This window comes from Mobula hypostoma, chromosome 9, assembly GCF_963921235.1.
Source record: "Mobula hypostoma chromosome 9, sMobHyp1.1, whole genome shotgun sequence".
NCBI classification, from domain to species: domain Eukaryota; kingdom Metazoa; phylum Chordata; class Chondrichthyes; order Myliobatiformes; family Myliobatidae; genus Mobula; species Mobula hypostoma.
In genome coordinates this window covers 37,332,755-37,404,843 of record NC_086105.1, presented here as the reverse complement: position 1 = coordinate 37,404,843, position 72,089 = coordinate 37,332,755, and the positions used below count along the sequence as shown (strand labels likewise).

Sequence of the window (72,089 nt, the reverse complement as noted above, 5' to 3'; positions counted from 1 at the left end):
ACCAGGAAATCCACAGTATTTTTCTGAATTGACAGGCACTTTTTTTCATAGTAGGTTACCTCAGCAACCAAGGGAGTAGAAATTCCACTCATGATCACTCTACAAGTTTTCCAAAACGTGCCTGCGCAGGTGTGTGTGTGAAAACAGGTTGGAACCGACATGCTGTGCTGATCGTTACACATCATCAGGAAGCTCCTTTACTCAAAGTTCAAAGTAAATTTATTATCGAAGTACCTATATATACTACTTTGAGATTTATTTTCATGCAGGCATTTACAGGAACAATAGCGAAATAAAACAGAATTGATGAAAAGCAAAACATAAACTCAGACTGACGAACAACTGAAGAGCAAAAGAAGACAAATTGTGCAAAGAAGAAATAATACTGAGAACGAGTTGTAAAGAGTGTTTGAAATGGAGTCTGTAGGCCATAGAATCAGTTCAGATTTGTGGTGAGTGAAGTGAAACCTGATGCTTGTGGGGTAATAACTATTCCTGAATCTAGTCTAAGGCTTCTCTACCTCTTGTCTGATGGCCTTAGTAAGAAGAGGACGTGGTGTTGATGGCAGGTGTCTTTGATGATGAATTTTGCCTTCTCGTGGCAATATTTCATGTAGATGTATTCAATTGTGGGAAGAGCTTTGGCTGAGGTGCACTAGGGCTTTCTGTGGTGTTTTTCATTCCTGAGCACTGGTGTTTCCATACCAGGCCACAATGCAGCCGGTTAGGATACACTCCACTGTGCATCAGTAGAGCTTGTCAAAGTGTTTGGTGACATGACAAATCTACTTTCTTAGAAGTAAAGGCTCTATCATGCATTCTTTGTGATAACACTTACATGCTGGTCCCAGGACAGAGTGTCTGATATGATAACGCCAAGGAATTTAAAGCCACTGACGCTCCCCACCTGTGATTCCTCTAATGAGGATTGCTCATGGATCTCCAGTTTCTTCCTCCAGTAGTTGATAATTAGGTCTTTGGCTTTCCTGACTTTGAGTGAGAGTTTGTTATTGTGGCACCACTCAAATGGATTTTTAGCCTCCCTCCTATATGCCTTTGAGCTGGCCAACAATAGCGGTGTCCAAATGCACTCAAAGTTCAAAGATCATTTATTATCAAAGTATGTATACTATATACATACTTGAAATTCATTGCCTTACAGGCAACCACAAAACAAAGGAACTCAGTAGAACCCATTTAAAAAAGAGGACTGTCAAATACGCGACGTGCAGGAAAGAAAAACAAATTATGCAAACAATAAAAGTAGCAAATAACATTCAGAACTGAAGTTCATGAAAGTGAGTCCACAGCAATGAAGCCAGTCATCGCTGCAGCCGATTCCGGAGCCCGTTAGTTGCAGACCATGGCCTCAGTTCCACATAGAGACAAGAAAACCTCACCCAGCAACGAGCTGAACCAGCCCGTCCCTTGCCTCCAGCCGCAAAACCCTGACCTTTACAGTCTGGCCCAGTGCTTAAGTCGTCCAAATGCCAGGTCATTTCTCACTCTTGGGCCTGGGCCCTGCTGCCTCGGTTCAGCCCATACCCAACCTTTCCAATTCAGCCCAGCATTCAAATCAATCAAACCTTGGGTCTTTCCCCACTCTTGGGCCGGGGTCCAACACCCACTGCAACCTTCCTGCACCTTCAATTCACACTGCAAAAATGCCAGGTTGTACAGACGGTTCAAAAGCTCATCTCCGAAAGGGAAGTTACTGGCTATTGATCGCCGTGATCGTATCCAAGAAAAAGTGTTATTATACAGTAATTTATAGTTTTGTTTGCTTCCGGACAGTCATCACTGTGCTTCACCAGCACCAACCAGAAGTGTGTGAGTTGGATATTGTTATGATGTTTCCCATGAAATAACACAAGTTGTGGTTAGAAGTATAGTTAGCAAATGGTAAATCTTGTTCCAGGCGATTTGTGAGACCAGATACCTCACCAAATGGGGACAGAGAAACATGGTGTCCTCATATATGCTGCACAATTACACATTTAAAATGGGTTTTCTCTTTCAAATGCAAATGAGATTAATGAAGAGGAAGAGGAGCCAGACCGCATGGCAACAGAAAATTCCGTGTTTGCCTAAGAGGGAACTGGGTGGATCATGAACTGGTATCTCGAGCATGAAAGCATTTACACAGAATTATAGCCTTCTGCCTTGAAGCAAAATAATTTTGACAAGGAATGTAAATTTAACCTGTTATAGTACTTCAAAATTTCCATTGTTATCAGATTGAGATAAGAATTATACTGCTAGGTGTTACTATACAACAGTCAATAAGTAGTTACACTTATGACACAGCCAGGAAGCAGGGGGATGGAGGCTGAAACTGAGCTACATTTCGAACTATAAATCTTAATCTGGCAGAAACAAGAGAGAATCTGCAGATGCTGGAAATCCAAGCAATACACACAAAACGCTGGAGGAGCTCAGCTGGCCAGGCAGCATCTATGGAAAAGATTATGGTCAATATTTTGGGCCGAGACCCTTCATATGGACTGCAGAAAAAAAATGATGAGGAGTCAGAGTTAGCCGGTGGGGGCGGCGGGGGGGGGCATGGGTAAGGAGAGGAAGAAGCACAAGTTGATTGGTGAAAGAGATACGGGGCTGGAGAAGGGGGAATCTGACAGGAGAGTCCAGAAGGCCATGGAAGAAAGAAAAGGGGGAGGAGCACCAGAGGGAGGTGGTGGGCAGGCAAGGAGATAAGATGAGAGAAGGAAAAGGGAATATGGAATGGTGGGGGGGGGGGGGGTCATTACCGGAAATTTGAGAAATTGATGTTCATACCATCAGGTTGGAGGCTACCTAAATGGAATAGAAGGTGTTATATTCCTCCAACCTGAGTGTGGCCTCATCACGACCATAGAGGAGACCATAGACTGACATGTCGGAATGAGAATGGGAAATGGAATTAAAATAGGTGGCCACTGTAAGATCCAGCTTTTTCTGACGGACTGAATGTTGGTACTCAGTGAAGCAGTCCCCCAATTTACGTTGGGTCTCAGCGATGTACAGGAGGCCACACTGAGAGCATACAATAGATGACACCAACAGACTCACAGGTGAAGCATAGTCTAAACTGGAAAGACTGCTTGGGGCCTTGAATGGTAGTGAGGAAGGAGATGTAGGGACAGGTGTAGCACTTGTTCCACTTGCAAGGATAAGTGCCCAGAGGGAGGTAAGTGGGGAGGGACGTATGGACAAAGGAGTCACATAGTGAGCGATCCCTGTGGAAAGCAGAAAGTGGAAGGGAGGGGAAGATGTGCTTGGTAGTGAGACCCCATTGGAGACAGCAGAAGTTATAGAGAATTATGTGCTGGATGCGGAGGCTGGTAGGGTGGTAGGTGAGGACAAAAAGTACCCTATCCTTGGTTGGGCAGCAGGACAATGGTAGAGGTCAGATGTGCACAAAATGGAGGAAATATGGTTGATGGTAGCATTGATGGTGGAAGAATCAACCATCCTTCCTTTGAAGAAGGATGACACCTCCTTCATTCTGAAATGAAAGGCCTCATCCTGAGAGCGGATGCAGCAGAGAAGGAGTAATAGAGAGAAGGGGATGGCATTTTTACAAGTAACAGTGTGAGAAGAGGTATAGTACAGGTAGCTGTAAAAGTCAGTGGGTTTGTAATAGACATCAGCAGATAAGCTGTCTCCAGAGACAGAGACAGCGAGGTCGAGAAAGGGGAGGGAGGTGTCGAAAATGGATCAAGTAAATTTGAGGGCAGGGTGGAAGTTGGAAGCAAAGTGGAGGAAGTTGACGAGTTCAGCATGGGTGCAGGAAGCAGCACCATTGCAGTCGTCGATGTAGCAAGTTGGGGAGTGACACCAGTGTAGGCTTGGTACATAGACTGTTCCACATAGCCGACAAAAACGCAGGGATAGCTGGGACCCTTGCGAGAACCCATGGCTACATGTTTTGTTTGAAGGAAGTGGGAGGATCTAAAGGAGAAATTATCAAGAGTGAGGACCAGTTCTGCTGATGGAGGGGAACTGGTTGGGTCTGGTGTCCGTCCAGAAAGAAACGGAGAGCTTTGAGGCCTTCCTGGTGGGGGATGGAGATGTATAGGGACTGGACATTCATAGTAAAAATAAGATGCTTGGGGCCAGAGAACCTGAAATCATTGAAAAGATGTGAAGGGACACGGATGTATGTAGAAGGGACTGAACCAGGGGGTTAGAACAGAGTCAAAGTATGCAGAGATGAGTCCATTGGGGCAGGAACAAGCTGAAACAATGGGTCTACCTGGACAGGCAGGTTTGTGGATCTTGTGTAGGAGGTGCAGGGTGAGGGAACTATGAGGTTGGTGGCAGTGGCTGGGAGATCCCCTGCTAATAAGGTTGGTGATGGTGAGGGAGACAATGGCCTGGTGCTCCTTAGTGGGATCCTGTTTGAGGGGTTAGTGAGAGGAGGTGTCTGACAGTTATGCTGGGCCTCAGCAAGGTAGGGGTCAGTCCGCCAGACTACTACAGCAACCACCCCCCCCCCCTCACTATTCCCCGTTCCCTTTTCCCTCTCTCACCTTATCTCCTTAACTGCCCATCAACCCCCTTTGGTGCTCCTCTCCCTTTTCTTTCTTCCAAGGCCTTCTGTCCTCTCCTATCACATCCTCCTTCTCCAGCCTTTACTTCACCCCTCCCCCCACCCCCCCAGTTTTACCTATCACTTTATGCTTCTTCCTCCCCTCCCCCACCTTCTAATGATGACTCCTCATCTTTCTTTTCTCCAGTCCTGAGTCTTGGCCCAAAGTGTCAATTATACTCTTTTCCATGCTTGCTATTACAATCTGGCAGCTTAAGTTAAAAACAGTGCTCTGGAAAACAATCGAAGTGTACCAGCATATCTGGACAAAACTGCTCCAATAACTAGTTGTGTGTACTGTTCCCCTTTCAAAAGAGAAATTATTCTCTTACACGAAACTGCATATTGATTTCCATACTTCATTATGACATAGAAAGAGGTTATTTCACCTATCAAGTCTATGTCTGGTCTCAAAGCAATCCCATTTCCCTGATAATTACCCTGAAACCTATTCTCCCCACCTTCCCATGATATTTATAGATCGTATACACTCAGTGGTCACTTTATTAGGTATAGCTGTACACCTGCTTATTAATGCACATATCTAATCAGCCAATTATGTAGCAGCAGCTCAGTGCATAAAAGCATGCAGACATGGTCAAGAGGTTCAGTTGTTGTTCAGACCAAACATCAGAAAGGGGAAGAAATGTGACCTCAGTGACTTTGACCATGGAATGGTTGTTAATGTGAAACGAGGTAGTTTGAGTATCTCGGGAACTGCTGACCTCCAGAGATTTTCATGCACAACAGTCTTTAGAGTTTACAGAGAATGGTGTGGAAAACAAAAACATCCAGTGAGCATCAGTTCTATGGGCAATACACCTTGTTAATGAGAGAGATCAGAGGAGAATGGTCCGACTGGTTCAAGCAGACAAGAAAGCGATAGTCACACAAATAACCACATATTACAATAGTAGTCTGTAAAAGAGCATCTCACAACATGTTGAACCTTGAAGTGGATGGGCTACAGCAGATGAAGACCACAAACTTACCATCAGTGGCAATTTAATTAGGTACAGGAGATACCTAATAAAGTGCCCACTGAGTAGGTATTCAGATATGATACCTGCATTAATTATACAAATGAAATAAATACAGCAAGCAAATATGCAATATCACCACTATTTCCAATAGTAACTCACTGGAAAATTTACATTAGTTCCTTAAAATCTTGCTAAATTTGTTGACATGCAGCATATCCTGATGGGAGAATGTTTTAAGATGGGGATTTTCTTGCTGGAAATTTCAGGGATTGCCACTACCCTTATCATAATTAATTCTGAAAAAACACACTTGCACCACTTTTTGGCAGATTTTGTCTGCCAGTATAATTGCTACTGACAGCTGCTTTTATATCACTGCCTGGTTCTTGAAATGTATGTTATGCACCTTCTACTTCTTTGATATGTCATTTACATATTCTCTCTTTTTCTGCTTCCCATCCATTCCTGTTCTCCCCTTCTCTGTCCTTCATTTTCTCCCTTCAGTCTTTTCATCCCCTCTCTTCTTAGTTCATCCTTTAAACTTAAATATCAACACTTCCCCTCCCAGCTATCACAGTTCTATTCATCTGTCCTGCATTCTGTCATCCCTCCTCACCTCACCCTATCAAACCTAGTCGTTTCCTGATTCACTTTGCTGCTTGGGCCATTCCATTTCCTTCATCTGCCTCTCTTCACCTTGACCCCTGCTTCTTCCCATTCTCCTCCTACCTCTACCTCCATATCCTTCTCATCTATTTTTGTCTCTCTTCCCCTTCCCTATCTTTCCCTTCTTGTCCTTTCTTCTCTCTCATGCTCTCCCTTCTGTTCTCTCTCCTCCCTCCCATATACCCTTCATCTGCCTTCTCCCTTTTTTCTCCTCCAGTTTAGTTCTCTTCCCACCCCAAATTCTCCCAATCCCCAACTTTGCAATATCTGTATTCAATCACCTTCACTGCAGCCACTCACTCTTTTACCTCCCTTCCTTCTTCCGTCATCTGTCATGTGCTTCCAAAATTCTGAATGGCATTTACTGTACATTAACAATGGGAGATTTGGTTACCTGATCCACAATGGAAAGTGATTGCTCTCCAGTGTGTAACTATAATCACATGAAGCAAAGAATGTAGCATACAACAATCCTGTCCCAATGCATAAATGTGAAGGACACATCAAAGTGATGCATGACTTATCCTGGTGCTGCCCATGTGTTGCTCTATATCTGCCACATGAGAGAAGAAGGAGGGCATCTGGCTGAGACCTGACCAATGTTTTATACATGTAACATGCTGTAGGTTTCACTGCTAATGTAATGGTTTCTCTGTAGCGGCAATGTTTAGGTTATGACTAGAGATAACGGGGTTTTGGAATGTGGGGGCTATCCAATGAGAGAAATATTGTCCTTCCTTGTGAGTCTGGAAGAGAGATTTTCGCAGTCTTTTGCCGGGGAGAGATGAGGAGAGAAGAGGTGAATGGGGAGAGTTGCCAGACGGAGTGGACTTGGAGCCCAGGGTCTGAAGGTCAGCGACAATCAGAGGAGGTCGATGGCGGAAGACCAGTTTATCAGTGAGCTCCAACATTTGCGCATTAGATTAGATTAGATTAGATTATGAGGACATGCAGTCCTCTTTTATTGTCATTTAGTAATGCATGCATTAAGAAATGATACAATGTTTTTCCAGAATGATATCACAGAAACACATGACAAACCAAGACTGAAAAACTGACAAAACCCACATAATTATAACATATAGTCACAACAGTGCAAAGCAATACCGTAATTTGATAAGAACAGACCATGGGCACAGTAAAGTCTCAAAGTCTCTCAAAAGTCCCATCATCTCACGCAGATGGTAAACCTCCAGTGCTGCAAACCTGCCGGTGCAGCATCCCAGAAGCATCCGACCACAGTCCAACTCCGGGTCCGTCCAAGAACTCCGAGTCTCCGACCAGCTCTCCGACACAGAGCACCAAGCACCATCTCTGCTGAGCGCTTCGACCCCGGCCCCGGCAACAGGCAATAGGCAAGGCCGAGGGTTTGGGGCCTTCCCCTCCGGAGAATCTCGTTCACACAGTAGCAGCGGCAGTGAAGCGGGCATTTCAGAAGTTTCTCCAGATGTTCCTCTGTGCTTCTCACGGCTGTCTCCATCAAAGCAGGATTGTGCACGGCATCCTACTTCACAGATACGATATCATTCGGAACGGCCACGTGCGCTGCGCCGCGCCATCTTCTCCTCCCTCTTAGACTGTTTCATGAGAATAGGCCCTTTTTCTTTTTTTTTTGTTTACTAACCATATAGTCAAATTAAGAATTATAAAGCTCAATCGTTTAATCACATATTGTGTACTGTTTGTTGTTTCAGGGTACTGATTTGTAACAGGGGACACATCACACAGCATCTACCCAAGCGAGATTTCTTAAGTTTGGCCGGGCCAGGGGCTATCACCCCCTATATTAAACCGCTAGCCCAATCGAGAGTTAAATACAGGTCGGGGCCAAGGGCCCATATGATGTATTTCTAGCAACCTTCGCAACTTATCTGGTCTTTTCTTCTCCTATCCTTCTCCCTAATTTCATTTCCCAGTTTTCCATTTCATCAGTCTGTCCATGCCTTCTGAAGTCTGCTACAATTCTCCTCACTGTCTACTGCACATCCAAGATTCATGTCATTTGCCAGCTTTAAAAGTAATACAAAACTTCTTACTTCACTGGTTGATAAGTTGATTTTAGTTCAGTGGTTGGTAAGTTGATGGAGAAGACCCTGAGAGGTAGGACTTATGAACATTTGGAGAGGCACAATATGATTAGGAATAGTCAGCATGGCTTTGTCAAAGGCAGATCATGCCTTATGAGCCTGATTGAATTTTTTGAGGATGTAACTAAACACATTGATGAAGGTAGAGCAGTAGATGTAGTGTATATGGATTTCACCAAGGTATTTGATAAGGTACCCCATGCAATTTTTATTGAGAAAGTAAGGAGGCCTGGGATCCAAGGGGACATTGCTTTGTGGATCCAGAAATGGCTTGGCCACAGAAGGCAAAGTGTGGTTGTAGATGGGTCATAAACTGCATGGAGGTCGGTGACCAGTGGTGTGCCTCAGGTATCTGTTCTGGGACTCCTACTCTTTGTGATTTTTATAAATGACCTGGATGAGGAAGTGGAGGGATGGGTTAGTAAGTTTGCTGATGACACAAAGGTTGGAGGTGTTGTGGATAGTGTGGAAGGCTGTCAGAGGTTACAGCGGGACATTGAAAGGATACAAAACTGGGCTGAGAATTGGCAGATGGAGTTCAATCCAGATAAGTGTGAAGTGGTTCATTTTGGCAGGTCAAATATGATGGCAGAATATAGTATTAATGGTAAGACTCTTGGCAGTGTGGAGGATCAGGGGGATCTTGAGGTCCGAGTCTACAGGACACTCAAAGCTGCTGCGCAGGTTAACTCTGTGGTTAAGGCGGCATAGGATGCATCAGCCTTCATCAATCATGGGATTGAGTTTAGGAACCAAGAGGTAATGGTGCAGCTGTATAGGACCCTGGTCAGACCCCACTTGGAATACTGTGCTCAGTTCTGGTTGCCTCACTGCAGGAAGGATGTGGAAACCATAGAAAGGGTGCAGAGGAGATTTACAAGGATGTTGCCTTAATTGGGGAGCATGCCTTATGAGAATAGGTTGAGTGAACTCGGTCTTTTCTCCTTGGAGCAATGGTGGATGAGAAGTGACCTGACAGAGGTGTATAAGATGATGAGAGGCATTGATCGTGTGGATAGTCAGAGGCTTTTTCCCAGGGCTGAAATGGCTAGCACAATAGGGCACAGTTTTAAGGTGCTGGGGAGCAGGTACAGCGGAGATGTCAGGGATAAGTTTTTTATGCAGGGAGTGGTGAGTGCGTGGAATGGGCTGCCGGCAACGGTGGTGGATGCAGGTACGATAGGGTCTTTTAAGATACTCTTGGATAGGTACATGGAGCTTAGAGAAATAGAGGGCTATGGGTAACCCTAGGTAATTTCTAAGATAAGGACATGTTCAGCACAGCTTTGTGGGCTGAAAGGCCTGTATTGTATTGTAGGTTTTCTATGTCCTATGTTCTAAAACCTTCTCACTAATATATGTTTAAAAAAAACGTGGTCCTATATTGACATTGGGAGAATGTTGGTGTATCCTCAAGTCATCAAAGAACGCATGAAAAATATCAGCAAATCGGGAAGTACCTGTGAAGGGAGGAATACAGAAGATGTTTGGATTGATAATCATTCATCAGAATATGGAGAAATTAAATGTAACTGGGGCACACAGAGGCAGATAAAGATGTGAGGTGGTGGAGAGAACAAAGGGACAGACAGGTGGGATGAATTGAGAAAAATAGGATGGTAAAAAAGAAAGGTGGGAGGTAAAAGAACAAACAGAACAAAAAAATAGGCAAGAAGTAATCTTAATGGGAATAGGGAAGAAAATGCCCACAACTGCTCTCCTTTGGACAGTAGTTATTATTTAGAAGTCAGTATTGAGCCCAGGAGGCTGTAATGTACTCCAATGTTCAACAGAGTTTGTTTCTCGTTTGTGGTGTGAGAGGGCTGTTGAGCATTGTTATCCTAATGAATTGGAAACAGACAAAAAGTCAGAGAAAAAATATCCAGCAAATTGACAGATAAACAAAAACTTGAATTTGTGCTTTGTGATTTGAGCTTGAGCTTTGTGGTTTGTACCTTGCTGTTGGGAATGAATAGATCTGATGTATCTGTGTTAAGTCTCTAATTAGTTGGAAGTCAAAACACTCGCAGGTATTTAACTAATTCATTATGTTGTTAACATGCTTCCAAAATCTGATATCTGTTATAGTTCCTTCATTGGCAAGTGGATCTGTTAGTTGATAATCCTCACCTAGACCATGGAAGAAAGTAGGTGGGGACTGAGTCTGCACAAACTGATATCACCGTGAGGGGCCCATTGTTGCTGTAGGTTTTAACTGCTGTAGCTGCAAGTCCACGATCAGAATATCGAAAATGGAACACTGAATGCCACCTTGTCCATCTCAGTGTGGGCATCAGAGGAGAACACAATTGGCTGTGATGCTAGAATGATCTGCTGGTGGTTTGTGACTTTACTGGAAACCTGGTAGTTTCAACAAAGACCAATTTCTGGTAGCAGGAAGATAAAGTGAACGGGAGGGGTGGATTTAGCAGTGTAACATGTGCTTTGATGGATCCTCTTGTAGTTTTGTTCATGCTTCTGAATTGATGTGCTACTGTTCATATTGTGGCATCTGACATATACTGTACAAACATACTGTAGCAAGGAAGCACTGAAATTCAGTGATATTCTTGGGTTTTCCAGCCACGGCAAAGGCCTTGGCTGTTTCCTTGACTGGTTGTGCCTTTGCATCAATTCTCAGGCTAAAATAAACAACTTCATTCTGCACAAGTGCAAGTACTTTGCTGAAAGGGTAAATGAGGTAAAAGCAGTCAAAACTATGAAGGTATTGCAGTATGCGCTATGAAGGGAGAAGGATGAGATCACAGGATAAGTTTCTCATGTTGAGATGCCAGAGGTGTTGATACATCAATACTGAGTCTTCAAAGAATCACGAAGCAACACATACATTATGCTGGAGGAGCTCAGCAGGTCAGGCAGCATCTGTGGAAAAGAGTAAACAGTCGACATTTCGGGCCAAGACACTTCATCAGGACTGGTTCAAAGTGTCAATATCACAGTTATTCGGATCAAAGAGAAATTGAAATCCAGTTACTTTGGTTAACTTTAAATTTGTAGACTTTCCCTATATTACTCTGCACAAACTGCACCAGAGGCAAGGAACCCACAAGGGCAGCTCATTAAAACATCTTTACCACCAGTCAATCTGTTTCAAGCTCAGTGAGGTAGAGGGCACCATTGTGCTATGCTTTGTCATCCTCGGCCTTGAAGGATAGACTCAGAGAGAAAAGCAGATGGGAAGAGAGTAGGAATGGAGAGTAGGAAACACACACTCACTCTTTAGTGAGAGGGAATATGAAAGAGGATGGTCATCAGCACTGCCAGCCTAAGCATCACCCTAAATACTGTGATTAGTTTCCATATGTTATGAGCGATACCTTCCGACTTTAATGAGGACAGTTTGTAAATTCACCACTAGGTGTCCTATTGAGCCAAGTACATTAGAAACTCATTGATTTTGTTCCAGGTTGCCCTGACTTAAATTATTCTCATTCTCCCTCCTTCCAATTCCACCTTCCACTCTCACTTCTTTCCTTGGTTCTTTTGTTCCCCTCCCATCCTCGTTTTATGTATTTGTTGGATCTGATAAGGGCAATTTTCTTCTTCGAAGGTGTGTCCTTGCAGTGTATGTGGTCAAAGCACTCCCTGCAGTTAACAAGGACTTTGCACGTGCAGACAGAGGTGCTTCATTACCCATTGACTTGTGAATGCTATCAAATACCGTGAAACCATCAGCAAGCATCCTTCACCCGAAGCAGCTCCTTTTAATTGACAGCAAACATCCCGGATTGAGACAGTATGTAGAAGGGAAAGTCATTTATTAAATTGCCAGATAGTTGGGATTGATCCTTTGTTCTCCCTTCCCCTCACTTTAGCTAAAATATTGACAGTAGGGATATCGTTTTTAATCTACCAAGTAATCAGCCTCTCATATTGCAAACTTATCAGTCCTCTAAGGGTTGTAATTTTAACTTGGGTTTACCAGTCTCTGCCATTTCCAACTGTATTTTTTAATTGACAGTTAATACTAAGTTGTTTCTTTTATATTGCAATTACCTTGTTAACTTCTGTCACTTGTTTGATCATTTTTTGGCATTTTATTTATTTGTTTGTTCGTTTGTTGAGATTCACTGTGGAACAGGCCCTTCCGGCACTTCAAGCTGCCGCCCAGCAACCATCGATTTAACTCGACAACCATGGGACAATTATTTTACCAACAGGTACGTCTTTGGACTGTGGGAGGAAACCAGAGCACCCGGAGGAAACCCACATTGTCATGGGGAGAACATGCAAACTTCTTACAGACAGTGGCGGGAATTGTTCCGGCATTTTTTACCCACTGAATATTGAAAGGCTGAGATAGAGTGGACGTGGAGAGGATGTTTCCAATAGTGGGAGAGGCTAGCACTAGAGGGTGCAGCCTTCAACATCCCTTTAGAACAGGGATGAGAAGGAATTTCTTTAACCAAAGGGTGGTGAATCTGTGGAATTCATTGGCACAGATGACTGTGAAGATTAAGTCATTTGGTATATTTAAAGCAGAGGTTGATAGGTTCTTGATTGGTAAGGTCATCAAATGTCACTTAGAGAAGGCAGGAAGAATGAGACTGAGAGGAAAATATAAAGCAGTCATGATCGAATGGCAAAGCAAACTAGATAGGCCAAATGGGCTAATTCTGCTCCTCACAGAAAGACTTGTTATACAGAGAAAAAAAAAAATCACTATTCAATAGAAATTTAGTTTACAGTGGATTTGTTATTCATTCTGGCTCTGTACAGAATGACACAATATATGCAAATTCTTGTAGCAGAGAAAGCCAGTGTTCAGAAGGAAATTGCAGATTGTTAACTGTGCAGAGGGCTTCACTGGAAAACTAGATGGAAGGATTTACTGCGTAGACAAGCCCACAGTATCTCTGTACAAGAGTTATTTTTTTGAGATCAGGGCTACATGGTCTTTCTCTATTTGAGCTAAGGTGATACATATTTTAATCAGTAATTTGTATATTCATGTCACATGTACTGAGGTACAGTGAAAGGCTTTGTTTAGTGAAGGGCAAAGTTCAGAGTAAATTTATTATCCAAGTACATATATGTCACTATAAAATACCCTGAGATTCATTTTCTTGTAGGCATACACAGTAGAACAAAGAAATACAATAGAATTAATGAAAAACCACACATTGCCACAATGGGGGTGGTGGCAACAGACCCAAATGCAAGACACAGACACTGAAGTACAAGGAACAGGACTTGACTAGAGTAGGGACGTGACAGGATACAGACAAGGAGCAGGGACAAGAACACAGACTTGGGCTAGGACATGGACTAGACAGGGAACCTGGACAAGGAGCTATGAACTAGGAGCCTGAGCTTGGGCTCCAAGCCAGAGACCGGACGAGGACCCAGAACCTGGGTCTTGCCTCGGGCTTGGGCCCCAGAACCAGGCAAGGACATGACATGACTACATGACAGGATGTGGCTGGGGTCTTGGGTCTTGGCTCTTGGCTCTTGAGGCTTGAGCCCGGGGACAGGCTGGTAGCTGGGGTCTTGGAATGCAGAGGCTGGAGCTCAGAGACAAACTGGGAACTGTACATCAACATAGAGCCAGGACTTATCCTTCGAAAAGCTGGGACTCATCTTTAACACAACACTAACATGAGACTGGACAGTACATAGAGATAGAGCCAGGACTTAGACAAGTTGGGACTCAACCTCTCCACACCAAGGTGGGACAGGACCATCCATTGGGTAACAGCAGAACAGCCAGACTTACCCCACAGAGGCAAGGACAAGACAGATCCCCCTGCAGGGCAACAGCTGAACAGAGGCAAGGACAAGGAGAGACAAACACCAAAGAACAGCAGACAGTTCCATCTCTGCATCGGGGTTGCTCCAAGTAGCAGTTACAGCCAGTAACCTTGGCTGGCTACAGAAACAGCTGGATCCCTACCTAGCTCAGAGTGGCTCATAGCCACTCAGCTGGCCCAGGAAACAGCTGAATCCATACCACAAAGACAGCTCCAGCTACTGACAGCAAGGTTCCATGAGGGGGTGGTTCCCCAATCACAGCCTAAAGATGGCAAGTGGCCACTCCAGCCTTCCACCAGCAGGTTACTCCTAGAATATCTTGACAAAACAAACCAGTAGCACACACTCAACCCCAAGGCTACTTATATTCCAAGCCCCAAGATGGGAATCTGGTGCCTCAAACAAACAAGGGATAGCTGGAAGACACGGAGTCCTGATTCCACGGACCGGACTGTGAACTGGAATGCACTCTTCATTGTTCATCTGCAGAAGTTTGTCAAAGTTTTACATGACACACCAAATCTGCACAAACATAGAAACATAGAAAATAGGTGCAGAGGTAGGCCATTCGGCCCTTTGAGCCTGCACCGCAATTCAGTACAATCATGGCTGATCATCCAACTCGGAACTCTGTACCTGCCTTCTCTCCATACCCCCGATCCCTTTAGCTACAAGGGCCATATCTAACTCCCTCTTAAATATAGCCAATGGACTGGCCTCAACTGTTTCCTGTGGCAGAGAATTCCACAGATTCACCACTGTCTGTGTGAAGAAGATTTTCCTCATCTCGGTCCTAAAAGGCTTCCCCTTTATCCTCAAACTGTGACCCCTTGTTCTGGACTTCCCCAACATTGGGAACAATCTTCCTGCATCTAGCCTGTCCAGTCCCTTTAGAATTTTATATGTTTCAAATTTTTTAAATTCCAGAGAGTATAAGCCTAGTTGATCCAGTCTTTCATCATATGAAAGCCCTGCCATCCCAGGAATCAATCTGGTGAACCTTCTTTGTACTCCCTCTATGGCAAGAATGTCTTTCCTCAGATTAGGGTGCCAAAACTGCACACAATACTCCAGGTGTGGTCTCACCAAGGCCTTGTACAACTGCAGTAGTACCTCCCTGCTCCTGTACTCGAATCCTCTTGCTATGAATGCCAGCATACCATTCGCCTTTTTCACTGCCTGCTGTACCTGCATGTCCACTTTCAATGACTGGTGTACAATGACACCCAGGTCTCATTGCCCCTCCCCTTTTCCTAATTGGCCACCATTCAGATAATAATCTGATTTCCTGATCTTGCCACCAAAGTGGATAACCTCACATTTATCCACATTAAATTGCATCTGCCATGAATTTGCCCACTCACCTAACCTATCCAAGTCACCCTGCGTCCTCTTAGTATCCTCCTCACAGCTAACACTGCCGCCCAGCTTCATGTCATCCGCAGACTTGGAGATGCTGCATTTAATTCCCTCGTCTAATTCATTAATATATATTGTAAAGAACTGGGGTCCCAGCACTGAGTCTTGCAGTACCCCACTAGTCACTGCCTGCCATTCTGAAAAGGTCCCGTTTATTCCCACTCTTTGCTTCCTGTCTGCCAACCAATTCTCTATCCACATCAATACCATACCCCCAATACCGTGTGCTTTAAGCTTGCACACTAATCTCCTGTGTAATTGCCCTAATGGTAAAATTTTGGGGGCAGTAGAGCAGGATGTGGGGAAAATAGAATGGGTTTGCTATGGAATTATTGCTAATAGTTTCATGATGGTGGCACGGCTCGATGGAATGTATGGCCTGATTCCATGTTCTATGTACATTTTGTCATTGAGAAATTTGCTTTGTTGACTGCTAACATTAATACCCTAACATTTAACTTAACCTAAACCCGAATCCCAATTTTAGAGGAAAAATATTCAGGCTGTTCTGAAACCTATCTCTCATCGGTTGTGATCACTCTCCTGAGTGCATAAAATTGCTCAGTCTAGGTAAAGTTTGTGAGCAAACGACATGCAGTGCAACTTGAGACACTTCCTTTAAGAACCAGTTAATGAGTAGAACACATTACATGGAGGCCTGCCCAGGCTCTGGAATGTAAACAATCCAAACTGTTACTTATCCTTGGAAATTGCAACATCGGTATGTAGTTCTGGGGTTATCTGACAATGAATCAATTAATGAGGTACTGCCAGGTTTTAAGATCTATAGCTAATAGAAAGGAACATTTCTGTGACTAGAACAATGCAATCTGTTCACAGCCCTGGTGCTATTTTGAGTTTTGGACTTCCCGTCCGTGCAAAGATGTTGTCAGCATTCCCATAAATATACAATTAGCCAACCCAGATGCTCCGATAAGGGGTGGATACCTTCATTCTTTCTGAGCTTCTGGAAAAGATCCTGCAACAGGAAAGGTGCAAGCTCTGTCAGTTTGCTGCTACACACAGAAAACCAGAAGTACACTTCTCACACAGTGATCCTCCTAGCAGGGGCCACATGAAGAACGCTTTCGAGCCGGTGCCTCGCCAACCAGGTCTGAACTAGCCACCTCTTAAAGACAGCCTTAACTGTTGTCGTAGGAGGAGATTGGCAGCAGCACTGTTCGGGAGTGGAAATCTGTTTTCCTGTGCAATATCAGTACAAGAGCACCTGTATCCTCGAGATTTTCTCTGTGCCTTACCGACAGAGTCTGAGCTCAGCGGTGGACTTGGCGACCCTTGACCAGGAGACGGAGAACGGATATAATAGGCAGGTTTCTGCACGATGCAGTGAGCACCGGCCACTCAACATTGATCTTAATGTAAATTGAATCATACCTTAGAGCAACCCTCCAAGCAGGAGTTTCTTGGAACCGCTGAGATCACTTACCATTAGCCAGAACAAGCCCCACCCACTGTGTCTTCCCTGCGTCCTGCTGCTTTGAGCTGTGCATTTTGTTACAACACTTACAGTTTCATTCTTCTGAACCTGACTTTAGCTCACATGGCCAGTGTTTATTATCCTTCCCTAATTCCTTTGGGAAGATGTTGCTGAGCTAACTTCTTGATTTATTGCTGTCGTTCTGGTAAGATGCTTCCTCAGTGCTGAGAGCACAATATGTATCCACCAAGGATACTCTAGTTCTGGTCAAGATGGTGCCGAGCTGTGGTTTCAGCGGAGGACATGGCTCAGACTTTGTTGTTTTTTAAGGTCGTAGGAACAGTTTTGGGGATGGGGAGGGGAATTAGGGGTCATGTTAGGAGTCTGGAAAGGAATGTGGGGAGTTAGAGGTAACGCCAGGGTCTCAGCCCACACTCCACGTTGGAAGGCCTGCAATATGGATGGCTGAAGAAGGAAATCCGAAGTCTGGGCCTCCGCTCCACGTTTGAAGGCCAGCAATGTGCGTAACTAAAGACGTGCATGGTTGACTGTCAGGCTGGCAGATCAGCAAGTGCTGGTCGAGTTCTGTGAAGGCAAGAGCACAAGCAACAGTGACATCTAAATTATGCAAATCAGTGAAACTGGAATTCTAGGCCGAGTGTTCGTGGAACATACATCAAAGTTGCTGGTGAACGCAGCAGGCCAAGCAGCATCTGTAGGAAGAGGTGCAGTCGACGTTTCAGGCCGAGACCCTTTGCGGCCCGGTACCGGTCCACGGCCCGTTGGTTGGGGACCGCTGTATTAGGACATAGCTAGTGTGCTGAGAATGGGTCCAGAGTTAGTGGTATGCCCTTTGTGTGAGATATGACAACGTTGGGAGACTTCGAGTCTCCCTGGTAACTACATCTGCGGGAAGAGCATCAGGTTTGATCTCCTTAGAGACAGTATTAATGAACTGGAGCTACAGCTCAATGACCTTTGGCTCTTACAGAAGAGTGAGGAGGTGACAGATAGGAGTTACATGGAGGTAGTCACCCTTCAGCTTCAGGAGGCAGGTACCTGGGTGACTGTCAGGAAAGAGAAAGGGAATAGAGTACCCCAGTGGCTGTTCCCCTCACTGCTGTGTGCATACATCTACTGATGCTTCTGGACACATCTTCAGTGATGTTCCTGGAATCATCGGGTGTTTCGGGTCTTTCAACATCATACACCCTCCTCCAGGTGACCCAGCCGGGGCTGATCAGACCCCAGCTTGTGTCCAGATGGCTAGCTACTTATGACTCCATGGCTCCCCTCTTTTGAGCCACAGCCATCTTGAGGCCCTCTCTGCCGCATCGGTGGTACTGCGGATGGCTCTCCTCTTCCTCTCTCCCTCGATGCCCAAAATGCTGAAGGCTCTAGCTAAGGAACGGGCTGTGAATCTCCTACAACCAACCTCCACTGGGAACCATTCAGCTGCGATACTGACAATAATTGTTGTCATGGCTTGTAGCTTCCTATCAACCCCTTCCTTCGCCGTTGCTGCCAGAATTTGGTTAACATCTTCATCAAACTGCTTCTACAGTGAAGTCATGTTAGCTGCAGGCCATTTGATCTGCCTCCTGTTAGACTTCATGTTCGAGGGATTAGTTTGCAACACTTGGAGGTTCCAGGCACTATGGGGTGACTCTGGGCCTGGCCCCTCCTTCGTCTCACCAGGTTGGACACCTGCACGTTGTGCTGCTCCTGCTCCCGCCAAACACTTCATCCTCACTTGGTGGATCTTTAAGCCGCGATCGTTCTTGCAAATTTTGCCACATGCTCACTGCTTCCTCATCGTCGTTTGTTCATTTCCTGGGTCTAATGCCATTATGTCCATCCGACTGGGGTGCTCTTCCTCCCCACCTCTTGGGCACCCCTGGGGGTATCTTTCCCTTAGATTCTTTGTAGGTTTTGTGGGGGTCCTCCTCTCAGAGGACACAGATTGGGTTGCCAGCCCGTTCTGCCCCAGTTGCCGTCTCTCCGGGCTGTCACTGACTCTCCAGTCGTCACCACTCTTTTCGTGGTTGTCACCCAGTCTTTCCTGGTTGTCACTGATTAACTCAGGGTGTAAGCTGTGTACATACATCTACTGATGCTTCTGGACACATCTTCAGTGATGTTCCTGGAATCATCGGGTGTTTCGGGTCTTTCAACATCATACACCCTCCTCCAGGTGACCCAGCCGGGGCTGATCAGACCCTAGCTTGTGTCCAGATGGCTAGCTACTTATGACTCCATGGCTCCCCTCTTTTGAGCCACAGCCATCTTGAGGCCCTCTCTGCCGCATCGGTGGTACTGCGGATGGCTCTCCTCTTCCCCTCGATGCCCAAAATGCTGAAGGCTCTAACTAAAGAACAGGCTACGAATCCCCTACAACCAACCTCCACTGGGAACCGTTCAACTGCGATACTGACAATAATTGTTGTCATTGCTTGCAGCTTCCTATCACCCCCTCCCTTCGCCGTTGCTGCCAGAATTTGGTTAACATCTTCATCAAGCTGCTTCTACAGTGAAGTCACGTTAGCTGCAGGCCATTTGATCCGCCTCCTGTTAGACTTCATGTTAGAGGGATTAGTTTGCAACACTTGGAGGTTCCGGGCACTATGGGGTGACTCCAGGCCTGGCCCCTCCTTCGTCTCACCAGGTTGGACACCTGCACGTTGTACTGCTCCTGCTCCCGCCAAACACTTCATCCTCACTTGGTGGATCTAATAAGTACACCACTTTGGAAACTGTTGGTGGGGGGTGAGGGGGAAAGTGATCTACCAGGGGAAGCTGCAGTGACAGGGTCTCTGGCACTGGGTCTCAGAAGGGATGTGAGGAGAAGAGGAGTGCAGTAGCAATAGGGCATTCCATAGTTAGAGGGACAAACTGGAGGTTCTGTGGATGTGAAAAAGACACCTGGGTGGAATTTTGCCTCGCGTCCCCTCCCCCCAGGTGCCAGGATCAAATGTCTTGGATCAGGTCCACAACATTCGAAAGGGGGAGAGTGAATAGCCAAAGGCAAAAAAAAAACCTGATGGAAGTTATATACAGGCCTCTGAATAGGAAATGGGATATAAATTACATTTAGAGGTAGAAAAGGCATGTAAAAAAGGCAATATTACAATAGTCATGGTGGATTTCAATTTGCAAGTAGATTGGGAAAATCATGTTTGTATGCTGGATCCCAAGAGAGGGAATTTGTAGAATGCATTCAAGATGACATTCTAGGGCAGGTTGTGGTAGATCCCTGTAGGTGAAAGGCAATTCTGAATTGGGTGTTCTGTAATGACCCAGATTTCATTAGAGAGCTTAAGGTAAAGGAAACCTTAGGAGAGAGTGATCATATTATCACAAACAAGAGAAAATCTGCAGATGCTGGAAATCCAAGCAACACACACAAACTGCTGGAGGAACTCAGCAGGACGACTGAAGCCCTGCTGAAGGGTCTTGGCCCGAAATGTCGACTGTACTATTTTCCATGAGTGATCATAATACGATAGAATTCACTCTGTAGTTTGAGAAGGAGAAGATAAAGTCAGATGTATCAGCATTACAGTGGAATGAAATGAATTACAGAGGCTGGCCAAAGTTGATTGGGGGGCGGGGGGCACTAGCAGGGATGACAGCAGAGTAGCAATGGCTAGAGTTTCAGGAGGCAAATTAAAATGTACAGGAAAGATACATTCCAAAGACGAAGAAATATTCCAAAAGGAAGATCAGGCAATCGTGACTGACAAGGGAAGTCAAAGACAGCATAAAAGCAAAAGAGAGAGCATATAATGTAGCAATAATTAGTGGGAAGTTAGATAGGGAAGCTTTTAAGAACCAACAGAAGGCAACTAAAAAGCCATAAGGAGAGAAAAGATGAAATATGAAAAAATTCTAGCCAAAAATATAAAAGAGAATATCAAAAGCATTTCAGATATATGAAGAGTAAAAGAGAAGTGAAAGTGAATATAGGACTGTTGGAAAATGACACTGGATGTAGTAATGGGGCAAAGAAATGGCGCTCAAACTTAATAAGTATTTTGTGTCAGTCTTCGCTGTGGATGACTCTAGCAATATGCCAGAAATTCAAGAGTGTCAGGGGGAAGAGGTGAATGTCGTTGCTATTACTAAGGAGAAGGTGCTTGGGAAGCTGGAAGGTCTGAAGGTAAATAAGTCACCTGGATCAGATGGACACACCCATGGTTCTGAAAGGAGTAGCTGAAGAGACTGTGGAGGCATTAGTATTAATCTTTTAAGAATCACTAGATTCTGGAATGGTTCCGGAGGACTGGAAAATTGCAAATGTCACTCCACTCTTCAAGAAGGGAAGGAGGCAGAAGAAATGAAATTATAGGCCAGTTAGCCTGACTTCAGTGGTTGGAAAGATGTTGGAGTTCACTATTAAGGTTGAGATTTCAGGTGATAAAATAGACCAAAGTCAGCATGGTTTTCTTAAGGGGAAATCTTGCCTTAAAAAGTCTGTTGGAATTCTTTAAGGAAATAATAGATAGGATAGACAAAGAGAGTCAGTGGATGTTGTTTTCTGGGATTTTCAGAAGGTCTTTGACATGGTGCCACATGTGAGGCTGCTTAACAAGTTAAGTGTCCATGGTATTACAAGAAAGGTACTAGCTTTGATTGTTTGACTGGCAATAATGGGGAATAAAGGGGGCCTTTTCTGGTTGGCTGCTGGTGACTGGTGCAGTTCTGCAGATGTCATTGTTAGGACTGCTTCTTTTCACAATATATGTCAATGATTTGGATGAAGGAAATGATGGCTTTGTGGCCAAGTTTGTGAATGATAAAAGATATGTGGAGGGGCAGGTAGTGTTGAGGAAGTAGGAAGTCTGCAGAAGAACTTAAACAGATTGGGAGAATGGGCAAAAAGTGGCAGATGGAATAAAGTGTATGGAAGTGCACTTTGGTAAAAGAAATAAAGGCGTAGGTGATTTTATAAATGGGTAAAATATTCAAATATCAGAGGTGTAAAAGGAGTCGTCTGGGAGGTTGAGTTGGTGGTGAGGAACGCAAATGCAATGTTAACATTCATTTTGCAAGGACTAAAATATAAAAGCAAGGATGTGATGCTGAGTCTTTTTAAGGCATTGGTCAGACCACGCTTGGAGTATTGTGAACAGTTTTGGGCCCCTTATCTAGAAATGATGTGCTGGCATTGGAGAGGGTCCAGAGGAGGTTCAAGAGAATGATACTGGGAATGAAAGGGTTAACATATGAGGAGCATTTGATGACACAGCACCTTACTCGCTGGAGCTTAGAAGAATGTGGGGTCATCTCATTGAAACCTATCAAATATTGATAGGCCAAGATAGCGTGGTTGTGGAGAGGATGTTTCCTCTCATGGGTGAGTCTAGGTCCAGGGGGCACAGCCTCAGAATAGCGAGATGTCTCTTTAGAACAGAGATGATGAGGAATTTCTTTAGCCAGTGTGTAGTGAATCTGTGAAATTCATTGCCACAGATGGCTGTGAAGGCCAAGTCATCGAGTATATTTAAAGTGGATGTTGATGAGTTCCTAGTTAGTCAGTGTCAAAGGTTACAGGGAAAATGCAGGAGAATAGGATTGAAAGGGATAATAAATCGGCCATGATGGATTGATTGGCTGAGAAGACTCGATAGGCCAAATGGCCTAATTTGCTCCTGTGTCTTATGGTCTTATAGATCTTACTGTTTGGAGGCATGATCTTCTTCATTTGCTTATGAGATTCAAATGGATTGGAAGTTTGTGTAATCAAAACCAAGCATCTCATTTATGTTCTGAGCATTGATGAAGCTGCTGAAGATATCTGGGTCTGAGGAATTCCTACAATGAAATCCAAGGATGATTGACATCAATAACCACAATCATCTTTCTTTATGTAATGTGTGACTCCAGCCATTGGAGTGCTTTCCTTTTGATATCATTTTACTAGAGATCCATACAGCCTGAGTCAGTCAAATGCTGCCTTCATGCCACAATTGCCTCACCTCTGGAACTGTGTTCTTTAAAACATGTTTGCATCAAGGCTGTGATGGAGCCTAGTGTTCTCAATCTAGACACTGGTGAGCAGGTTACTGATGTTTTAAGTATCTCTGACTGCAGTTTTGACTTCACCTTCCCGTTGATAATTGAAGGTAGACACTTTGGACAGTGACCATCTATTCAGCTTTTTGTGAACAAGTCAGACCTGTTCCACCTCATAGGGGGACGCCCGTGGCTGTAACTATTCTGCCATAGTTTGTCTAGAGGTGAGGGTAATTCTGGAACACGATTCTACCCAAGAAATATTGGCTGATTCAATTGCTTTTGCTCTATCCAGTGTCCCCCTGATGTCATGTAGAAGAGAGTTGCACTGATTGGAGAATGGCTATTATTTCAGGAAGAATTCAAGATGTTTCATTCATCTGATACTCTTGGCCAAACACGGTAGCAAAAGCTACAGCCTTTTCTTTAACATTTCTACTCTGGATCCTGAAATCATTGAGGATGGGAATGTTGATAGAGCCTCTTTCTCCTCCTGTTAGCTTCCCACAACTTGATGTGATAAAGAATGCAGAGGTACAATCGGGTCCATTGATTGTAAAATCACCTAACTCTATGTATTGTTGTTTGTTTATGCTTCACTACCAGATGAACTCAATGCCTTGTATACCCACTTTGAAAGGGAGAACACAACTACAGCTGTGAAGATCCCTGCTGCACCTGATGACCCTGTGATCTCCATCTCAGAGGCTGATGTTAAGCTGTCCTTAAAGAGTGAACCCTCGCAAGGCTGAAGGTCCCGATAGAGTACTTGGTAAGGCTCTGAAAACCTGTGCCAAACAACTAGCGGGAGTATTCAAGGACATTTTCAACCTCTCACTGCTACGGGCGGAAGTTCCCACTTGCTTCATAAAGGCAACAATCATACCAGTGCCTAAGAAGAATATTGTGAGCTGCCTTAATGACTATTGCCCAGTCGCACTCACATCGACAGTGATGAAATGCTTTGAGAGGTTGGTCATGACTAGACTGAACTCCTGCCTCAGCAAGGACCTGGACCCATTGCAATTTACCTATTGCCACAATAGGTCAATGGCAGATGCAATCTCAATGGCTCTCCACACGGCTTTAGACCACCTGGACAACACAAACACCTATGTCAGGATGCTGTTCATCAGCTATAGTTCAGCATTTAATACCATCATTCCCACAATCCTGATTGAGAAGTTGCAGAACCTGGGCCTCTGTACCTCCCTCTGCAATTGGATTCTTGACTTCCTAACCCCAAGACCACAATCTGTGCGGATTGGTGATAACATATCCTCCTCACTGACGATCAACACTGGAGCACCTCAGGGGTGTGTGCTTAGCCCACTGATCTACTCTCTACATACATGTGACTGTATGGCTAGGCATAGCCCAAATACCATCTACAAATTTGATGATGATACAACCATTGTTGGTAGAATCTCAGGTGGTGACGAGAGGGAGTACAGGAGTGAGATATGCCAACTAATGGAGTGGTGTCACAGCAACAACCTGGTACTCAACGTCAGTAAGACAGAAGAGCTGATTGTGGACTTCAGGAAGGGTAAGACAGAGGAACACATACCAATCCTCATAGAGGGATCAGAAGTGGAGAGAGTGAGCAGCTTCAAGTTCCTGGGTGTCAAGATCTCTGAGGATCTAACCTGGTCCCAACATATCGATGTAGTTATAAAGAAGGCAAGAGAGTGGCTAGACTTTATTAGGAGTTTGAAGAGATTTGGCATGTCAACAAACTTCTATAGTTGTACTGTGGGGAGCATTCTGACAGGCTGCATCACTGTCTGGTATGGAGGGGGTACTGCACAGGACTGAAAGAAGCTGTAGAAGGTTGTAAATCTAGTCAGCTCCATCTTGGGCACTAGCCTACAAAGTACCCAGGACATCTATAGGGAGCAGTGTCTCAGAAAGGCAGCGTCCATTATTAAGGATCTCCAGCACCCAGGGCATGCCCTTTTCTCGATGTTACCGTCAGGTAGGAGGTACAGAAGCCTAAAGGCACACACTCAGTGATTCAGGAACAGCTTCTTCCCCTCTGCCATCGGATTCCTAAATGGACATTGAATTTTTGGGCACTACCTCACTTTTTAAAAAAATATACAGTATTTCTGTTTTCACACATTTAAAAAAAATCTATTCAATATACATAATTGATTAATTTAAACACGAGGAATTCTGCAGATGCTGGAAATTCAAGCAACACGCATCAAAGTTGCTGGTGAACGCAGCAGGCCAGGCAGCATCTCTAGGAAGAGGTGCAGTCGACGTTTCGGGCCGAGACCTTTCATCAGGACTAACGGAAGGAAGAGCTAGTAAGAGATTTGAAAGGGGGAGGGGGAGATCCAAAATGACAGGAGAAGACAGGAGGGGGAGGGATGGAGTCAAGAGCTGGACAGGTGATTGGCAAAAGGGATATGAGGGGATCATGGGACAGGAGGCCCAGGGAGAAGGAAGGGGGGGGGATCCCAGAGGATGGGCAAGGGGTATAGTCAGTTCCACATCCCATTCCCATTCTGATATGTCTATCCACGGCCTCCTCTACTGTAAAGATGAAGCCACACTCAGGTTGGATGAACAACACCTTATATTCTGTCTGCATAGCCTCCAACCTGATGGCATGAACACTGACTTCTCTAACTTCCACTAATGCCCCACCTCCCCCTTGTACCCCATCCGTTATTTATTTATATACACACATTGTTTCTTTCACTCTCCTTTTTCTCCCTCTGTCCCTCTGAATATACCCCTTGCCCATCCACTGGGTCCCTCCCCCCGCGTCTTTCTCCCCGGACCTCCTGTCCCATGATCCTCTCGTATCCCTTTTGCCAATCACCTGTCCAGCTCTTGGCTCCATCCCTCCCCCTCCTGTCTTCTCCTGTAATTTTGGATCTCCCCCTCCCCCTCCCACTTTCAAATCCCTTACTCACTCTTCCTTCAGTTAGTCCTGACGAAGGGTCTCGGCCTGAAACGTCGACTGCACCTCTTCCTAGAGATGCTGCCTGGCCTGCTGCGTTCACCAGCAACTTTTATGTGTGTTGCTTCAATTTCCAGCATCTGCAGAATTCCTGTTGTTTTTGTTTCTCTCTCTCTCTCCTTTTTCTCCCTCTGTCCCTCTGACTATACCCCTTGCCCATCCTCTGGGTTTTTTCCCCCCCTCCCCCTTTTCCTTCTCCCTGGGCCTCCTGTCCCATGGTCCTCTCATATCCCTTTTGCCAATCAACTGTCCAGCTCTTGGCTCTATCCCTCCCCCTCCTGTCTTCTCCTATCATTTTGGATCTCCTCCTCCCCCTCCCACTTTCAAACCTCTTACTTGCTCTTTCTTCAGTTAGTCCTGACGAAGGGTCTCGGCCTGAAACGTCGACTGTACCTCTTCCTAGAGATGCTGCCTGGCCTTGCTGCGTTCACCAGCAACTTTGATATGTGTTAACTGATGAACTTGTTTATTTATTATGATTATTATTATCTTTATTTTTTTTTCTCTTCTAGATTATATATTGCATTGAACTCCTGCTGCTAGGTTAACAAATTTCACGTCACATGCCGGTGATACTAAACCTGATTCTATTCTGATTGTTGTTCATCTTCACCGGGTTGATGCTCTCTGGAGCTGTCCCTGGCTTGCTTTTGTAATCCTATTGAATTGCGGTTGATTTCTCAGGCTTGACACTTCTGATGAGGTAAGCAATATGCTGGCCATGGGATTACAGATAGTGGTGAACATTACTGCTGCTGCAGGCCCACAGCACCACATGGATACCCAGTTTTGGACTATCAGCTTCATTCTGTTTATTCTATTTAGCATGATTGTAGAGTCATTTAACAAAATTCAGTGTCCTTAGTGCAAATTCAGGACATTGCCTTCACAATGAGAGTAGGTTGGTCCCATCTCCCAATGTTGTTGTCAATGGATGTACCTGTTATAGCTAGATTGGTAAGGATGAAGTCAAGTATACTTTTTGACTTGTGTTTGTTCACTCGCTACCTACTTTTTTTTAATACTTTACTTACAATTTTCAGTTTTACAAAGACAAAATAAATTGAAGACGTTCAAAACAATACAAAGGAAATACAGCTCCAGGTGGAGCACAGCCAAAACAAATCCAGAACAAAAAAACCAAAAAGCTGCCAATTTACAAGATTACATCAATAAACTTTCAGATAAAGAGTTGACACAATAGTGACATCACGGAAGCAATGTGAAGTAAAATGAATAAAGAAATCCGGTTAGGCACCACACCCACTCACGAGACTAGACCGGTCAAGCTCACTATGTACGTACTCGCGACCTACTTTTGACATAGTCTGGTGACAGTGATGTTCAAGATTTGACCAGTTTGCTCTGTGATGGTGTTAGCCAGACACTTGGTGATGGGCATCAAACATCCCACCCATAATATTGTGTAGTTCTGCATTATTAAAACCTTGTTTTAAAGTTAATTTTGAGGTATTGTCAAGTAATGAAGTGATACAGTGCAGAGACATCCCTTTTCAGCTCAACTCTGCACAGATCATCAATCACACTTTTACACCAATCCTACATGAATCCAGTTATTAAAAATTCTCTTCAGCTCCTCCCATATTCTACCACTCACCTACAACATGGCCAATTGACCTAACAACACTCATATCTTTAGGATAGGGTAGGCAGGAACATCTCTGACTCCATCACACTGAGCACTGGATCCCCACAAGGCTGTGTGCTTAGCCCATTGCTGTTTACACTGCTAACACATGACTGTGCAGCCAGATTCAAGGAGAACCTGATCATTAAATTTGCAGATGATACCACAGTGGTGGGGTTCATCAGCAAAAATGATGAAACTATGTACAGGGAGGAGGTCAAACACCTAGAGAGGTGGTGCAGGGATAGCAACTTGATGCTTAGTGTCACCAAAACCAAGGAAATGATCGATGATTTCAGATGGTCTCAGCCTGAGCACACACCCCTCAGCATCAGCGGCTCCACAGTGGAGAAAGTGGAAAACATCAAGTTCCTTGGGGTGCAGATCTCAGACAATCTCACCTGGTCCAGGAACACCACTGGGATTGTGAAACAGGCCCAGCAGAGATTGTACTTTCTGAGGAAGCTTAAACAAGCATCACTCCCCACTAACATCTTAACTACATTCTACAGAGGCGTGGTTGAGAGTGTGCTGACCTTTTGCATCACAACCTGGTACTCCAGCTGCAGTGCTGTCGAGAAAAAAGCCTTGCAGAGTGTGGTTAGGGGAGCAGAGAAGGTTATTGGGGTCTCCCTACCTATTGTCCAAGACCTCTTTCAGAGTCGATGCCTGCAGAAGACACGGTACATCACTAAAGACCCCTCACACCCTCTCCATGAACTGTTTGTTCTTCTGCTATCAGGCAAACGTTACAGGAGCATCAAAACTAAAACCACAAGGCTACTAAACAGCTTCCTCCCACAGGCAGTCAGACTGCTAAATAGCTGCTCTACCTGACTCTGCTTTGGACACTCTTAACTTGCACTGGACACTTATAACTGATTTTAACTGACATGTGGCTGTTGTGTTTTACTATTTATTGTTATGTTTATTATTTAGTGTTGCGTTTGTTATGTTACGATTACACTGCCCCTGAGAAACACTGTCTCATTCTGCCCTGCAGAGCTGATATATGGTTAGAATGACAATAAAGTTCTTTGAATCTTTGAAAGCAGAAATTCCAGAGGAGATCTACATGGTCATCGGGGGACTACAGAAACTCCATGTTGGTAGCACCCAGGTATCTGGCATTATAGTTGGACATAATTGTGGTTTTAGAAAGTCAGGACTTGGATGTGTCAATAGAAATATACAAAAGTAATGAATTGATATAACAAATTGTCTTCATGCTTATTTTGAAGTTTACTGATAACTCTTCTCTTTACAGCACTATCAAAAATATAAAATATGTCCAACTAAAATACAAAACATTTTTAATTGAATGAGGACATTTTTTTGGTATATTGTTACCCCAGTCTTCTATTTACTGCACCTACAAAAATTATTCACCCCCTCCCTGGAAGTTTTCATGTTTTATTGTTTTTCAACGTTGAATCACAGTGGATTTAATTTGGCAATTTTGACGCTGATCAACAGAAAAAGACTGTTTTGTGTCAAAGTGAAATCAGATCTCTACAAAGTGATCTAAATTAATTACAAATATAAAACACAAAATAATTGATTGCATAAGTATTCATTCCCATCCCCCTTTTAATATGACACACCAAATCATCACTGGTGTAGCCGATTGGTTTTAGAAGTCATATAATTAGTGAAAGGGAGATCACCATGTGCAGTCAACGTGTTTCAATAGGTTGTAGTCAAAATACACCTGTACCTGGATGGACCAACTGCTGGTGAGTCAGTATCCTGGCAAAGACTACTCCTTGAAGACAAAAGAACACTCCAAACAACTCTGCAAAAAAGTTGTTAAAAAGCACAAGTCAGGAGATGGATATAAGAAAATTTCCAAGTCACTGAATACAGGTGTCCCCCGCTTTTCGAACGTTCGCTCTACGAAACCTCACTGTTACGAAAGACCTACATTAGTTCCCTGTTTTCGCTAACAGAAGGCGTTTTCACTGTTATGAAGAAAGGCAGCGCGTGCCCCCGGATTCGGAATGGCATTCTCGCCGGCATTGCTTAGACACGTTCCTGTGAGCAGCCATTAGCAAGATGAGTTCTAAAGTATCGGAAAAGCCTAAAAGAGCTCGTAAGGGTGTTGCACTTAGCGTAAAACTAGACATAATTAAGCGTTTCAATTGTGGTGAATGAAGTAAGGACAAAGTGAGTTTGGCTTGTGGAAGTTGAGGAAGATGATGTTGAAGAGGTGTTGGCATCCCATGACCAAGAACTGATAGATGAAGAGCTGATGCAATTGGAAGAGGAAAGGATAACAATCTAAACCGAATGCAGTAGTGAATGGACTGAAAGTGAAGTCGTCCAGGAACTGAATGTGAGGCAACTATGTGAGATTTTCGCTGCAATGATAAAGTACAACTTTAATTTTGAAAGGGTACGTAGCTTTAGGGCATATTTGCAAGATGGTTTGAGTCCTTACAAAGAACTGTATGATAGAAAAATGTGCAAGGCTAAGCAGTCATGCAAGGCTTCCACATCAGCCACAGCGGACGACGAACCTCCACCTTCGACATCGAGGCGGGCAGTCATAGGAGAAGATAACCTGCTTGCCCTGATCGACGATGAGATGACACCCCAGTGTCCCACCACCCCAACCCCCAGGCCGCGGACAGATACCAATTCGCGGAGAATGAAGCAGTAGCCGGGAGGCACACAGCACATCTTTAAGAAAAAAGCTGAAATAAACATGCTAATTAATTAGGTGCCGCCTGGCATGTAAATGTTGGCCCAGATCAGAGGCGATTGCCAATTGCGTCGCCTCTAATCTGGGCCAACATTTACGTGCTGGGTGGCACCTAATTAATTAGCTTGTTTATTTCGGCTTTTTTCTTAAAGATGTGCTGGGTGTGTCCTGGCTACCGCTGTAACCATGCATGCTTCGCGGACCGGTATCGATCAGTGGCCCAGAGGGTGGGAGCCACTGCACCACCCCAACTTCCGACAACTCAGTCTAACACACCATCATCAGTGTGCTCCGCACTGTCTTCCCAATTCCAGTAAGTGATACTACATTGTACACATATTATTTCTACTTTATATAGGCTGTGTCTTTTTATGTTGTTTGGTATGATTTGGCAGCTTCATAGCTGAAAGGTTACTGGAGAGAGTGTTTTTGCCAACAGCGCTTGCGTGAGATTTTCTGCCAAGAGCGCTTGCATGAGATTTTCGCTACAGAGATCAGTGCCGGCAATGATTATGGAAAAGTATTTCTACTTTATATAGGCTGTGTATTTATCATATAATTCCCGCTTTTACTATATGTCACTGTTATTTTAGGTATTATGTTATTTGGAATGATTTGGTAGGTTATTTTTGGGTCTGTGAATACTCACAAAATTTTCCCTTATAAATAAATGGTAATTGCTTCTTTGCTTTACGACATTCCGGTTTACGAACCATTTCATAGGAACGCTCTACCTTCGGATGGCAGGGGAAACCTGTATCCCTTGGAGTACGGTTATGTCAATCATTAAGAAATGGAAAGAATATGTACAGCTGTAATTCTGCCTCGAGCAGGCCGTCCTCAAAAGACTGTGCAAGAAGGTGACGAGTGAGGGAGGCCACCAAGAAACCAATGACAACTCTGGAGAAGTTACAAGCCTCAGTGGCTGAGATGGGAGAGACTCTGCATGCAACAACTGTTGCCTGGGTGCTTCATCAGTCACAATTTTATGGGAGAGTGGCAAAGAGAAAGCCACTGTTGAAAGAAAGTCACATGAAATCTCAGCTAGAGTTTGCCAGAAGCTTGTGAGAGACTCTGAAGTCAGCTGGAAGAAGGTTCTATGGTCTGATGAAACCAAAATTGGGTGTTTTGGCCATCAGACTAAATGTTATGCACATAATCAAAAACACACCATTCCTACGGTGAAGCATGGCGCTGGCTGCATCATGCTGTGGGGATGCTTCACTGCAGCAGGCCCTGCAAGGCTTGTAAAGGTAAGAGGGTAAAATTAATGCAGCAAAATACAGAGAAATCCTGGAGGAAAGCCTAAAGCAGTCTGCAAGAGAACTGCAATTTGGGAATAGATTTGCTTTCCAGCAGGACAATGACCCCAAACATAAAGCCAAAGCTACACAGGAATGGCTTAAAAACAACAAAGTTAATGTCCTGCAGTGGCCAAGTCAGAGTCTAGACTTCAATCCAATTGAGAATTTGTGGCTGGATTTGAAAAGGGCTGTTCACTCATGATCCCCATGCAATCTTGCAGATCTTGAGCAGTTTTGTAAAGAATAAGGGAGAAAAATTGCAGTGTCCAGATGTGCAAAGCTGATAGAGACCTATCCACACAGACTCAAGGCGGTAATTGCTGGCAAAGGTGCATCTACTGAGTATTGACTTGAAGGAGGTGAGTAACTATGCAATCAATTATTTTGTGTTTTATGTTTGTAATGGATTTAGATTACTTTGTAGAGATCTGTTTTCACTTTAACATGAAAGACTTTTTCTGTTGATCAGTGTTAAAAAAGCCAAATTAAATCCACTGTGATTCAATGTTCTAAAACAATAAAGCATGAAAACTTCCAATGGGGTGAATACTGTTTTTTAGGCACCGTAGTAAAATGATCTTTGTTTGACTAGTTAAACGTAATAGAAACAGCTCATGCTTCCCATCAGAAATTCATTATCACCATTTGGCCAGGATGGTTACCACATGAATTAGATTTGGAAGGTGGAAAGCCAATCCTCTGACTTTGCAGCAAAACTTTGAACTGGATATCTAACAATGGAATTAATAATACAAGTTATCAAGGATGTGATAACAGCACATTTGGAAAGCGGTGAAATGATCAGACAAAGTCAGCATGGATTTGTGAAAGGAAAATCATGTCTGACGAATCTCATAGAATTTTTTGAGGATGTAACTAGTAGAGTGGATAGGGGAGAACCAGTGGATGTGGTATATTTGGATTTTCAAAAGGCTTTTGACAAGGTCCCACACAGGAGATTAGTGTGCAAACTTAAAGCACACGGTATTGGGGGTAAGGTATTGGTGTGGGTGGAGAATTGGTTAGCAGACAGGAAGCAAAGAGTGGGAATAAACGGGACCTTTTCAGAATGGCAGGCGGTGACTAGTGGGGTACCGCAAGGCTCAGTGCTGGGACCCCAGTTGTTTACAATATATATTAATGACTTGGATGAGGGAATTAAATGCAGCATCTCCAAGTTTGCGGATGACACGAAGCTGGGTGGCAGTGTTAGCAGTGAGGAGGATGCTAAGAGGATGCAGGGTGACTTGGATAGGTTGGGTGAGTGGGCAAACTCATGGCAGATGCAATTTAATGTGGATAAATGTGAAGTTATCCACTTTGGTGGCAAAAATAGGAAAACAGATTATTATCTGAATGGTGGCCGATTAGGAAAAGGGGAGGTGCAACGAGACCTGGGTGTCATTATACACCAGTCATTGAAAGTGGGCATGCAGGTACAGCAGGCGGTGAAAAAGGCGAACGGTATGCTGGCATTTATAGCGAGAGGATTCGAGTACAGGAGCAGGGAGGTACTACTGCAGTTGTACAAGGCCTTGGTGAGACCACACCTGGAGTATTGTGTGCAGTTTTGGTCCCCTAATCTGAGGAAAGACATCTTTGCCATAGAGGGAGTACAAAGAAGGTTCACCAGATTGATTCCTGGGATGGCAGGTCTTTCATATGAAGAAAGACTGGATGAACTGGGCTTGTACTCGTTGGAATTTAGAAGATTGAGGGGGGATCTGATTGAAACGTATAAGATCCTAAAGGGATTGGACAGGCTAGATGCAGGAAGATTGTTCCCGATGTTGGGGAGGTCTAGAACGAGGGGTCACAGTTTGAGGATAGAGGGGAAGCCTTTTAGGACCGAGGTTAGGAAAAACTTCTTCACACAGAGAGTGGTGAATCTGTGGAATTCTCTGCCACAGCAAACTGTTGAGGCCAGTTCATTAGCTATGTTTAAAAGGAAGTTAGATATGGCCCTTGTGGCTACAGGGGTCAGGGGGTATGGAGGGAAGGCTGGGTTCTGAGTTGGATGATCAGCCATGATCATAATAAATGGCGGTGCAGGCTCGAAGGGCCGAATGGCCTACTCCTGCACCTATTTTCTATGTTTCTATGTTTCTATGTTTCTATAAAAAATAAATCTCAGAGAACAGTTCTCTGTTGAAGTATTGCAAGACACAGCAACAAAGAACAGATTTGGTGAAATACAAATATCTGTGGTTTCTTCTCATATTCCTTTTATCAACATGATAGTTTTTCTCTTTATCTCTTTCCACTGATAGTGCCTGGCCTGCCAACCATCTCCAGCATTTTCTCCTTTATTGTCAGATCAGGTGAAACTACTGAAGTGAACCAGAAATCAACTCAATCAGGTGAAACCTAGTCTGCAAATTGCTTAAACAAAGTGCTAGGAATACTCTGTAAATCAGGAAGCATATGTCACAGGAGAAAAAGAGTTTATACATCACGTTAATGACCTATCTTCAGAAAAGCTTTATCGCAGTGGAAGAGTTATCACTCAGTGCTCCTTTATGGAGGCATTAGTGAGAAAAGTGCAAAAAAAAGACATTAACTTAAATTAGGGCCAAAAAAAAGGCATTTAAATATGCACATACTACAGAGTTGTGACCAGCTTGTTGAAAGTGAACAAAATGTGTAGATTTAGCGGAGATATAATTGATAAACTGTGCAATCAATTGATTAGTATCGTATAATGTGATCCAATGTGTATGGTAACACTGGGAATAGGAAAGCAGAGGAATGTGTTAGAAATAGTAAATACTTGGTCCATAATAATGAGAGACATCTGGGGTTACTGCACAATATATTCCTGAATCCCTAAAAACAGTGGGATTGAATACCACAGTTGGGGAGAGAAATTAGGACCACTCATTCACAGAAAAGCTATGGTCATCCTGGAAAAAGTCATTGATTTTCATAGGCTATTTTTCCAATGTCTGACAGCTTTGACTGTGTATGGTAGCTATTTATCCAAGACCACAGCACACCATAAAACATTTCTAAAGGTCTTCAAGAATGTAAAGAATGTGCCATCAATTCTGTTCCTCTTTCATGATTCAGTCCAGAAACTGGTACAACTTGCTTCTCCTGGTATCAGGTAACTAAGTCAAACATTACAAGAATATTTTATAAAGTGCAACAGTCAGGAACGATATAGTTTTTGTTCAGACAACATCCTGCTTGTACTTCTCTGGAACTACTATTTAAATCAAATGTTTATGAGAGTTCTCCACCAGTGAAATATCTACATTTCACGTATACTACAGTCAACAGTTTGAGGCAAACATACCCTAACATAAAATAAAATCAAGACTGTGATATATATTTGATGTTCTTCAAAATACTTAAATTTATTTTAATTTTTCACAGTTTTTTACTCTTTTTGCTTTCTTCCTCTAATGTCATTTATCTGTCTTTTCTTAAATGGAATTGAATGAGTTTCTGCCAATGATTTTCTTGACGAAATCTGTTGAGGATGCCCAGAAAATCATAGAGTCATAGAACACGACAGCACTGACACAGGTCCTTCGGCCCATCTAGTCCCTGCCAAACTATTAATCTGCTGAGTTCCATAAACCTGCATCCAGACAATAGCTCTCCATACTCCTCCCATCCATGTACCTATCCAAATTTCTCTTAAATGATGAAATGAAACCAACATCCACCACTTCCGCTCGCAGCTTGTTCAACATCTCGCCACCCTCGGAGTGAAGAAGTTCCCCCCTTATGCTCCCCTTAAACATTTCACCTTTCATCCTTAACCCATGACCACAAGTTCTAATCTCACCCAACCTCAGCAGAAAAAGACTGCTTGCATTTACCCTATCTATACCCCTTATAATTTTGTATATCTCTATCAAATCTCCCCTCATTCTCCAGTAGCTGAGATGCAAGCTTGTTTGGCTTTTACATGGTTCAATTGATCACTAAATAATGCAGCATGCAGGAGCTTTGGGAACAATGATAAGCCTTTCACTTGTAGAATTTACACCAGGTCCTATTCCGGTCAATAACATCTGTAGTGCATCATTTATGTGTGAAGAGTGAAGATGTCAAATGTTCCTTCTGGTGTCCATGCTTTATTCTGGGAGTTTTGTTTTCTCAAGATGACTCTCAAGGTAGGGGAAATATAGCCCTTTCACTTCCTTGTTCCTCATTAATAGTGTGTCATCTTATCCCATATAATTGTTTTAAATATAAACGAATTAGAGATACAACATGAACATCCCTTTGGCTGTTTCTGATTTTCTACATTACACTGAACATTCATTTCTCTACCAAGTCATTTTTAAAGAACTGAATTAACCACTTTCATGAGACAAAGTGCATTTTAATATTTTGATTAGTGGACAATAATTCTGAATTACTGTAATATAAATACTACCATAATCAATACTACTGTAGTATGTGGTCAACTGAGCTCCTGTACTGAAAGAAGACTACAATCAGCTTATGCTGAATTTGTCAGAGAATCTGCATGTTACAATGGCATAGTCAATTATTTTCTACAAATATGTTTATATTTCTTGAATCAACTACAGTGGTTTCCAGGTTCTATCTTAATGTTTTCGCACTCTTCAGCCTTCCACTTTGTCCCAGGAATTAGCCCTGAGAAGGACACAATTTTACACTTATTGGTAGTTCTCCAGTTTCTTGCTGAAGCATGCCTAATTAATGGGAGCTACTGTTCCCACTGTTACAGGCCGAATCAAAGGTGGCACATGGGAGGATGATTGAAAATCTGATTGAATGCTGCCGCAACAACGATCTCTCACTCAACATCAGCAGAGCTAAAGAGCTGATTATTGACCACAGGAGGGAGAAATAGGGGGTCCATGAGCTGGTCCTCATTAGGGGATCAGAAATGGAGAGGGTCAAAAAACTTTAAATTTCTGAGCATTATCATATCAGAGGATCTGTGCTGAAACCAGCACCCAGGTGCCAGTAGAGGCAATGCCTCTACTTTCTGAGAAGTTTGCACAGATCCAAAATGTCATCTAAAACTTTGACAAACTTCTATAGATGTGCAATGGAGAGTATCCTGACTGGCTGCATCCTGGTCTGGTATGGAAAGTCCCATGCCCAAGAACAAAAAAGCCTACAAAAAGTGATGGATACAGCCCAGTCCATCATGGGAAAAACCTTCCCCACCATTGAGCACACCTATTATCAAGGACTCCCACCAAAGTTCCCTCTAATTTTCTTCTTACAGCTGTGCAGACCAACCATTGCAGGAAGGTTTTACACTGCTCAAAAACTGTGTGGCACTTTAAATGTTTCTTTTTTTTTAATATGCTTACTATGAATATTTAGAATGAAAATTGAAAAATCACATGCTTCTGATTTTATTAATTGAAGGGTAAAATGGAATAAAGTACAACAAGGACAATCTTTCACAGCTTGTAAACTTATGCTAGCTGCGTCCAAAGGCCACATGCATGGAAGCAATTCAGTTACTTCACTGCTGGGCACCCACGCAGCACAGAAGAACAGTGATCCCCACTATCCATGCCTTGCTCTCTTCTCTTTACCGCCATCGGGAAGGAGGTACAGGAGCCTTAGGTTCCATAGCAGGAACAGTTATTACCCTTCATCCATCAGGCTCCTGAACCAGCATGGATAACTTCACTCAGCTCAATACTGAACTGATTTAAAGACCTATGGTCTCAACTTTCGAGGATTCTACAATTCAAGTTCTCAGTGTTATTAATCTATTTATTTTGGTATTTGTAGTTTCATACATATCTCCTTTTATACACTGATTGTCCATCTTTTTTTGTGGTTTTTCCATTGATTCCATTGTGTTTCTTTGTACCTACTGTGAATGCCCGCAAGAAAATGAATCTCAGGGAGGTATATGGTGACATATAAAATATGATAATAAGTAAGCTTCGGTGATACATTTCCTTTAAACTGGTAGCGGTGCCTTTGTAGGCAAGCCTATTAACCAGTCCCCTTTCTGAGCCGCTCTTTCAACTTCTCTCTCGCTCCAGTAAAACGACTCCGAAAACCTGAGATAAATATTTGCCTTCAGGTCTTATTTCGTGTCTCAGATCAGTGCTTTAACGCACGTGAGGAAATGTGGATCGGCTTTTAGCGTTCTAAATAATCTATTTAAATAAACGTTGGACTCAAGAATATCTGTACTGAGAGCTTATTTGACTCCCCAAGCCCTGCAGCCCTTTCTTTTTAATCCTGATGGGTTCCCAGCCCCCCAAACGAGCCCATTGCTATTGACAGCACAGCCTCACCATGCGTTCCTTACTTGCTGTGTAATGCTCCGTTCATTTCCTGACACTCTCCGGGACCTGAAGCAGGCGGTAAATCGGTTTCAGGTGACACTCACTGTGATTGGTACTCAGACTGGTTTAGACCTGCACCTGGCGCACAGGTTGTGTCTCGCTGACTTCATTTGCTTTTCGTCCCACTGAAAAGAACCGCTGGTTTTTCCTGCTAACATGAAGATTGTTTTATCGCTGTTGGCTGTTTGGGTCCCATGCATCTTATGCGACCGTGAGTTGATTGCTTGCGTTTACACTCAGATTCAAATAACTTTGAAATTGTTCGTGTGTGTTATCCCACCACGTTAGTTTCAGGCTATTTTAGAGAGAGAGAGAGAGAGAGAAAAGTCAAAAAGTTGTTGAATTTGTATGTTTTAGCTATGAACTTCAAGCCGGAAATCCCGCTGACTACTTCTTTCCGGGGTCTCCGCACTGCTACCACCGTGACCCTAAGCAAGCCTGTCTGTGTCTTTATTGGCGGCGATATCGTTGAAGTTTTTGGAGTGCAATCTACCGCGCCCTGTGAGTATTGAGCAAATCATGCTTGGCTAACTAGGCTTCTCTCGCGAATAACTAGTTTCTTTTCGATCTGATGTTAATTCACCAAGAACTTGAAAGTTACTATCATGAGGCTTGGAAACTTCCACAAATGGATGTATAAGAACAAAGAAGCAGTAATTGGTCTATTAGTCCCTTGTAAGCGCGAACTTCCTTCAAGTTTTTTTTGCACACTAATCACGTATCCCTTAATGTTTTTTTAAAATATCGATCAGTGGAACTACTATAGTTTGATTTGACGGAAACCTGGAACTTATCAACTTGTTTTGAAGAGACATCCTTGATGTAGCGAAACTGTCCCACTGAAACTCTAGGTCCCAGCCCATGGTAGTCTTAGATCAAATGTTGTCTCAGTTTAGATGGGTATTTGTTCTAATTTCCCGTGTTCTTGCTTTCGGTACAGTTGGGTCTCATTTGTTCAGATGGTAGCTCAAGTTGAAATTCAGGATTCTAGAATGGGCGTGATGCTTGCAGAGTCATTCTAAGTTCCCTAATATCCTCTGAGTTGGCAGTGAAATAATAGAAGAGGTTCTTTAACTGACAAAGACCCTGTCCGTAGATGGTTGACAAAAATCCCAAGCAGTATTTCCTTTTCTTCGTAAGTTTCACCTTGGTGTCCTGTCCGACAAAACAAACTTTTCTGGTCAATTATTAGTTGGTGTAGTGAGAGCTGGATGTGTGCATGGAGATTGCCATGTTCCCTGTATTATGGATATTTGAGCATCAGAGCTGAGGATATCTTCAATGCAATGTGGCAGGTGTAATATAAAGGCAGACGTTTTCATATGATTGCAAGGTGGTACTGACATCTTCAGCAGTTTATAGATATTTCAGACAAATTTGTTTTGCTTACCTCTGAGGCAAACTTAGTGTCTCAGCTGCTACTGCTGAAAAGATATCAACTAGGACCTATTAAATATCTTGTTTTGGATGCCATTAACAGGTTTGTCACCTGGCCAATTTTGTTCTCTCCAAACTCACTAACCAATGATTTTGTGCTTCCCAAGGGTCACAGTCTAGTAAATTGGACTGTGTCTGCCTCAGCACTTAATGCCCATCTGAGTTTCCCAGAATTTTGGTTTTCACATTTGTTCTCTCTTTTGCATTTCTAATGACAGATCAACAAAACGTAAAGTTAACTGTGTATCTCTCCCCTGATCCTGCCCTGCTTGTAATTGCCATTCCTGTTCTTAGGCCATGAATAAATACAAATCAACTGTACTTCCAACTATTTGTTTATTTTGTATGTAGTGATGCACTAAGATCAGAATAGACATTGAGATTTTAGCCATTTTAAAGTTCAGACTAATGAAAAGCACATTTAAATATAACTAAAAATAAATTTCAGTGAGTAATTGCTTAAAGGAAAGTGTTCACTGTTTTTAACTGAAAGTTCAAAGTACTTACATACATAACCCTGAAGCTCATGGTCTTGTGGGCATACTCAACAAATCCATTGAATAATAACTGTAACAGAATTCAATGAAGGACCAGGTGGACTTTAGTGTTAAACAAGTGTGTAAAATACTATAGACTAAATACAAAAAGAAATGAGTATTTAAAAAAAACAATAAATATTGAGAACGTGAAATGAGTCCTTGAAACTGAGTCTATAGGTGAGGGCTAAGATCCCATTTTGGAGCTTGTTACGTGGTGTGGAAATTTGTCTGAGGTTGGAGTGCTGGGAAAATTAGGATCTAATTGGACCTTAGTATTGCCCCTTGTTTTCCAACTGAGATATTAGGGAAGCTTTTTGGGATTATGTTCTGTTGGGTTAACTATAAAAGTTATAACAATTCAGAGTGATAACTAGATTTAACTGGTTTGTACAAATATGCTTCTTGCTTTACAAGGAAGCTTGATAATTAAGAGCCAATGTCATTGCAATTCATCAAATTAAGATTGTTTTCATTTTTTTTGTTTCCTTTGCATTTGCTGTTCTGGTTTGTTTTTATAGCTGAGATCGGATAAGAAGGTATGAATTATTTTTTTTTGCCTTCTCTAACATAGCTTGAAATTGCTTTCATCAGAGTAGGTAATTTTCCCCAGGACCCATGGAATGTTGAAATGTAATGCTGCTGGCCCTGATCTGCAGCTGCTGAATTGTCTATCACTGATTTTTTTAATCTGCAGTGTGTGCATTAATTAATATAAGCTATTCTACTTGAAATTCAGGTTTGCAAGAGTCATTAACCTGAAGCGAGGGAAGGCAATGAACCTCTGAAAGTACTTCTAAATAATTTGCTCCCTCTTGTCATTTAATAAATTATACCCCAAATAATTTATCAGCTTTTAGATACTGTATCTCAATGAACTGAAATAGCTGAACTGATCATTTAAAAAATATTTACAGCAATTAAAAATAAAATTGGCAATAGCAACGTCAAATCTTACCAGGAATCCCGAGGTGGTGAACTTGAACCATATCATGCTGGAAGATTTGGAAATCCACTGTGTACATCTCTACCATTCAGGATAAATGCAAATCCTGTGTTGAGCCCAGCAGAAATAGATAGCTATCTCTTCAGAGCTGGAAATGATGTTAAGTGTCTGAAGAAAATTGACGATGGTTCTGGAATCTGCAATGCCCCACTTAATGGAAATGCATCTTACAGGTAAGCAGATTTACAAAATTAACATAGTTGTCATTATTTTTACCTACATATGTCCGAAATGTGCTGGAAGACTTGATTAGGCATGATGAAACAATTTTTAGAAGTTCAATTTGCACTAAAGGTAGATTTTCATTGGATGTTATGTCTTTTGTGGAGCTTTGGTGGGTATTTGGGAACTGTGCCAAGGAAATCGAAACGGTTGAGGAGCAATAATTCTAGGGCAGATTGTAAGCTGACAATTAAGAGTATGACTTTGCACCAGATGTGCAGAGAGATGGGGTTAGATAGATTCGTTATTTTAAAATTACAAATGTAGTTCAGATATGTGACTTGTCCAGAAACGCACCTGTCTTCCCAAATGCATCTGACCTATTTATTTCAAAAACTTTGAATTGCGTTAGTGGTAGTAAACTTTCTGCCTTGTGTGAAAACAACTTGATCATCCCTGAGCTTAGATTCAAAAAGATCAACTTTTTTGATATTAACATTGTCTTAATAATAGTGACTTTAGATTCTTTCACACCTGATGTGGGATAGAATGACCTTCAGAAAGGTATCACCTATGGTCAGGATATGGATTTGGCCCAGATTAATGTTGTCTTGGCTGAATGTTTCCGAAGTATTGTAGTGAAAGAAGTTCCATCCATTCACTGGTTTTGGCTATTGCCAATCCTGCAAATATCGACTGGCATCTCCCTAGGACCAGGGGTTTAGATGGGGTGGAGTTTGTTAGGTGTGTTCAGAAAGGTTTCTTGGCACAATATGTAGACAAGCCTACAAGAGGAGAGACTGTACTTGGTATTGGGAAATGAACCTGGTCAGGTTTCAGGTCTCTCAATGGGAGAGCATTTTGGAGATAGTGATCATAATTCTATCTCCTTTACAATAGCATTGGAGAGAGATAGGAACAGACAAGTTAGAAAAGTGTTTAATTGGAGTAAGGGGAATTATGAGGCCATCAGGTAGGAAATTGGAAGCTTAGATTGGGAACAGATGTTCTCGGGGAAAGGTACGGAAGAAGTGTGGCAAATGTTCAGGGGATATTTGTGTGGAGTTCTGCATAGGTACGTTCCAATGAGACAGGGAAGTTATGGTAGGGTACAGGAACTGTGGTGTACAAAGGCTGTAATAAATCTAGTCAAGAAGAAAAGCTTATACAAGGTCAGAGAACACACATCAAAGTTGCTGGTGAATGCAGCAGGCCAGGCAGCATCGCTGGCCTGCTGCGTTCACCAGCAACTTTGATGTGTGTTGCTTGAATTTCCAGCATCTGCAGAACTCCTCGTGAAAAGGTTCCGAGGGTTAGCTAATGTTAGGGATCTAGAAGATTATAAGGCTAACAAGAAGGAGCTTAAAAAGGAAATTAGGAGAGCCAGAAGGGGCCATGAGAAGGCCTTGGCGGGCAGGATTAAGGAAAACCCTAAGGCATTCTACAAATGTGTGAAGAGTAAGAGGATAAGATGTGAAGAATAGAACCTATCAAGTGTGACAATGGGAAAGTGTGTATGGAACTGGAGGAAATAGCAGGGGTATTTAATACTTCACTTCAATATTCACTATGGAAAATGATCTTGGTGATTGTAGTGCAGACTTGCAGCAGACTGAAAAGCTTGAGCATGTAGATATTAAGAAAGAGGATGTGCTGGAGCTTTTGGAAAGCATCAAGTTGGGTAAGTTGCTGGGACCAGATGAGATGTACCCCAGGCTACTGTGGGAGGTGATTGCTGAGCCTCTGGTGATGATCTTTGCATCATCAATGGGAGATTTCAGAGGATTGGAGGCTTGCAGATGTTGTTCCTTTATTCAAGAAAGGGAGTAGAGATAACCCAGGAAATTATAGACTAGTGAGTTAAGTTGATGGAGAAGATCCTGAGAGGCAGGATTTATGAACATTTGGAGAGGCATAATATGATTAGGAATAGTCATCATGGTTTTGTCAAGGGCAGGCTGTGCCTTACGAGCCTGATTGAAGTTTTTGAGGATGTAACTAAACGCATTGAAGGTAGAGCAGTAGATGTAGTGGCGCAATGGCATCAGCACTGGACGCCGGAGTGAAGGCTCCCGAGTTTGAAACCACCCCCCCCCCCCGCCAAAGCATGCTTTCCATCCGTGCCGGGTTGAGCGTCGAGCTAGCCACTCGGCTTTGTATTTTTTTTTAAAAAAAGGGGTCGAGTCAGGAACATTCATATCGTGACCCAGTTAATCCAAAAGGAGACCAATCCTGACACCACACGCAAGACAAGAATGGCTGACTGTCTGGCGCGATATGCTTTTAAACAAAAAAGTAGGTGTGTATATGGATTTCAGCAAGGCATTTGATAAGGTACCCCATGCAAGGCTTATTGAGAAAGTAAGGTGGCATGGGATCCAAGGGGACATTGCTTCGTGGATCCAGAACTGGCTTGCCCATGGAAGGCAAAGAGTGGTTGTAGACGGGTCATATTCTGCATGGAGGTTGGTGACCAGTGGTGTGCCTCAGGGATCTGTTCTGGGACTCCTACTCTTCGTGATTTTTATAAATGACCTGGATGAGCAAGTGGAGGGATGGGTTAGTAAATTTGTTGATGACACAAAGGTTGGGGGTGTTGTGGATAGTGTGGAGGGCTGTCTGAGGTTACAGCGGGACACTGATAGGATGCAAAACTGGGCTGAGAAGTGGCAGATGGAGTTCAACACAGGTAAGTGTGAAGTGGTTCATTTTGGTAGGTCAAATATGATAGGAGAATATAGTATTAATGGTAAGACTTTTGGCGGTGTGGAAGATCAGAGGGATCTTGGGGTCTGAGTCCATAGGACGCTCGAAGTAGCTGCACAGGTTGACTCTGTGGTTAAGAAGGCATACGGTGTATCGGCCTTCATTAATCATGGAATTGATTTTAGGAGCTGAGAGGTAATGTTACAGCTATATAGGACCCTGGTCAGACCCCACTTGGAGTACTGTGCTCAGTTCTGGTCACCTCACTATAGGAAGGATGTGGAAGCCATAGAAAGGGTGCAGAGGACATTTACAAGGTTATTGTCTGGATTGGGGAGGATGCCTTATGAAAACAGGTTGACTGAACTCGGCCTTTTCTCCTTGGAGCGACGGAGGACGAGAGGTGACCTGATAGAGGTGTATAAGATGATGAAAGGCATTGATCATGTGGATAGTCAGAGGCTTTTTCCCAGGGCTGAAATGGTCACCACAAGAGGACACAGGTTTAAGGTGCTGGGGAGTAGGTACACAGGAGATGTTGGGGTAAGTTTTTTACTCAGAGTGGTGAGTGCGTGGAATGGGCTGCCGGCAACGGTGGTGCAGGCGGATAAATTGGGTCTTTTAAGAGACCTTTGGATAGGTACATGGAGCTTAGATAAGTAGAGGGCTATGGGGAAGTCTAGTAATTTCTAAGGTAGGGACAAGTTCGGCACAACTTTGTGGACCAGAGGGCCTGTATTGTGCTGTAGGTTTTCTATGTTTTTAAAGACATTGTGTAAGGTGGTCAGGAAGATGCTGTTCACCCATTGGCTAACTACACAAATCCACAGATTTTACTAGATTACATTAGAGTAATCTATCAGCAAATACTGCAATGGTACCATCACCCTGCTCTGTAATCTGAATATTTGTCACTCATTTGCACTTTAGCATACATTGAGGTTAATTTTTCACATTTTAAAGCTGACAACTGCTCATTATGCTGCATTTACTCCAATATTGCTAACTTCAACCATTTTAATTCCTATCCCCATTCCCATTCTGACATGTTGGTCTATAGCCTCCTCTTTTGCCACAATGAGGCCAATCTTGGTGCAGCAGCAACACCCATATTCTGTCTAGGTAGCCTCCACCCTGAGGGCATGAACATCATTTTCTCCTTCCAGTACTTTTTTTGTTCCCCCTAGCAGCCCTCATTTACATGGTCCATTCTTCTTTCCTATCAGCTTCCTTCTTCTCCAGCCTCTTACCTTTCCCACCAACCTGACTTCACCTATCACCTTCTAGCTAGTCTTCCTTCATCTCCCCCATCTCTTTAATTCTGGTATCTTCCCCTTTCATTCCAGTCCTGAAGGAGTGTCTGGGCCTGAAATGTCAACTGTCTGATCATTTCCATAGATGCTGCCTGATCTGCTGAGTTCCTCCAGCATTTTTTGTGCATTGCTCTGGATTTCCAGCATCTACAGAATCTCTTGTGTTTCTAATATTTATGTTTTGTATTATAGGTTTAAGTTTGCTCTACGTAACTCTACCACACGTTTAATTGTAAGTGAAACACTCTGGTCAGAACCCATCTCTCTTATACAAGGTGAGTACACTTGCATCTGAGAATGCATTTAGTAAGCAATACCATGATGTCATTGCAGCTCAATGTTTGCTACTGATGGTTTTCAGAACTTCAACAGACTTTTTTCTAACACCTTCCCTCAGCTGTGGTACACTGCAGACTAAGAAGTTTGTTTTAAAATGGGAAAGGATGCAGGCAAGTATCTTATAATAGAGGGTTGTACCAGCCCTACTTAAAAGCTTCATAAAGGAGGAGGGACAAATGCCCTATTGTAAAGGCGCAAGTCGTGGTGATATAGGGTGAAGGTAGACCAAGTCTGTGCTGACCATTTAAGCACCTGTTTACATTAGTCCTATTAAATTCACTTCCCATTTATGGCCTCACTCAATGCACTGCTGTCATTGTCGTGGCTATCCCTTGAGGTCGAGGATGATGGTCTTTAGTGCTCCCGTCGCCCTCCCCCGATCGCTGAAAGACTTGAAGAAGTGGCCCACAGAGCGAAGACACCTGTGCATGTACTTGTTTAATGTGTACTTGATGTTGCACTCCAAGAAGCAAACGATCCTTCACAAATCAACCAACTGATTCCAATGGCATGGAAACCACAACGATTGGAGCTGATGGATTTGTTGCAGCCTTCATCCGCCTTCACAGCTGTGGAGTTCGAAGTAACTTCATCCGCCTGTTCCACCATTGAGGTCTTGGTTGGATTGTTCTTTGTCAGGGACCTCACCCTCAACCTTACCGCCATAGGTGACCCTACCAGGAGCATAGCTCCAGACGGCATTGATCTCAGGACCACACAAGCCTCTCCACCGCGACAAGGTGACAATCCCCAAGAAGTGCTGCTGTAGAACCACCTGACTGCAATTATTGTAGGCTGTTGCAAGCCAGTGAAAATGCCTTCCAGGTCTGTCTTAATCCTTGCATCATTTTAACATTTTAATTAAAATCATCCCTTAAATTGTCTGCTTGCATCTTCACCAGCACTGCTCTGTAATGTTCTATTATAAAATAATAATGTACATAGAACAAATTTATTCACTGCTGTTGTATACCTGGTTAATTTTGTTATTTAAGAATTACATGGAGTGGTGTGGAGTCAGGTTCTAATTTTGCTCCTTTGAGTCAAATGGTGCCCTGGAAAATTTCCCTGAAATGCTTTGTTTTCTGGCAGTTCTGACAGCTCACTGCATTTGGAGTGCTGCAATGGAGGTGCATGTTTAAGCCTTTGTTCCCTTGGAAAGAAATAAAAATCTTGATAGCACAACTGAAAAGCAATAGTTATTTCTGACACCCTGGATCATAGTTGGTCCTAGCTGGTCCTCAGGAATATTACAGTTAAATAATTCCTATGTTGTCAGAGCTTGCTATGTGCAAATAGCTTCATATTGCAAGCAAAATCTATATTTCATTGGTTGGAAAAACAACTCTTTGAGGATTTGCAGTGCTTTAAAACAAATCAATGTATTTGCTTTACATGGAATAGAACTTTTTCCAGAATATACATGTAAGAAAGGAATAGAAAAGTTTTGCCAGTCATGTTCGGAGAAGTTTCATTTAGTTTTTAGAAATCAATAGACAATTTAGTTTTTCTTCCCACCCACCACCATATATTTTGGCCTCCTCCATTATCGCTTTGAATCTGCAGACCACACTCCCAAATTGTCTAATGGTGAAGCAAGAGTCACTCTTGGCCTTGAACACATTTGTATGTGAAGACAAACATGAGAAAATCTGTAGATGCTGGAAATCCAAGGCAACAAACACAAAGTGCTGGAGGAACACAGCAGGCCAGGCAGCATCTATGGAAAAGAGGAAACGACCAAAGTTTTGGGCTGAGACCCTTCATCAGGGCAGTCCTGATGGAGAGTCTCTTGGCCTGCGAAGTACCCCTTCCCCGTACACAGATGCCAGATTTCTGTGAAATGAGAATTTGTCTGCCCTGACCGGGGCAAATATTCTCAGATGATCTACCATATTAACTTCCTCCAGATCTGCAATCACTTTCCTAAAATCTTCCCATGGATTTTGTCCCTTAAAGATGTTGGTAGAAAACTGGGAATGCAGGTATTTGTAAATCACATGTTAACTGATATATGGCTCTAATACACAGGGGAATTGGGCTCTCAATGAAATTTCACCCTCTTTAAACTGGAAAAAATACTAGAAATTATTTGAAATGCATGCATGAAGTACTATCTCTTAATAGCAATACTATTCCTGGCTGTTCCTAATGATAAAATAGCCTAAATCTGCCCCACTGCCAACTTTGCTCTACAAATTTTGCAAAGTGTTATAACTGTGTTATCTGCTTCCAGATAGAGAGACTAGGTACAGGTTGAGCACCCCTTGTCTGAAATGCTTGCGACCAGAGGTATTTCAGATTTGAGATTTTGGAATATTTGCATCTATGTAAGAGAGAGCTTGCGTTTGGGACCCAGGTCTAAACATGAAATCCATTTACATTACATATACAGCTTATACATACACCCTGAAATTATTTTTACAATAGTTTTGATTCTGTGCATGAAACATGTGTGTACATTAAACCATCTGAAAAGGTAAGCTAATACTACCTCAGCTGTTCAGGTGGACTGTCAATGGCTGTTTGGCATCGCCATCATTCCCAGCTCCGAATCTGTATGCCACTGGTAAGCAGACTTTGTCCTGTACTTGTTCACACGTATATAACAATAAAAATTATTATATACCATAAATATAATGTGTGGAGGGTAACAAAATCACAGAAGCATCAGGAGAATACCTGAATCAGCTGTTGAACAACAAACAATGGCAGGCTACATCTACAATGATTTGAAAAGTTACAGTATACTGTATTTGTATTTTACTTGGGTTTTATGCAAGATAAAACAGATTTAATTATAGGGTAACTGTAATGAAAACTGGTGGGGGGAGGCAACATTCATTTTTAATACAATAATGACGCTGGTCCTTTTGCACTCAGACAAGATTTTAGGTGGAGATGAAATTCAGATTTCGTGCAGAAACAATGTTTTTAACACCAAAAAAAATTCTTACAAAAGAAAGGTGGCACCAAGTACTACAACTACATCTGGTGTGAGAAATTTGAGGGAGAGGGTACATTACCATTTTGAGGAGGAACTTCAGAAGCGGTTGAGGGACTTGGAAGCGGATGCTCTCGGGGTCAGGAGGCACTGTGCTGGATGACTTATTAAAATGTTTTTCCAGTGTTGTCTGTCTCTGACAAGGGCTCTTGTTGTAATCTGTTTTATTTTATAAACTGACATGGTTTCTTTTTCTGTTCTAAATACACACAGCTCTAGCCCTTCAATAAGTCCATCACACATTTTCACCATGTTGTCTAAGGACACCTTTTCTACTGTGTTAACAATATCATCTTCACTATTTGTGATCAGCAGGCACTTTATCACCACAAATCTTTAAAACTTTAATCCCATGCCTTAAATTTCTGCAACTAACCCGATGGATATTAAGTTGCATTCAATTTTCATTTTGTCGTGATAGATCTTTGCTTGTTTCATGAACAGCGTACTATTAAGTGGCATATCTTCACTTCAACACTGAATCCACTTTTTCAATATGAATTCAAGGTCTTCATTTTTCACTTCACTTCAGTGTTTTTCTATTTTCCATTAACTTCTGTTCATTGCTTTCAGCAAAGAACTTCCTACAGTTTGTTCTTCTGTTTCTTCAGGTCATAAATGGTGGTTGTTCCAATGCCATACTCCTCTGTCAGATGCATCACACTTACACCACTGTCAAGTTTCTCCAACAACTTGACTTTCTATGTTTATAGATAAATATAAATGCTGCTTTTCCTTTTCACTATTACTCACAGGGGCAACTGTTGGCCTTTTTGACATTTTCAACAATATTTCAGAGAATAAAGGCAAATCACATGGTAATCACTGTGAGTAATGCACAAGGGTCTGGCTTTGACTGCTGAAAACTGGCACAAGCAGAGTATTTGAGGTCACTTCTCAGAGCAGTCTGATGCACAAAGACCTGCGCGTCACCTGGGAACTGTCCCGGCACCTTGTGGAATTTTCCATTTGTGGCATCATGTCATGGTGAACAAGAATTTTGTGATCTTACAGATTTTGGATTTTCGTACCTGTAAACGTTGAAGTATTTGCAACATTGGTATTGCACCAACACGAATGAGGACAGGCGAATCATTTATCTAACAGTGAAATAATAATGGAGCAAGCTTGTTTTCACTGCTTTTTAAATGCTACCTTTTGCAAACAAGAGTTGTTATTTTTGCTCTTCCTGCAGTGCCATAAATTTTGCTGGTTATAGTGCTTGCATCTTCACTCTAGAATCTGTAGGGTTATTTTACATAACTATTCTAGATCCATTTTATCCGCGAATGTTGCCTAATTCAACCTTTGTCTTCAGCTTCTGATTATAGAGTTATCAATACCCAGGTAGGCTACAGAACAGGAGGAATGGTGGTGATCACAACTATTCTCATCATTCTTCTCTTCCTTATCCTGTGTGCCTTTGTCATCTCGCTTGTGATTTCGTGAGTATAGAAAATCTCTGAACTAATACCTCGCAATTTTAAATTCCAAGCCATGTTTATAGAACGTGAATCGTAAAGCCTGGATTTGACTTTTACGTTTTGGTTTAACTAAATGCTTTTGTTAGGTGCTTTTACTTATTGATATCACAGATTTGTGTTTCTTTGATAAAGCTGCAAATGCATAAGTTTAGTTTTATAACTGTAAATAAATTCATAATACTTATGCAGATTTTCTCTTCTGTTGTGACCTACTCAAGTGCTTCCACTGAGATGCCCAGTAACAATGTTGACAATGTAGTATATTCCATTGCATGTTTGCTGATGCCCTACAATTGACACACAGTTGGTGTTTCTAACTTGAGGTCTCAGTGTTTCTCTCGGATCGATACAGCTCTACTCATTTCTCTCCTCGACCCCCACCCCAAAAAGAAAGTGAGAAACTGAATGAATAAAGGCTGATTTTAATTTTGAACAAGCAAAACCTGGCCTTCCAAGTCCAGCAATCTTATTGCTGGTGCTGTTTAGTGAAAGAATTTCAGACTCTTCAAAGTTTTTATTCGTAACTTCTGTCTAAAGCAGAACTTTGGGCACTGTTTCCTTGTGCCCAGCTTTAATATAAAGAGGAACCTGTGTTGTAACCAAGTTCATCCAAGGCCTTGTGACTTCCTGTATTTTGTAGTAATTACTGGAAGATACTTGGCCATGATCATATTTTGCAACCTTGCTCAAATTTGTGGACTATTATCTGCCAAAGGCTCCCTTCTCTTACCTAAAAGAGCGATAATGAACAAACTAAGCTCTCTGGTTGCTTAAGTATTTATAAACTAAATTTAAGGTTTTGAGCTTGCTCTCTAAATGCATTTCATCATGATTACTAGTCCACTGCCACATATTTAGCTGTTCCAGAACCTTCCTAATCATTGGCTAATGCTAATTATTGTGACTCTCAGGACCATGAAAAAGTACTGGTATTTGTTTGGAAGTTTCTTCAGGATTCAGGAAAATCCATGTACAGTATAACTAATCAGTGGATTTGACGGAGAGGGGGAGCCAGTATTTCTGAAAACTGGTCACTGGAACAAGTTATTATACCTCCTGGTGTTTGCTTCAATCTCCCATTTAATGAAATTGTATTTAATGTTGGCAATCTGCTGTACCTTCAGTTATATGAATGGAGAGGGTCCTGTAATAGAACAGCAGCCGGTTCCTAGGACCTACGTCACACATCACCGAAATGAAGACTACGCCGAAACTCTCACTACAGTAGGACCCAGATCTACTGCCCAGCAGCAGCCAACTGAGCCGTCACTTTATCAGATTATTGAGAAATCAGCTTAAGCTCCAGGGAAAGGTCATGAAAACATCTAAGAGGCAAGTGCTTATTGCTTGGGTACTCTTGGGTTGTGTGTTCAGAAGCTTAAGCTTTAATTAATTGGTGATTTCTTTAGGTGGGAGGTGGGGTTCAGCAGGAGAATAGGCCTAATAACTGGCCTAAGAGAACTCTTGGTATTGGATGCACTTTGAGTCTGCTGTATTTCGCTTCTCTAAAATTGTGTTTGCTAGTGAAAGGATCATGTGGACATGAGCAGTTTCATACCATTTAAGGGCGTAAGTTATTGGAGTCTCAGACTGCATCTTCTGTTTGCTAAGATAATTGAAAATCTGAGTTTGAATTTTCTAATTAATCCTTAAACCTCAATCTTAAAGTGGTTGTTTGCTGCTGGAAACCTAACCTTACTGATGAAGTGTGAGATTTGCCAGGGGTGGGGGTGTTCCCCTGGGTCCGCAGGATTCCTCCACCTTCTAAAGGCATGCATGTTGGTAGTTATTTGGAGCTGTAAATTATCTGTTTTACGTGGAGGGGATAAGTTGAGGAAATTGGGTTACAAGGAAAATTGAAGGAATGGGATGGTTATGTTCAGTCACCAGACATTGAGGAACTCTTCTACCTGGATTGTTTGGTGCTTCAGATCTTGGTGATTACAGCTGGTGGATTTAGATCAGATTGGTGGAAAATTGGGTAGATTTGAAAGCATTTTTCTCATTTAATGTCCAGTTCCAAATAATTTTAAAGTGCAGAAAAGTTCTATGTTAAAGGGAACTTTAATCAAGTTGGTTCTACTTGTTCTAGTCCTTGTTCTTGAGTTTTGTGAAACTAGCTATTGTGGGTGGATAGACATCTGATATTGAATTAGTGGGTGACTTCTATTATGAAACATTTACTGAAACTTCTACAATAACATCTCAGTAAACCCCTACCTTGTCTACATTCTTCAGGTCTTGAAAGGCATAGAAACATAGAAAACATACAGCACAATATAGGCTTTTCAACCCACAATGCTGTGCTGAACATGTACTTACTTTAGAAATTACCTAGGGTTACCCACAGACCTCTTTTTCTAAGCTCCATGTACCTATCCAGGAGTCTCTTAGAAGACCCTATCGTATCCACCTCCACCACTGTCGCTGGCAGCCCATTCCACGCACTCGCCACTCTCTGAATTTAAAAAAAAACAACAACTTACCCCTGACATCTCCTCTGACTATGTCCAGGCACCTTAAAACTGTGCTCTCTCATGTTAGCAATTTCAGCCCTGGGAAAAAGCCTCTGACTATCCACATGATCAATGCCTCTCATCATCTTGTACACCTCTATCAGGTCACCTCATCCTCCATTGCTCCAAGGAGAAAAGGCCGAGTTCACTCAACCTATCCTTATAAGGCATGCTCCCCAATCCAGGCAACATCCTTGTAGAGATTAAAGAATTTAGAATTGTAACAGATTGCAATCCCTGGGTTCCATTTAACTCAAATTTACTGAGATTGAGGCTCTTTCTGGCTGCAATGCTGCCATTTACAGATTTAGTTGAAACTTGCTGTAGTGCCTGGGGCAGGAGGCTAAAGGTATTTCAAAATTTGAGATGTACAAAGTTGTGTGACTAGGGCTAATTTATGAATTTTGTGTGTGATGCAGGTGAAGAGGGGAGAGAAAGTCTCACAGGATAATTTTTATGAGAACCTGTTGTAAAACGGGCTTTTATTCCTAATTTCCTTGCCTCTGCAGGTTCGCTATTTTGGGTTGAAGACAAGAATCTGCAGTGAGAAAAACACTGATGTGCAACACGGCTTCCTTGCCTTCCTTCAGGCTAAATTGCATAACTAGATTGCTAACCTGTTTGTACATATTCTGTGTAATGCATGGTGACTGTATGGGGGGAATTAAATTCTAATTGTGATTCAGTTAACCTTTGCGTACATTTGAAATAAAGTCCTAGTTGCTTGGGTTAGTGTGTTGGGCCAGGTTTCACTGAGGGGCTTGCCTCTGCTTTGTATCTTTGATATATATGTTTCAGCTTCTTCTCAGTATTTGTTGCTGCTAAAATTAGATCACCTAGTCTCCATACCAAAATGAAAATGTTATTCTTTTCAAAATACAGCAGCCATTGTGGGCACATGTTCTTTACTCAAGCCTCAGGTAGATGCCTTTTAATGCTCTGCATTCTCCATCAGTCTGTCCAGATCCCTCTGAATCTCTGGACACATTCTTCCAAAGTATTCTTATTATTGAACCATGTGGTTTTGCAGCAGCACACTCTAGGAATGTGTTATGCATATCTTTTAAGGGATGGTTCCTGAGGTCACGTCAGCAAGGCTAACTGCTATGAGAATTTGGGTAAAGTACAAATGATGGCATATACTGAAACTGACTGACATTGTACAGGTGTTTTGGAAAGTTCTTTTAAATAAATAAAATCTCAACCATAAAGTTTCTCATATCAACATGTTTCTCTCATTGGAACTAAAATTTTAAGTATGTATACTGTATTGCCAAACTTTCCTTATTTATCATTTCCATTCACTACTCCTTTACCATGATTGTAGAGAAATAACCACATAATAGTAATAATACCTTATTTACAGAGTATTTTTCATACAAATTATGTAGTTCAAAGTGCTTTACAATGGGATAGAGTGCAAACATAAAACAATGATGTTAGTTAAAAGCAAATTTAAATATATAGGTTTTGGACTGGTATTTAAGTGTCAACTTGAGTCTGCAGCCCTTGTAGTTTTAGGTATTGAATTTCACAGTTTCGGAGTGTTGTTTAAAAAAAGATAAACCAATGATCTTTTGAGGGAGAATGTTTAAATTTAAGAAACTGTGGAAGGAGAGCTGAAAGCTCAAGTGGGATTATAAAACAAAAGTGATTCTATGATGTACTCTGGTCCCAGACCATTCAAAACTTTAAAAACAAAAGAACTTTTAAAAACAATTTTAAAAGGTACAGGAAGCTAATGCAGAGTAGATGGGATGGGAGTGATGTGCTTCCTCATCCTGTTTTAGTTAAAAGTCTAGTAGCAGCATTCTGAATGAGTTGAAGGTTATCAATAGATTGCTTTTAAAGTTCATTACAATAATCTAGTCTCATCGATTATAAAGATGTGAATTAGTTTTTCAGTATCATTTGCACGACAAACAGAAGCATCTTTGCAATATTTCATAAGTGTAGAAATGATGCTCGAGTCATTCTTTGTAGGCTTTAAAATTCAAATCTGAATCAAGGATAACACCCAGGCTTGTACTTCTGTTTTTACAAGGGGAGCCAAGTTCTCAAGTTTATCAAAAAGTTTACCTTTGTTTTGGGACCAACTAAAAGTTCACCTTCATTTAGTTTTAGGAAATTATTGCTTGTCCACTTTGAGGTAAAAATGAAACCAATTAAGAGCGCTACCAGCGAGGCCAACCCAGTTCTCAAGGTGATCTGGGAGAATGTTGTGGTCAATTGTGTCAACAGCAGCGCTTGGATCTAGGAGAGCTGTAACTGACATGCTGCTTGCACCAGTGCTGAGCCTAAGGCCACCTACAATTTTGATATTAGTTGTCTCCGTGCTCTTTTTTTTCCCCTCTAAAACCTGACTGAAACTTCTCTAGAATATTGTTCTCATTCACATCTAGTACAATGACTTAGTTATTCTGTAAACCTGTGTATTTCATAAAATAATGTTTCCTGTCTTACCTGAACATATGAATCTTCAATTTATAGGGAAGATGTAAAACACTTACCAGTTCAGAAACAATTGGCGATTGCCCACTCTTGCACAGAATGTGTGACCTTTCAGGTTTAATTTTGGAGTTGTCCCTTTATAGGGGTTTTAGTATGATTAGCCTCTGACACAGGAGCTTTCAGTTCTTCTGAACCTGCTTAAAATCTTTCAATCTCTACCATTTTCCAGTTCTTGTAACGTCATCAACCTGATATTGTTCCTGTGCCCACTGATGAGTTGATCTACTGTCATATTTTCAGAATTTCCTTTCGTCATCCAGATTATTCAGTCTGGTGAACTGCCCCCTCTGCTGGCTGTACCTGGAAGGAACAGGAAGAAGCTGTTCCTTTTTAATTCTTTGCAAAGCAAGGATTGGAGGGTGGGGGTGGTGTTGGTGGGGAAGGAGGGATTTAAAAAAGAAAGGAAGCAGGAAAGTAGTGGAAGAGAGTATTGCTGTTCCTAAGAGTTAGGAGAAATATTAGCAATAAAAAATGACATGAATAAAATCTGAAGAATTGTGATGTACTAAAATTAACTGGAGGTTGATTTGGCATAAGTATTTATCACTGAGATATTCCAGAGTGAATTATGTTTGAGAGTATAAAGCTGCAGGTTTTATAGTCACTAAATAGAACTGTATATTCTGCTTGAATTAATAAGTTAAACAATTACCCAATTGCTGAAAAAAATCTAGTTTTATTTCCCTCAATTATCAGTTCTGGGAGCAGCAGGAAGCTGAAGCAGTTGTTTATTACGTGTTTTTTTTTGATTAAGAAAAGCTGGGAATTGTCTATGCATGGTAGATTTGTGTGGAATTCTGGGTTTACTCTTGAAACCCTGAAAGCATGATGGTAAACAAGGAAACCTAGCAAACACAGAGCCACACAACGACTTAACCCCCGAGAAAGATGGCAGCTTAACAATTGTAGCTACACTTGATGAAGAGTAGTATAATTAAAAATAACTACTACTATGAGATTACAACTAATGTAGGCCAAATTCAGTAATTGTGAATTTTCCCACTGACAATTATTTTCTGGTAAGCTACAATTTAAGGCAGTGAATCATGTTTTAAAGTAACCACTTTGGAACTCTGGTTAATTTCATAGAATACACAATGCCTCCTGTGCTTTCTGTATTGTGCCTTGATCCGCAGTGATGCCCCTGCTCACCGGTCTGGAGTTCCCAACTCTCGTTCGCAGGATGGTGTAACCAGATTGAATTATTGTCTTTAAAGTTCAAAGTAGATTTAGTATCAAAGTACATATGTCACCATATACAACCCTGAGATTCATTTTCTTGTGGGGCATTCACAGTAAGTACAAAGAAATGACAGAATAAAACAGTAAGTGATAAATATTAAGAACATGATGTGAAGAGGCCTTGAAAGTGAGTTTATAGGTTGTTGAAGTGAGTGAAGTTATCCTCACTAGTTCAAGACCCTGATAGCTGAGCGGGAATAACTGCTCCTGAATCTGGTGGTGTGGGACTTGAGTCTCCCGTACCAGCTTTCTCATGACAGCAATGAGAAGGCAGCATAGCCTGGATGGAGGAGGTCTCTGATGATGGAAGCTGCTTTCCTGTGATGGTGCTTCTTGTACATGTGCTCAATGGTGGGAAAAACTTTAGCTGTTGTCATCTGAGCTGAATCTACCTACTTCTGTAGGACTTTCTGTCCAGGAGTATTGGTGTTTCCATACTAGGCCACAATGCAACCATTCAGTATATTCTAATCTACATACTGATAGAAGTTTCAGATGCCATGCCCAATCTTTGCAAACTTCTAAGAAAGCAGAGCTGCTGCTATGCTTTCATTATAATGACACTTGCATACTGTACCCAGGGAAGATCATCTGAAGTGATAATGCCAACAAATTTAAAGTGGCTGACCCTCTCCTCCTCTGATCTCTGATGAGGACTGGGTCGAGGACCTCTGGTCTCTGGTTAAAACCAAATTGGATTAAATCAGTTGGTCGTTGCTGGCATACCTGTCCTACGTAGCAAAGTTCTTCCAGGAGAACGCCTTTGACCACAGGGCCATCAGGCAGTGGTCGGCACGTAGTGTCCTGCAGGTACTGCAGGAGAAGGACGTGATGGACACAGTGGGGTGGTTCCCTGAGCAGACTGTCCAGTTCATCTGGCAAAATGCCTCATCGCCAGATCTAACCAACAGGCACCAAGACCTCGCCTGGCTGGCGGTGAGAGGGGCCCTCCCAGTCAGAGCCCTCCTGTACGCCCGGAACGTCGTCTCCGCACCCCACTGCCCACGGGAGGACTGCAGTGAGGAGGAGTCTGTGACCCACCTCTTTGCACACTGCCAGTTCGCAAAGAGGGTGTGGAGGAGGATGGACGGGCTAGTGTCACGGTTTATCCCCAGCAGCTGCGTAACAGAGGACTCTCTGATCTACGGGCTGTTCCCGGGGACACACACGGAGACCAACATCCGGTGCTGCGGGCAGATCATCAGCTCGGTGAAAGACGCTCTTTGGTCGGCCCGAAACTTGATGATCTGCCAGCACATGGAGATGTCCGTGGGAGAATGCTGCCGACTGGCACATTCTCGGCTGCAGGAGTACGTGCTGAGGGACGCACTGAAACTCGGTGCAGCCACCGCAAGGGCCCGGTGGGGAAGGACCACAGTATAGGTTTCTCCACCCGTGGGAGTGGGAGGGGTCGGTGAGCGGGGAGTATACCCCTCAACAATGATATGGTAAGCTGAACTACTGGAGTGCCACGTGGGTGGCTATAAATACGGATATGTACTGTGTATAATGGAAAAGTATGTAAAGGATGAAAAGTTATTGAATGGTTTATTGTATATATTTATTTTTGAATAAAGTATATTTTGAAATATAAAAAAAAATATTCAAAGGGAGTCGGTGGAAGAACATGAGAAAAGAACTAGGTACTAGGTGTACAACAGGAATTCTGCAGATGCTGGAAATTCAAGCAACACACATCAAGGTTGCTGGTGAATGCAGCAGGCCAGGCAGCATCTCTAGGAAGAGGTACAGTCAATGTTTTGGGCTGAGACCCTTCGTCAGGACTAACTGAAGGAAGAATTAGTAAGAGATTTGAAAGTGGGAGGGGGAGATCCAAAATGATAGGAGAAGACGAGGGGGAGGGATGGAGACAGGAGCTGGACAGGTGATTGGCAAAGGGGATATGAGAGGATCATGGGACTGGAGACCCAGGGAGAAAGACAAGGTGGGGGGGGAACCCAGAGGATGGGCAAGGGGTATAGTCAGAGGGACAGAGGGAGAAAAAGGAGAGAGAGAGAGAAAGAATGTGTGTATATAAATAAATAAAGGATGGGGTACGAGGGGAAGGTGGGGCATTAGCGGAAGTTGGAGAAGTCAATGTTCATGCCATCAGGTTGGAGGTTACCCATTCGGAATATAGGGTGTTGTTACTCCAACCTGAGTGTAGCTTCATCTTTACAGTAGAGGAGGCCGTGGATAGACATGTCAGAATGGGAATGGGATGTGGAATTAAAATGTGTGGCCACTGGGAGATCCTGCTTTCTCTGGCGGACAGAGCGTAGGTGTTCAGCAAAGTGGTCTCACAGTCTGCGTCGGGTCTCGCCAATATATAGAAGGCCACATCAGGAGCACCGGATGCAGTATATCACCCCAGCCGACTCACAGGTGAAGTGTTGCCTCACCTGGAAGGACTGTCTGGGGCCCTGAATGGTGGTAAGGGAGGAAGTGTAAGGGCATGTATAGCACTTGTTCCGCTTACAAGGATAAGTACCAGGAGGGAGATCAGTGGGGAGGGATGGGGGAGACGAATGGATGAGGGAGTCACGGAGGGAGCGATCCCTGTGGAAAGCAGAGGGGGGGGGGGAGGGAAAGATGTGCTTAGTGGTGGAATTCCGTTGGAGGTGACTGAAGTTACGGAGAATAATATGTTGGACCCGGAGGCTGGTGGGGTGGTAGGTGAGGACCAGGGGAACCCTATTCCTCGTGGGGTGACGGGAGGATGGAGTGAGAGCAGATATGTGTGAAATGGGGGAGATGCGTTTGAGAGCAGAGTTGATGGTGGAGGAAGGAAAGCCCCCTTCTTTAAAAAAGGAGGACATCTCCCTCGTCCTGGAATGAATAGCTTCATCCTGAGAGCAGATGTGGCGGAGACGGAGGAATTGGAAGAAGGGGATGGCATTTTTGCAAGAGACAGGGTGAGAAGAGGATTAGTCCAGATAGCTGTGAGAGTCAGTAGGCTTATAGTAGACATCAGTGGATAAGCTGTCTCCAGAGATAGAGACAGAAAAATCTGGAAAGGGGAGGGAGGTGTCAGAAATGGACCAGGTAAACCTGAGGGCAGAGTGAAAGTTGGAGGCAAAGTTAATAAAGTCAACGAGCTCAGCATGCGTGCAGGAAGCAGCACCAATGCAGTCATCGATGTAGCAAAGGAAAAGTGGGGGACAGATACCAAAATAGGTACGGAACATAGATTGTTCCACAAAGCCAACAAAAAGGCAGGCTTAGCTAAGACCCATATGGGTGCCCATAGCTACACCTTTAGTTTGGAGAAATTGGGAGGAGCCAAATGAGAAATTATTAAGAGGAAGGACTAATTCCGCTAGATGGAGCAGAGTGGTGGTAGAGGGGAACTGATTAGGTCTGGAATCCAAAAAGAAGTGGAGAGCTTTGAGACCTTCCTGATGGGGGATGGAAGTATATAGGGACTGGACATCCATGGTGAAAATAAAGCAGTGGGGGCCAGGGAACTTAAAATCATCGAAAAGTTTAAAAGTGTGAGAAGAGTCACGAACGTAGGTAGGAAGGGATTGAACAAGGGGGGATAAAACAGTGTTGAGGTAAATACTAGGCATGACTGCTTTGATGATCTATCATGGACATGCCTGGTGGAATAGGCTCTTTGTACTGCATTTTTAATAATATGTCATTTCAAGGAAATCAGCAAGCTTTGGGTTCAAATTATCTTTGAGCATCTTTACACACCATACTGTATCTCCAGATCTTGGACCTTCCAACTAGATACAAATGACACACATCAAAGTTGCTGGTGAATGCAGCAGGCCAGGCAGCATCTCTAAGAAGAGGTACAGTCGACGTTTCAGGCCGAGACCCTTCGTCAGGACTAACTGAAGGAAGAGCTAGTAAGAGATTTGAAAGTGCGAGGGGGAGGGGGAGATCCAAAATGATAGGAGAAGACAGGAGGGGGAGGGATGGAGCCAAGAGCTGGACAGGTGATTGGCAAAAGGGATATGAGAGGATCATGGGATAGGAGGCCCAGGGAGAAGGAAATGGGGGAGGGGGGGAAACCCAGAGAATGGGCAAGGGGTATAGTCAGAGGGACAGAGGGAGAAAAAGGAGAGAGAGAGAAAGAATGTGTGTATATAAATATATAACGGATGGGGTACGAGGGGGAGGTGGGGCAGTAGCGGAAGTTAGAGAAGTCAATGTTCATGCCATCAGGTTGGAGGCTACCCAGACGGAATATAAGGTGTTGTTCCTCCAACCTGAGTGTGGCTTCATCTTTACAGTAGAGGAGGCCGTGGATAGACATGTCAGAATGGGAATGGGATGTGGAATTAAAATGTGTGGCCACTGGGAGATCCTGCTTTCTCTGGCGGACAGAGCGTAGGTGTTCAGAAAAGCGGTCTCCCAGTCTGCGTCGGGTCTCGCCAATATATAGAAGGCTGCATTGGGAGCACCCGACGCAGTATATCACCCCAGCCGACTCACAGGTGAAGTGTCACCTCACCTGGAAGGACTGTTTGGGGCCCTGAATGGTGGTAAGGGAGGAAGTGTAAGGGCATGTGTAGCACTTGTTCCGCTTACAAGGATAAGTGCCAGGAGGGAGATCAGTGGGGGGGGATGGGGGGGACGAATGGACAAGGGAGTGCTGTAGGGGGCGATCTCTGCGGAAAGCAGGGGGGGGGAGGAAAAGATGTGCTTAGTGGTGGGATCCCGTTGGAGGTGGCGGAAGTTACGGAGAATAATATGTTAGACCTGGAGGCTGGTGGGGTGGTAGGTGAGGACCAGGGGAACCCTATTCCTAGTGGGGTGGCGGGAGGATGGAGTGAGAGCAGATGTGCGTGAAATGGGGGAGATGCGTTTGAGAGCAGAGTTGATGGTGGAGGAAGGAAAGCCCCTTTCTTTAAAAAAGGAGGACATCTCCCTCGTCCTGGAATGAAAAGCCTCATCCTGAGAGCAGATGCAGCGGAGATGGAGGAATTGCGAGAAGGGGATGCACAGGGTGAGAAGATCAATAGTCCAGATAGCTGTGAGAGTCAGTAGGCTTATAGTAGACATCAGTAGATAAGCTGTCTCCAGAGATAGAGACAGAAAGATCTAGAAAGGGGAGGGAGGTGTCGGAAATGGACCAGGTAAACTTGAGGGCAGGGTGAAATTTGGTGGCAAAGTTAATGAAGTCAATGAGCTCAGCATGCATGCAGGAAGCAGTGCCAATGCAGTTGTCGATGTAGCGAAGGAAAAGTGGGGGACAGATACCAGAATAGGTTTGGAACATAGATTGTTCCACAAAGCCAACAAAAAGGCAAGCATAGCTAGGACTCATACACCTTTAGTTTGGAGGAAGTGGGAAGAGCCAAAGAAGAAATTATTAAGAGTAAGGACTAATTCCGCTAGATGGAGCAGAGTCGGGGTAGAGGGGGACTGATTAGGTCTGGAATCCAAAAAGAAGTGGAGAGCTTTGAGACCTTCCTGATGGGGGATGGAAGTATATAAGGACTGGACATCCATGGTGAAAATAAAGCAATGGGGGCCAGGGAACTTAAAATCATTGAAAAGTTTAAGAGCGTGAGAAGTGTCACGAACATAGGTAGGAAGGGATTGAACAAGGGGGGATAAAACCGTGTCGAGGTATGCAGAAACGAGTTCGGTGGGGCAGGAACAAGCTGAGACAATAGGTCGGCCAGGACAGGCAGGTTTGTGGATCTTGGGTAGGAGGTAGAAACGGGAAGTGCGAGGTGTGGGAACTATAAGGTTGGTAGCAGTGGATGGGAGATCCCCTGAGCGGATAAAGTCAGTGATGGTGTTGGAAACAATGGTCTAGTGCTCCTTAGTGGGGTCACGATCGCGGAGTAAATAAGAGGAGGTATCCACGAGTTGCATTCACCAGCAACTTTGATGTGTGTTGCTTGAATTTCCAGCATCCGCAGAATTCCTCGTGTTAGATACAAATAAGATCAGTTTGCCATAATTCAGCATGGAAGCTCTTGAACTTCTGTTAAGTCATCTCCCACCAGCCTCCACCATAGCTTCTTCCTCAACTTTGTCACTTCTGTTTTCTTTGAGGTTGGCTTAGTCGTCTACTTTCAGTTTCAGCCAATATACCACCTACAATTCCATAAATTAAATGATTTCCTATGAAGAACAGGACTTTCACCTGTCCCCCTGGGTAGGAAGCAGAACTACCCTTATGCAGGCAGTTTGCTCTCAGGCCCATTTTAACAAGAGGGAAAGTGCATTAGAAACCAGCTCCAAGGCAAGCTTTCAATCTTTCCTTGCAATACATGTTAATGAGATTTGTGTCTTTTCTTTGTAATGCTTGAGTGACTGTAAGATTGAAAAACAGAAAAAGGCCACAATTGTGCTACTTGAGGTTCACTTCAAATCAAGTTGAGATTTAATAATTCAGTGAAAAACAGCAAAAGGAGATTGTGAGAGTAAGCCGCCATTACGTATTTAATTGGAATCTACAAATTCATTATCTTTAATACTTCCTCTGTTCAATGTCTATATTCTGACATTTTATTATGAAAGCAACATTTCAGCATCACTAATAATGTCATAGGATCTAGACTGTGTTCAGGTTGGATAATAACTGAATTACTGGAAAAACAATCCCCTAAGCAATTGTGCTTCAGCCGTTTAATTTGTTCACTTCCTGGAGAGATATAGGATGATCATCTTTAACAATAGTCACATTGTTAAAAGACCATCTGCCCAGCTAAGCTTCATCTATAATTTTCTCCAATTAAAGCCCAAGTAATATTGTCAAGCCTGAAGTGGAGATTGTTGTTCTTCGTGGGAAGGGAGAATAGAACAGTACAAATGGACTAACAAGTGCTAACAATATCCCAATAATGAGTATTCTGACTGGTTGCATCACAGCCTGGTGTGGAAATACCAATACACAAGAATGAAAAAGCCCAGATCATCACAGGAAAGCTGCCACAAGAAAGGACCCCATCCTTGGAAGAAGAGGCCATGCACCCTTCTTGTAGCTGCCATTGGGAAGGAGGTACAGGAGCCTTGGGTCCCACACCACTAGGTTCAGGAACATTTATTATCCTTCAACCATCAAGGTCCTGAACCGACGTGGATAACTTCTCGCATCTCAAGACTGAATTGATTCCACAGCCCATGGTCTCACTTTCAACGACTTTACAACTAAAGTTCCCAGTACTATTTATTTATCTATTATTATAATTTTTGTATTTGCGCAGTTTGTCTTTTGTACATTGGTTGCTTTGTATCTTCTGTAGTCTTTCATTGATTCTATTGTATTTCTTTGTTCTACACTGAATACCTGCAAGAAAATGTATCTCAGGATAGTATATGGTGACATATATCTATTTTGATGATAAATTTACTTTGAACTTTAACGATGGGCATCTTCAAGCATGTCTTATCACTCCCTGAATTTGCTGACCAACTCCAGCACCCAATAAGTGCATATTCTTTACTGAAAATTAGCTGTGTAGTGCAGAACATATTGACTGGCTGCATCACAGCCTGGTATGAAAACACCAATGCGTTTGAATGGAAAATCCTACAAAAAGTAGTGGATACGGCCCAGTCCATCACGGGTAAAGCCCTCCCCATTATTGAGCATATCTACAGGGAGCACTGTTGCAGGAAAGTAGCATCCATCATCAGGGACTCTTCATCTCATGTACTTGATATTTATAGTTCATTTATTTATTTTTATTATTACTTTCTTTTTGTATTTACAGTTTGTTGTTTTTTGCACACTGATTGAATGTCCAAGTTGGCCCGATTTTTCATTGATTATATTATGGTTTTTATTCTATCATAGATTTATTGAGTATGCCTGCAAGAAAATGAATTGCAGGGCTGTATATGGTGACCTGTATGTACGTTGATAATAAATGTACTTTGAATTTTGAACCTTTGGCAAGATCTAACATACATAAAACCAACAAGAGGGAACTGTCAGGCAGATTTTAAAAGTTGTCTATTTTTTGATCAAAATGAAGAACTGCTAGAAAACCAATGATCATATTTCACCAAAGGAGCCAATTCAGTATCTTCCCACTTTCTGGTGCGCTGGGAATGTACATGAAGCTGATTTTGTCATCCCTAATTAACCTAGCAGCAAATTAGCCTTGGAGATGAGAGAAAATCTGCAGATGCTGGAAATCCAAGCAACACACACAAAATGCTGGAGGAACTCAGCAGGCTAGGCAGCATCTATGGAAAAGAGTACAGACAACGTTTTGGGCCGAAGGCCTTCAGCAGTGCCGAAGGGAAAAAGATGAGGAGTCAAGATTTAGAAGGTGAGGGAAGGGAGAAACACAAGGTGATAGGTGAAACCAGGGGGTGGGAGGGTGGAGGGTTGAGGGTGAAGTAAAGAGCTGGTGAGAGAGATACAGGGCTGGAGAAGGGAATCTAACAGGAGGGGTCAGAAGGCTGTGGAAGAAAGAATATGCGGAGGAGCACCAGTGGGAGATAAGGTAAGAGAGATGGAAAAGCGATGGGGAATGGTGAAGGCGGGGGGCGAGGCATTACTGGAAGTTTGAGAAATCCATGTTCATGTCATTAGGTTGGAGGCTACCCACATAGAATATAAGGTGTTGCTCTTCCTACCTGAGTGTGACCACATCATGACATTAGAGGAGATCATGGATTGACATGTCAGAATGGGAATGGGGAGTGGAATTAAAATGGGTGGCACTGGGAGATCCTGCTTTTTCTAGTGGATGGAGCAGAGGTGCTCGGTGAAGCAGTCTCCCAATCTACATCGGATCTCTCTGATACAGAGGAGGCTGTACCAGAAGCACCGAACACAACAGACTCACAGGTGAAGTGTTGCCTCTCCTGGACGGACTGTTTTGGGCCCTGAATGGTAGTGAGGGAGGAGGGGTAGGGGCAGGTGTACTACTTGTTCCACTTGCAAGGATAAGTGCTAGGAGGGAGATCAGTGGGCAGGACTGAATGGACAAGGGAGTTACATAGGGAGTGATCCCTGTAGAAAGCAGAGAGCGTGCAGGAGGAAAAGACATTCTCAGTGGTGGGATCCCGTTGGAGATGGCAGAGGTTTCGGAGAATTATATGCTGGACGTGGAGGTGAGTAGGATGGTAGGTCTGACAAGAGAAACCCCATCCTTGCTGGGGTGGTGGGAGTATGGGACGAGGGCAGACATGCACGAAATGGAAGAGATGTGGATGTGGGCAGCGTCAATAATGGAGGAAGAGAAGACACTTTCTTTGAAGAAGGAGGACATCTCCGTTCTGGAATGAAAAGCCTCATCCTGAGAGCAGATGCAGTGGAGACAGAGGAATAGACAGAAGGGGATGGCATTTTTACATGTAACAGGGTGGTAAGGTGGTTCAGGTAGCTGTGAAAGTCAGTGGGTTTATAATAGACATCAGTAGATAAGCTGTCTCCAGAGACAGAGAGATTGAGAAAGGGAAGAGAGGTGTCAGAAATGGACCAGGCAAATTTGAAGGTTGGGTGGAAATTGGAGGCAAAATTAGATTAGATTAGATTAGATTCAACTTTATTGTCATTGTGCCGAGTACAGATACAAAGCCAATGAAATGCAGTTAGCATCTAACTAGAAATGCAAAGAATAGTGTTATTTACAAAATAATAGTGCATAGTTCCCTGAAGGTGGAATCTCATGTGGATAGGGTAGTGAAGAATGCTTTTGGTATGCTGGCCTTTATAAATCAGAGCATTGAGTTGAAATGGTATTTCAATTATACAAGGCATTGATTGGTGAGGTCAAATTTGGAGTATTGTGTACAGTTTTGGTTACCGAATTATAGGAAAGATGTCAACAAAATAGAGAGAGTACAGAGAAGGTTTACTAGAATGTTACCTGGGTTTCATCACCTAAGTTACAGAGAAAGGTGGAATAAGTTGGGTCTTTATTCTTTGGAACGTAGAAGGTTGAGGGGGGACTTGATAGAGGTATTTAAAATTATGAGGGGGATAGATAGATTTGACGTGGATAGGCTTTTTCCATTGAGAGTGGAGGAGATTCAAACAAGAGGACATGAGTTGAGAATTAAAGGACAAAAGTTTAGGGGTAACATGAGGGGGAACTTCTTTACTCAGAGTGGTAGTTGTGTGGAACAAGCTTCCAGCAGAAGTGGTTGGGGCAGGTTTGATGTTGTTGTTTAAAGTTAAATTGGATAGATATATGGACAGGAAAGGAATGGAGGGTTATGGGCTGAGTGCAGGTCGGTGGGACTAGGTGAGAGTAAGAGTTCAGCACGGACTAGAAGGGCCGAGATGGCCTGTTTCCGTGCTGTAATTGTTATATGGTTATAACTGCGAATAAAAAGTAAATGCTACAGCACACAAATATGAAAGTACTGAGACAGTACAATATGGGTGCAATACTGCTTAGCGCTGTGATGAGAGGTTCAGCAGGGTCACAGCCTCAGGGAAGAATCTCTTCCTGAGCCTGCTGATGCGGGAGTAGAGGCTCCTGTAGCGCCTACTGGATGGGAGGAGAGCAAAATGTCCATGGTTAGGGTAAGATGCATCCTTGATAATGCTTTCCACCCTGCCTAGGCAGCGTTTATGGTAGATGTTCTCAATGATGGGCAAGTGGGTGCTGATAATCCACTGGGCAGTTTTCACCACACGCTGGAGTGCTTTGCAGTCTGATACAGGACAATTGCCATACCACACTGAGATGCAGTTGGTGAATATGATCTCAATGGTACAGCGGTAAAAGTCGGTCAGTATCCTGGGACAGAGGTGAGCTTTCTTGATGCTCCGCAGGAAATAAAGGCACTGTTGCGCCTTTTTGATCAGGATGGAGGAGTTCAGGGACCAGGTGAGATCCTCGGAAATGTGGACACCAAGGAATTTGAAGCTTGATACACGCCCCACTACAGCTCCGTTGATGTAGGTGGGGACGTTGATGAAGTTGAAAGGCTCTGCGTGGGTGCTGGAAGCAGCACCAATGCAGTCGTCATTGCAGCGTAGGAAAAGTTGGAGGAGTGACACCAGTGCAGGCTTGGAACATAGACTATCCCACGTACCTGACAAAAAGGCAGGCATAGCTGGGACCCACATGAGTACCCATGGCTACACCTTTTGTTTAAAGGAAGTGGGAGGAGCCAACGGAGAAATTATTGAGAGTGAGGACCAGTTCTGCTAGACAAGGAGAGTGGTGGTGGAGGGGAACTGGTTTGGTCTAGTGTCCAGAAACAGAGAGCTTTGAGGCCTTCCTGGTAGGGGATGGAGGTGTATAGGGACTGGACGTCCATGGTGAAAATAAGATGCTCGAGGCTAGGGAACGTGAAATCATTGAAAAGATCAAGATCTTGTGGAGTATCAAGGATGTAGGTAGGAAGGGACTGTACTGGGGGCTGAACAGGCAGGTTTGTGGATCTTGGGTAGGAAGTAGAAACGGGAGGTGCAGGGTGCGGGAACTATGAGGTTGGTGGTGGTGGATGGGAGATCCCCAGAGCTAATAAAGTCGGTGATGTGGGAGACAATGGCTTGGTGCTCCTTAGTAGGATCCTGTTTGAGGGGTAAGTAAGAGGAGATGTCTGTAAGTTGTTGCTGGGCCTCAGCAAGGTAGAGGTCAGTCCGCCAGACTACTACAGCACCTCCTTATCTGCATGTTTGGTGGTGAGGTTAGGATTAGTGCAGAGGGAGTGGTGAGCAGAGCGTTCGGAAGGAGTGAGGTTGGAGTTGGAGAGAGGAGAGTTGAAGTCGAGACCTTTATTGTCCCGTCGGCGGTTGGCAATGATCTAGAGCAAGCAGAGGACCAGAGCGGGGTGTCCAGAAAGAGGAGGAGGGTTGAAGACAGGAGAAGGGGTTATCAGTGCGGGGTGGAGACTCCTTCCCAAAGTAGGCACGGTGACGATGGCGGCCAAAGAAGCGCTCAACGTCATGGCGGGCGCAGAGCTCACCGAGGTGTAGACACAGGGTGACAAAGATGTGGCCCTTACTGAGGGAATTTGTAGAATGCCTACGAGCTGGCTTTTTATATAACGATATAACAATTACAGCATGGAAACAGGCCTTCTAGTCCGTGACGAACTCTTACCCTCACCTAGTCCCACTGACCTGCACTCAGCCCGTAACCCTCCATTCCCTTCCTGTCCATATATCTATCCAATTTAACTTTAAACGACAACAAGGCCGGAGTCGAAATTGAAGGTTGCACAATCGGCACTTTGAAGGTGTCCAAGGTCGCTGGAACCCGTATTGATGGCGGTGGAGTCCGGGTATTGAATCTGCTTGGAATCGTCAGAGCCTTGGGATCGACAATAGGGGTTGCGGTCTGGAGACATCCGTGCCTCTCGGCGTTGGAGACGGCAGGTTCTGCGGTGTAGACGGGCGATCTTCCGATATTTGCAGGAGGTGAGAAAGTCGAAGAACCAGCGATTGAAAGTGTATATCCGACGGAAGATAAAGTAGCAAACAGGTCCATTGCAGGCGGCGGAGGGAGAATCCCGGAGCTGTGGAGTGACTGGGCCGCCTTGGAGATTCATTTTAAAGCCAAGCAGCTCACAATAGCCAAATTTTCTGATCTGTTTACTTTAAGTGGGTTAATAGGGTGACTGGAAAAAATATAAAATCATAGTCTATTTATTTTGATTTGTTGCAGAGTAACACAGAAAATTCTTCATTCAGAGTTGTTTTTTTGGGGGAGGGAACTCCTTTGAAAGGAGGCCTAATTGGACAAATGCACGCTGCAAAGTAGTAACCCAGATATTAGTTATTAGAGTAGCATGAAGGGATATTTATCCTCCCATCTGGTTATGAGATGTCTGATCAGGAAATGCTTAATACAGACTGCCCAGAATAGAAGTGCCCTACTTTTCACTGTCTCAATTTTTATAGAATGCAACAAGGGCCAGAAATAATAGAAGAATAAGCACGTGATGGGGAACATTTGGAAAAGGTGAAAAACCATGCTGCAGATAATTGCTGGACCCAGCACTAAATTTCTGGATGAAACAGTAGTTAGGGACATGGCTTTGTCACTGAGCTGAGCTTTACTGGGAATGTTCAGGGATGGTTGTGAATGAGCTAACCTGTCGGGATGTTAATGTGTTTTGGAGGTTTTCTTTACTTTGATCATAAATCTCAAACGTAAAACATTGGCTCCCCGAGAAAGAGTGATACCACATTAAAATTCACAATGAAAGGTGAACATAGCCATGTTTCTCAAGTTATGTGATTATACATTTTAAGACAGACAAGAAAGTCTGAGAGAGAAATGGGAATGTTGGATCAATGTGATTGTGAGCTGGAATGCTGTTTGTACAATGCAAAGTAAGGCATCTGGAGTTCCTGACCTCCAGTGGATCCATTGGAATTGTGTAAGAGCAGGAATGGGTTGACTATAATCCTCTACGACCCTCACTAATACCAGTCAGTACCCACTGCCGGGGGAAAACCAGGAAGTACAGATACTGTGTTTAACTTCATGAGATTTCAGAGAGTTATAATGGAGGGTCACTGTATGATCATTCTGATACCGCAATCTGTAATCTTGGTAATGGTCTAGATTTGTGGCCGCTGTTTACTGAAATCGGGAGTAATTGGTGAACGATTCAAAAGGTGAAGAAAACCCAAAAATGCTCTGCTGGAAGGAATAAGTACCTTCATCAGTTATTGTGAGACGCATAAGTAGCCCCAAAAGTCATTGCGGGTAGATAATCTCAGCAAGTGAATGGTAATCTGAAGGTGCACACAAAGCTGAACAACCATCGTCACAGTAAGTCCCTGTCTACCTGCTGGCCTCCATTTTCTGCCCTAGGGCATTCAGGAGGTGGAAAAATAGGTAAAAATATGGACAATGGTTCAAATTCACTTTTGGAAAAAATGATGATAATTGAATTGTATTAATAACTAGACAACGGGGTGACCCGTTGGGGCACCCTTTGAGAGAAGGGTAGTGCAGTCTGATGTGACCAGAATGAACATTAAATTTTCCTGAATGCTATTGCTATCTCTTTGATTTGAAAATTAAAGTAGAAAAACTCAGCTTATTAAAGAAGGAAGACGCATAGCAAGACAAATATGAGACTAGAATGAACATTAAACATCCATGAAGTAAATTTGAAGGAATCGGGCTTGCTGGGTCGGGTCTGGAATTAAATGTCCGATGTAATGATGGATTTGGCCTTGAATAATCACAGAAGGATTCCATCGATTCCTAGTTGGAATGACTTCTTTGGCACTAAAGGATGTCATCTGGAAGAGGCAATTGTATTGTCTAATGTTCTTCCTGAACTTGTTTGCAATAGGTTCATCATTGCTGCACAAATTGAGGAGTTCATGAGGTAGAGGCTGCAAGTTGCCTATCCTGACCTTTCCCTTCATACAGCAGAAATGTGCGGTTTCTCCTGTGAATAGGAAGGCACGACAGTGAGGGCATACTCTGGTCATCCAACCAACATCAGCAGAAATGTGACGGCATGCGGGTCGTGCATTTTACCTTGCTCTTTCTTTGTCGAGGTATTGTCGTCGAAAGTGGCCATTGTCGTCTTCAGCAACTCTCGCAATAATTACTTTGTGCCGCATATTCTCGAGTGAATCTTTCCTTTTCTCCTCCGTCTCTTCCTCTCTCCTCCTTCTCTGCCTGTTTTTGTCATTCTGGAGACACGCAGCCCTTTCATCCTTAGTCTCTTCATCGCTTCTACCATTTGTTCTTTCTCTCTGATCCTGGACTCGTGCGGCCCTGGCCTGATCGGATTCTTGTTCTCTCCTCCGTCTGTGCCTATTGTTGTCATTTTGGAGACGTGCATGCCTGTCCTCTGTCTCGTCTTCTCTCATCTTTTTTGTCCTGACTCTTTGATCCTGGAGTCGTGCGGCCCTGGCCTCATCCGATTGCTGTTCTCTCCCTCTCCTTGCCGCTTCCCTACGACGTTTGGCGTCATCTCTTGACCATAATGTCCCCCTTCTCTTTCCACGCAGCATAATTAGGCTATCCATATATTTTTACCCTAATGCTTGATAGAAGATAGGAAGCAGTAACACCAAAACCTCCAAGCTGCTGAGGCTGGCCGTGCGCATGTGTTGGGCTGTGGCATCACGGTCTCCATGGAAGGTGGAAGCAGCTCTGTCAGCATCATGAGGCGCTGCTGAGGCTGGCCGTGCACACGTGTCAGGCTGTGGCGTCCCGATTTCCATGATAATGAGCAATTTTATACGAATATATAACCCTGAACTTTGCCTGCATTCTGTAAGTGAGCGCATTTTAATTAGATTTAGCCAAAAGAGAGCCGCTGTAATGCACCATTTGCGCTAATTGGAGGTCACAGACAGACAGAGCATGAGAGTTTAGTAGTATATAGATAGATACAATCCCATTGCTAAGTAATTATCTACATACAGCGCCTTTACTTCACACTGCTGCATTTGAGAGATTGCTCCCATGTTTTATTTTCAAAAGTTTCACTTGCAACTTTTCTAGAATTTCCAATAATATGTGTAGCCCCCCTGGCCAGCCTCAGGGTCGCTCGGCTCACTGTCGTCTCAGGAAACAGCCCTCGGACCTGCCAATCTGGGGAATCAGTTTGTGTAGATGCTGTGTGATGTACCCCACCCCACCCAAACAACAGACAATACACCAGATACAATTAAATGATTTACAGTTTATAGATATTACTGGAACTATATAACTAATAGAGAATAAAATTTAAAAGGAAAATAAAAGGCACCACACTTATCAAAGTTCAATCTCTTCGTGCACAAACAGTTGGAGCTCAGGACCCAACTTCTCCTTCACCCTGGGACCCCTCGGATCACGTCGACCGGCCGCCTGTGACCACCACCGATGGTTGACCAGACGCAGACTCACAGCACCTGGTCCATCCTCTGTCTCTCTCTCCCGCCTTCTGCCCCAAAACCCCACGCATACAATATCTTACAGATACACCAAAAACATAACAACTATCGCAATTGTTAATTGTCAATTGTTATCGCAATTGTTATCAGTAACGTGGTTCAAACAAACTGCT

At 43.3% G+C, this 72,089-nt stretch overlaps 1 protein-coding gene across 1 annotated transcript; it reads left to right on the top strand.

Annotated features, from left to right (window-relative positions):
• The first annotated feature begins 37,907 nt into the window (after window positions 1-37,907).
• Window positions 37,908-53,627, top strand: LOC134352365 (uroplakin-3a-like). Its single transcript, XM_063059680.1, has 7 exons — window positions 37,908-38,123; window positions 38,270-38,413; window positions 40,803-41,064; window positions 45,265-45,347; window positions 49,734-49,860; window positions 51,024-51,231; window positions 52,925-53,627. The coding sequence occupies exons 1-6, from the start codon at window positions 38,069-38,071 to the stop codon at window positions 51,196-51,198; spliced, it is 846 nt and encodes a 281-aa protein (XP_062915750.1). The 5' UTR covers window positions 37,908-38,068; the 3' UTR covers window positions 51,199-51,231; window positions 52,925-53,627.
• The last annotated feature ends 18,462 nt before the right edge of the window (window positions 53,628-72,089 follow it).

What these genes read in the sequence shown, in the direction of transcription:
- LOC134352365 (XM_063059680.1), top strand. Translation starts at nt 38,069, where the DNA reads ATGAAGATTGTTTTATCGCTGTTGGCTGTTTGGGTCCCATGCATCTTA. An exon ending in CCCATGCATCTTATGCGACC is followed by an intron (nt 38,124 to 38,269) that starts GTGAGTTGATTG and finishes TGTATGTTTTAG; the next exon opens with CTATGAACTTCAAGCCGGAA. An exon ending in AGTGCAATCTACCGCGCCCT is followed by an intron (nt 38,414 to 40,802) that starts GTGAGTATTGAG and finishes AAATATTTACAG; the next exon opens with CAATTAAAAATAAAATTGGC.